The 72,089-nt window shown below is 30.3% G+C and overlaps 4 protein-coding genes and 1 long non-coding RNA gene across 6 annotated transcripts; 3 read left to right on the forward strand and 2 right to left on the reverse strand.

The window, feature by feature from the left end:
- Window positions 1-15,507: 15,507 nt before the first annotated feature.
- On the forward strand, window positions 15,508-20,237 carry LOC117925498 (polyamine oxidase 1-like). Of its 2 annotated transcripts, none has more exons than XM_034844527.1 (10): window positions 15,508-15,748; window positions 15,878-16,127; window positions 16,216-16,362; window positions 18,407-18,653; window positions 18,744-18,887; window positions 18,974-19,123; window positions 19,224-19,478; window positions 19,606-19,687; window positions 19,766-19,882; window positions 20,033-20,237. In XM_034844527.1, the coding sequence occupies exons 1-9, from the start codon at window positions 15,616-15,618 to the stop codon at window positions 19,843-19,845; spliced, it is 1,488 nt and encodes a 495-aa protein (XP_034700418.1). In that variant the 5' UTR covers window positions 15,508-15,615; the 3' UTR covers window positions 19,846-19,882; window positions 20,033-20,237. The 2 variants fall into 2 exon arrangements, with proteins under 2 accessions (XP_034700418.1, XP_034700410.1); XM_034844519.1 differs by having other exon boundaries at window positions 15,509-15,748; window positions 19,974-20,237.
- Window positions 20,238-21,415: 1,178 nt separating this feature from the next.
- LOC117925393 (AP-1 complex subunit sigma-2-like) lies at window positions 21,416-27,487 on the reverse strand. Its single transcript, XM_034844395.1, has 7 exons — window positions 27,283-27,487; window positions 26,539-26,625; window positions 24,593-24,684; window positions 24,313-24,421; window positions 24,178-24,213; window positions 21,760-21,846; window positions 21,416-21,680 (listed from the first exon to the last, which is right to left on the reverse strand). The coding sequence occupies exons 1-7, from the start codon at window positions 27,283-27,285 to the stop codon at window positions 21,609-21,611; spliced, it is 486 nt and encodes a 161-aa protein (XP_034700286.1). The 5' UTR covers window positions 27,286-27,487; the 3' UTR covers window positions 21,416-21,608.
- Window positions 27,488-31,702: 4,215 nt separating this feature from the next.
- Window positions 31,703-40,752, reverse strand: LOC117923808. Its single transcript, XR_004652686.1, has 7 exons — window positions 40,564-40,752; window positions 40,407-40,450; window positions 33,445-33,592; window positions 33,050-33,298; window positions 32,755-32,958; window positions 32,311-32,595; window positions 31,703-32,208 (listed from the first exon to the last, which is right to left on the reverse strand). It is a non-coding gene; the product is annotated as an uncharacterized LOC117923808 (long non-coding RNA).
- A 15,059-nt stretch (window positions 40,753-55,811) lies between these two features.
- Window positions 55,812-61,392, forward strand: LOC117924681 (uncharacterized protein At4g28440-like). The gene is made up of 3 exons (XM_034843386.1): window positions 55,812-55,913; window positions 56,439-56,673; window positions 60,807-61,392. Exons 2-3 carry the CDS (start codon window positions 56,451-56,453, stop codon window positions 60,995-60,997), a joined length of 414 nt encoding a protein of 137 aa, XP_034699277.1. The 5' UTR covers window positions 55,812-55,913; window positions 56,439-56,450; the 3' UTR covers window positions 60,998-61,392.
- Window positions 61,393-69,644: 8,252 nt separating this feature from the next.
- On the forward strand, window positions 69,645-71,846 carry LOC117921183 (polygalacturonase 1 beta-like protein 3). Its single transcript, XM_034839038.1, has 2 exons — window positions 69,645-69,775; window positions 69,868-71,846. The coding sequence occupies exons 1-2, from the start codon at window positions 69,728-69,730 to the stop codon at window positions 71,692-71,694; spliced, it is 1,875 nt and encodes a 624-aa protein (XP_034694929.1). The 5' UTR covers window positions 69,645-69,727; the 3' UTR covers window positions 71,695-71,846.
- The last annotated feature ends 243 nt before the right edge of the window (window positions 71,847-72,089 follow it).

Genomic DNA, 72,089 nt, shown 5'->3' on the forward strand with positions numbered 1-72,089 from the left:
AAAATAATTTATATATATTAAGAGTTCGTTTGGTAATGATTTTAGAAAACACTTTTAATTTTTTTAAAAAAATTAAAAGTACATTTGATAATGATTGTAGAAAATATTTTCAGACTTTCTAATACTTTGTTTTTTTAAGTATCGGAAATATTAGAAATATTTTTTATAATCATTATCAAACACACTCTAAGTGTTTAGAAGTAATTTTATGAAACGTTTCTAATTTTTTTAATACTTGAAAGATACAAATTTTTAAAAGTATGTTTGAGAGTGATTTTAAAAAATATTTTTAATATTTTTAACACTTAAATAATAAAAAAATTCAACTATTAAAAATATTAAAAGCACTTTCTAGAATCATTACAAAACGGATTGTAAGTGTTAAAAAAACTAGAAACACTTTTTATAATTATTATCAAACGCACTCTAATTATTTGAGAAAATTTAGAAAAATATTTTTAAAATTTTGAAAAATCAATTATAGTGTTGAAAAATCACTTGTAGTATTTTATAAAAAGATATTTGATAAATGATTTTCTTAAATGCATTTTTTGATAAAACACTTTTACTAAAAATATTTTGAAAAGAAGCACTTTCAAACACACCATAAATATTATATCAAATAATGTATATGCTAAAATTATCTTAAGGCATATTTTTATATATTTTTGAATTAAAAATTTAATTTAATAAAAAAAATATATTTTATAAAATAAATAATATAATTTGTGTAATACATGTAGATGATATTTCGATTTTGAATCATCATATTTCATATAAAAAGATAACTCATCACTTATCTAATTCATTTTTTATTGATAGAATAATAACCTCATCTTTTGTTTGGTTGTCAATAATTTTATTGTTTGGTTGTAAATAATTTTATCGTGTTTGATTGATAATGAAATACAATAATTTTATCTAATCTACTTAATCCCACGATACATCTAATTGAATTAAATAATGAATTGAAGTCTTTAACCTTATAATATAAAATCAAACCTAAATTTGCCAAATAGGGCAACACTATCTTGTTTTGTAATCATGTTGATATGATTGCCCCTCTTATATAAAGAATGGAAAGGAAGGAAATAGACATGATTAGTCGACAAGTGGATATATTATTAGTATTTATATTCATGCTCCTCATTTATATGAATTTGATGTGGTACAACCTGTGATGGTGATATTTATAATTATTCTCACATTTCATTCATTTATTTTTTAAGTCATGGTAATTGGGTCCATAATAATTATATTATCTTTTTTTAATTTCTCTTTAATACTTAGGAAGTGGAAAGAGAAATTAATCAGACAAGCATTAGGAGCACTGCTTGAGCACTTGACAGAGTTTCAAAAACAATTTTAAAATACTTTTTACTATTCGATTCAAGTTACAACTTGTTCGCTTCATGCTGTAATTTCTCTCAATTAGCCTTTCCTCAACTTCTCTTTATTTAATTAACTATGTCATTTAGGTCTATCATGTAGTAACTTGAGTTAATCTAAAAAAGTTAATAAATGGAACTAAGAAAGCCAAGATAAATGGAATAAGATTGTCAACTTAAATCAAACACAAACAAAAACAAACCCTAAAAAGTCTTTTATGTCAAATCTTATGCACAATCTATTTAGTGAGGATTTTAGTTAAAATGCTTTTATTTTGTAATATTTTTATTAATAAGGTTTTCATTATAAACACTTCTAAGAATAATTAATCAGTATCTAAACAATAAAAAAAGTGTTTTTTTTATAATATATTATATAATAAAAAAGTAATTTCTAAGAATATTTATTAAATAATTGTTTACAAATTATTTTAAATAATTTATATATTTTTAAAAGTGATTTTCAAAAATTTCTTACTTATTTAATTTTTGTAATAAAATGTTTAACCCTTTTTAAAAAAAATAGGAAAAACTGTATTTCAACACATTCATTGGAAAAAAAAATTATAAAATATTAATCATTTAAGAATAACTCAAGTTTCATACACTCATTAATCAAAGGTAACTAAGGATCATCAAAGATAATATCTATATCATTAAAAATTAGTACCCAAATGATCAACACAAACTTTTAATTATTTTTAGATATATTTATAATGTTTGGATTTTATAAATTTGAATTCATATTTTATATTTATAGGGAAAATTATAAAAAAGGGTTACTTATTTTATGAATTCTTTTCAAATTTATCATAGGACAATTTTAACATCGTGTTTTATATCATTCATCAATAATTTTGTTACTATCATCCATCAACAATTTTGTTACAATGATAATGATCATCAATCACTCGTGCATATACCATTTCCCAAAAGATTATTTTTACCTTTTAAATAATGGAACCTACTATCTAATAAAGTGTTTTTTTTAATGAAATTAGTTTCTAAGAGAAAAGTAAAAAATAAAGATGATTTTTTATCTTTTATTTTACCATGAAAATAATTTAATAAATTGTGTATTATTAATCTAGTATATTTTTTTAATTAACATCATGAATAGAAACCAAACCCTATGTTCCTATGTTGTTTTATACATGTAACATATAACCTTTAACAATTACTCATGATCAAGTAAAAACTTTATTACCCTAATAGAATAAACATTTATTTTTTACAAGCACTCATGAATTGAATAATATACAAATATTCAATTGAATAACAGATAACTATTCACTTGGTAGTATAAAATGAGAAAAAAAAAATTCAATTAAGTTATGTCGTAATGTATTGTAATATTAGTAAATTTGTATTATAAATATAATGCATTTTTTTCGTATCTATATACTATGCCAAAATTAATAATTTTAGAGATGTCTATTAGCATTGGTATTAATATATCATAATATATTAACATCATTAACTCAATGCATCGAAATTGCTTAATCATTTAATATATGTATATAAACTATGTTTTGTAAATTCAAATTAGTACTTCATTTGATTTCAAAAATGATTCGTAATATAAGTATATTAGGGAGTATAGTATGATCATACGAAACTATCAATTTCATAAAAAAGTCCAAAAATTTTTCAATTGGATTTTATTGTAATGCATTATGACATAACTATATTTATATTGTAATTATAATATATTTTTGTCATATCTATATTTTATAACAAAAGTAATGGTATTAGATTTTTTTTTTTTTATATCTCATTAACATCCAACACATTATACATATTAACATTGCTTACTTGATGTATTGAAAAAAACAGAATACACACGTACATACATACATACATACATACATATATAAAAGAAAAAAGCACCATGCAAAGGAAAAAAAAATATAAAAATGGTATAATTTTTTAAAATTATTTTATTATAAAAAACTAAAATGATTAAACATTTTCTATCATTTTTTAATTCTTTTAAACAACCTAAATGAAAAATTAAATATTCTATCTTCCTCATACCCAAAACAAAAACTAGATTTATCAATTTAAAATAAAATAAATTATGAAAAAAAATCATCATTCTTATTACATAATTATGAAACCTGTTTTTTTTTTTTTTTTTTTTTTTTTTTTTTAATAAAAGTAAAAATTATAATAAAAATAGAAATGTGTAAAAAAAAAAAAAACTTTAAATGTTGTTTTAAAAATATTTCTTAGAAGTATTTTGATTTTCAATAGCGAATTATATTGTCATCTTTATAACAATTTGTAACGGTTAAAACCTAAAATTTTGGTTTAAAAATTGAGTGTTAATTATTACAACTAATATGAGGCAACCTTTAACCACAGGTCTAGCTTTATATCTCTCTATTCGCCTGCTAGAATCACATTTGGTCTTAAAGACCCACTTGCACCCAATTGGTTTACAACCATGTGGCAATTCGACCAAATCCCAAACACCATTCATATACATAAAATTCATTTCATCATCCATGACTTTTTTTCAAGAAGTGAATTGAGGACAATGAATTGCTTCTTGATAAGTGACTGGATCAGAAACATCATAACCATCATACTCATGCTCCTTCAAATAAATCATGTAGTCATCTGAAATAGTCGGCGTACGAACCCTCTGTGATCTTTTCAAAGGAATCTCATCAACAACAATATCACCAACAGGAATGCTAGATTCCACTTGATCACCATGCTCTCCTTAATTAATGGTTGGCTGTTGGACAATAGGAACATCCACATTTGGAACATGAGATGTAGGAAAAGGAATTACAACATGTTTTTCTCCAAAAGGTATCTTATGAGGCACAAAATTGGGATCAACGTTAACTTCATCTTCAAAGTATACAACCCTGTCTGACTCAATGATCCTGGTGGTATGAGATGGACAATAAAATCTAGAACCCTTTGATCCAATGCAATAACCAACGAAGAAACCACTGATGGTTTTAGGATCAAGTTTTTTTTATTATGGGTTATATGGTCTAACCTCAGCCTTACATCCCCAAACATGGAAATGATGAAGACTCAGTTTCTTCCCTGACCATAGCTCATAAGGTGTCTTAGGCACAGACTTACTGGGCACTTGGTTCAAAATATATGTCACAGTCCTTAAGGCTTCACCCTACATAAATTCTGGTAAGGAGAAATTAGACAACATGCACCTCACCATATCTAACAATGTGTGATTCCTCCTTTCTGCAACCCCATTCTGTTGAGGAGTGCCTGACATTGTATATCTAACATCAATGTTGCATTCTAACAGAAACTTAGCGAATGGTCCAGGATTCCGTCCAGACTCATCATATCTCCCATAATACTCACCACCTCTATCAGACTTCACAGCTTTAATGGGCTTTCTCAATTGCAATTCCACCTTAGCCTTAAAGGCCTTAAACACATTTAGGGTGTCAGATTTCTCATGGATTAGTTCAACATAACCATATCTAGAGAAATCATCAATAAAAGTGATGAAATATTTATAATCTCCTAAAGCAGTTGGTGTCAAAGGACCACATATATCTGTGTAGATCAAGTCTAAAGTACTTCCACACCTATCAATCTTCTCCTTTCTGGTCTTAGCTGTCATATTTCCCTTTAAGCAAACAACACAAGTCTCGAAGTCTGAGAAATCAAGATTAGAAAGCACACCATCTCTAATCAATCTCTCTAATCTTTGCCTAGAAATATGACCTAGGCATTTGTGCCACAACATAGAAGAACTCAAATTCATTTCAGCACGCTTGCAACCAACAACAAAATTAACAGAAGATGAATCACACAAAGGACCATGATGCAAACTGAGACTATAAAGATTTCCAAACAAAACACCATTGCCAATTAAAACTGAGTTGCTAAAAATATTCACTTTTCCACCTCCAAAGTGGAAAGAATAACCTTGTCTATCCAAAACAGATACAGAAATCAAATTCCTCCTAAGTGAGGGTATGTAAGCAACATCGTGTAACAATAAAAAGCTTCCAGTGGCCAATCTTAGCTTTATCATGCCAAAAAAATCTACTTTCACTTTGCTTCCATCACCCATACACACAAATTCTTCATGCTTTGACGACCTCTTTTTCTTTGTCATCTCCTGCAAAGAATTAGTAACATGAATAGTGGCACCAATATCTAACCACCAAGAATTGGCATGAACATCAACAATATTAGTCTCAATCATGTTTGCATTCAAATAAACCACAACCACAATTTTACATTTCTTCTTATTCTCTAGCCAATTTATGAACTTGAAGCAATCAACTTGCTTGTGCCCAATCTTGTGGCAAAAGTTGCATTTCTCCTTGAATTTCTCATTCTTTGTAGCATTAGATGAAGCAAATGCACTAGAGGCTCCTTGACTCGAATTCCCTTTCCTCTTGAATTGCTTAGAGCCTCCAGAAATCTTGTGTGGAGGTTTTTTTCTTCATATTGCTCCCTTGGTCAGTAACAAGAGCAAGGGAGTGAGTCTCATTTTTCTTTAGTGAGACTTCATGTTGCACCACAATGGACATCAACTCCTCCAAAGTTCATTATTCCTTCAAGGCATTATAAGTCAACTTCACTACATCAAAAGAAACAGGAAGAGACTCAAGTATAAACCATTTCAGGAATTTCTTACTCAACTCCACTTTCATCTCATTTGTCTTGTTGAAGTAGTGCTTTAGCTTGATGATGTGATCTCAACCCCACTTACTCCATCATACACAGTGGTTGTGAGAAGCTTCAAGTAAGTTGTCATTTATGTCTTATCAATCTTGGTATAATTGGCCTTCACATATTCCAAAAAATCTTTGGCCTTTTCCGTCTTTGGCACACATTCTTTAATGGACTTATCCATAGTGTATTTTATCCAATGTTTTAAAAATCGGACCGGATCGGCCGGTCCAACCGGTCCAACCGTCGACCGGTGACCTTTCCGATTCAATCCAGCCCAATGAACCGTTTTATGGTCAAACCGGTATTGAACCGGTCAAACCGTCCAGTTTTTTACGAACTGGCCACGCTTTTTTTTTCCTTATTCTACAAATATTTGTTACTATTAAAATGCCCATTAACTATTGAACCCATTCCAAGCCCAATACTTTTAAAACTTAACTAATTATAAACCCATATTTGGTTCAAGCCACCAGGCCCAATCCAATAAAAATAACTTATAAAACTTTCCCTTGGGCCCTGCTTTCAAGCCCAATTTGCTGACTTGCTTAGCTTACAAAGTATGTTGCAAGGTATCTATTTATAGACCACTTGAAGCACATGGACTTCATGTGCTTCCGATGTGGGACTGGGAATAGTACCAACATGGCCTCTTTGAGGGCTGGACGCATGCGGGCTGGACTTTTGAACCATTAAGCATTGCAATGTTGTTAAAATATATATATATATATATAATAAGACTTAAGATTAATGTTTTTATTTCAAATTTTTATCTTATAAAATCTGTAAAGAAATGTAAATATTTAAATTCCTGTTTATTTTTGTAATAATAATTATAAAAAATAATATAAACTAATTAATAGAATAATTTTAAAATAATAAAATACAAAAAAAAAATAAATATTATAAATTTTTTCATCTTAAATATATCTTCATTCTTAAATATTACATATTTCTATTTAATAAAATTTAAAATATTAAACTTTATCATTTAATTTAATATACCAAATATAAAAACCAAACATTATTAAAATTTATAATTTTATATATTTTTAATTTTTATAATTATTTTTAATTTTATATAATATATAAATTATATATTTATTACATCACCGGTTCAACCAGTTCGACCGCCGGTCCGACCAGTAAACGGTTAACCGGTAATTTTTCCGGTTCGATGACTGGTCCGATTATGAAAACATTGATTTTATCACCATCAACACAACTCCTATTGGAGTGCTCCCATTTCTCATAAAATGATCTTTCATTTGTAGAGCTCATATAAGTGGGCTTACTTGGCTCATCAAGTCTTAAAGCCAAGTCTAGATTGTGCAGAGTCATATGCACGTTGAAAGACTCAAACCATTCCTCAAAATTATTTCCTATATGAGGCTTGATGGCAGACAATTGTAGAGTAATACCAGGATTGCTAGTAGCTGGAAAACAACAAAATTAAACAATATGCATGTTACTACAAAATCATGCTATTTGCTAGTTTCCAGAATTACTCAATTTACCAATAGCTTGAAATTTTGAAAATTCCACAGCGGTAAGGACAACTAATTAAATATCACAACTAAGATACACTAATTTTATTACCAAAATGGCAAAGAAAATTAGTACGGTTCATAATATATAATTAATTTCCTTCACCAATCTAAGCATCCTACCAAGTATTATAATCATCGATAGGACAATTACAATACCCATATGGACCTTAGTAATCACAATAATAAAACAAGCAAAAGTGGGAGATTAAATATCTTAATAAAGACAATTTGACACATATAGGATCACAATAGACAATCACATATATGTTCATTATTGTCATGATAAATTCAAAATATCTCAATTTGCACAACTTGACACACTTGGAATTGCGATAGGCAATCATTCAAGTGTTCTTCAATGTCACAATAAATTGAAATATTTAACAAAATAGCCTAGGACAACATTATTGGTATAAAACAAAAATTATACCCAAAAGAACAATAATAATAATAATAATTGTCCTAATAAAGTCAAACGTAATAAATGCATAATAATTTCAACATATGTATTATCATTCCAAGAATGCCAAGACAAACAAGAACAACGAAAAAAAAAGGTGACGTCATGATGATGTCATTGCCTTTTCCACGGGCTGAACAGATCTGGAGAAGAAAAAAAAAAAAAAAATCAGCCAAAAAATTATGCAATTTCTGATGCAAACAATTGGTTTTCCATCCTCAAACATTAATCCATCAATCTTGACCAAAAATTGCATAAAAACGGGTAATAAAAAGGAGATCCAAAACAAACCCTAGTTTTCGAAATCCCATCAAATGATCTCCAAAAAATCAAAAAAGAAATGACGGGTTTTGCTCCAAACAAGGTTTTCTACAAGTCTCCAACATCAATCGGGCTTCAAATTTGAGAATTAACACCAAACGAAAAAAAAAACCCCAAAAAATGGCTTCCAAATCAAAAACAGGAAAACCTAAATTAATCAAAAAAAAAAAAAATTGCAGCTTAAATGTCATCCATGGTGGCTCTGATACCAATTGTTGAAAAATTAAACCATAAACAGGATCTCATGTGGACATTAAAGCATACAATAAACATTGAGAATTAAGAAAAACTGACCTTGATTGATCCCATGGAAAGCCATTCCTGTGCTCTTCTAGTGTTCAAGGATACGATCAATTCGTGATGGAGAGAAACTTCGGGTTCAATTGGCTCTTCCCTTTCTACACCCAAAACAGTCTGTGTGTGCTCTGAAGAGTTCGTGCAGTACGTGCTCTTCTCAGCCCTAAGAGAAAAACAAAACATGATAGAACAACAACCTGCCTCTTTTCCCTTATATTTATAAATAAATAAAATAATTCATATATATATATTACTTATCACACATACACGGTTTGGACCACTTGACTTAATAGGTCAGTCAAGTGAATTAGGGTGAGCCCATAGAAATCAAGTAATAACATGTCCAACCCCATTATGGACCACAATACAAAAATTAAATTAATATTGATTTATGACATTATCAAATTGATTATGTAAGTCCTCACATAAAAATTCCAACATTTTAACCATTTAGGGGGACAATATCTAGGCAATTGATAAGGCCATGGACCCCATTAATTTTGGAGTCGCTCTAAAAGAGGTTAGAGATTAGAGCTATTACACTTTATCTTCATCATGAGTCATCAATTTTGGCATTTACTTTTCACACTCTTTTATTAGGAAATATGTAATTTTGTAAATTTGATTTCTCGATTTTTTTTTTTAAAAATCAATGTCCTTAGAAATAAAATTGTATTTGATAGTGATTTCATGAAGCATTCTTAACTTCTCTAATAATTGAAAGATAGAAATTTTCAAGTGTTAGAATTATTAAAAGCTCTTCCTAAAATCACTACCAAAAATACTCTTAATTTTTATATTCAACATCATGTTTTTGTTTCTCCTTGGTACACCTTAAAAAACTTGAACATTGTATACCCATAATTAAGTTATAAGCATAATTTTTAGATTTTTATTTTAACAATTAATGGCCATTTACAGCTAGTTTTGAGTGAATTTCTCCATAAATCATCAAGCTTCTATGGTCTCAACTCTATGGTCTTCTTTACCATTTTTATAGGTTATTTTCTTCATATTATTTTTATATGTGACAAGATCATGAATTGACTCCTATATAACATATAAGAGAATTCAAAAAATATTATTTTCAAGTAAATCTCAAATTGGAACCTATTGCCATCAAGAGGATATTAAAGGGGAATATGAAGCCCTATTTGTCAAATGTTTTCCATAGCAAATTTATATTTTTTAGAATAAAAATCATTAACATAATAAAAAAAACTATTTTTTATTTTTTGTTCTTAAAAATCGAAAATATGATATCTTAAGAAAACATTTTTTTTAATTGTTTTTTGAAAGATGTTTTAAAAAAGTAATATATAAATATATAAAATAATTAAAAATAAAACACTAAATGTAAAAATTATTTTTAAAACATATTTAAAAACATAAAAAAAATATGTTAAAAACATTTCAAGTTCTCAAACAAATTTTAATTATATAAAACAATTTTAAAAAACTATTTTTAAAAATTAATTTTCAAAATTGTTTTTGAAAACAAATATAAACAAAGTTTTACATTTTTCTACATTTTTTAAAATATGACCAAAAAGTCTCACTTTTTACATTTTCTTAACATTTCCTCTTTTTTTTTAAATGTCTTTACCATTCCCACTTTTCACATTTTCTTATCATTCTTAATATTTTTAAAAATGATACATTTACCGTGGAGATGATATTAACAGGAAAAATATATTTTTGTGCCATTTTTAAAAATATTGACCAAAAGAACTCACTTTTCACATTTTTTTCTTTATGTTTCTCTCTCTCTCTCTCTCTCTCTCTCTAATAATTCCTGTCTTTATTACTCAAACTATTCTTCTCTGTTTTATAAACAATCGATTTTGTCATATTCACACATTTTCACTTTTTCTTTCCTTTTACTTTTATTATTATTTTTTGTTTTCATAAAAATGTCTCAAATGATCAAATTCTAAAGTAAATATTAAAATTATGTTATTTAGTAAAGATAAATAACAAAAACTTCAATAATAAATTACAATATTTTAAAATTTCACATAAATGTTGATTTGATTAAAAATGAATATTGAATTATAATAAATAAACAAAAAGCAAATGAATAATATATTGATAATTTTCATAAATATGAACATTGATTTGCATTTTTTTTAAAAGGAATAATAATATTTAGTAGAAATTATAAAATTTGGATATTGCTATTTTAATAAATCTATAAATTATATATTGTTCAAAATATAATTTACTTAATTTCAAACTTTAAATTATTTTTAAAAATTATCAAGATTATTATAAAAAAAAAAATTAAAGGATTATGATTTCACTTGATTTGAAATTTATTTTGGTTAGTAAAAAAATTTATAAAAATATAAATTCTTGCATGGAAAAAAATTGGCCTAATAATTATGAACTAACTTTAATTTGAATTTTTTTAATATCAATTAGTTCAATTTTTTAGTTCTAAATTATTTTTGAAAAATTTTAATATTAATTAGTTTAAATTTTTAGCTCTATGTTATTTTTTAAAAAATTATTAACTCCTTTAACGAGTTCAAAACATTAAATTTCATTTGATTTGGAATCCGTTTGCTTAATAAGAAAATTAAAAAAAAAAATTATAATCATATGAAGGAGAAAGATTTATATTATCATTTTGAACCAATTTTGGTCCAAGAAAGTTTCACTGGATAATGAATCCAATACATGAATTACAAAAAACTGAGGAAATTAGAAAATTTTAGAGGAGTTACAAGCCTTTACTTGAAAATCAAAATAGTACATCCTTAAACAAGAGATCATACACACATAACTAAAGACTAATATATTTTTATGTGCATCTACTCGTATTCAAATTCTAATGAATGTTTCTTAATTTTTTATTTTATTTTTATTTAGAAAACATAAGCACGTCTGATACTTTTAAAAAATGTAGTTTGAAACTTAAAATACTAACAAATTAATTTTAGCATTTTCATAAAATAAAAAATCAAATCATTTATATTTTATAAAGTAGATGGTTAACAAAGTAAGTAAGAATTAGAGATGATAATGCGGCAAGCTTGGGATGGGTCATCCCCATCTCAACCCAATCCCAAACTCATCTCATTTATTTACATTCATTCTCATGCTCTCTAATAATAATAATAATAATAAACTAAATGGGGTGGGGTTACATTCATTCTCATGCTCTCTAATAATAATAATAATAATAAACTAAATGGGGTGGGGTAGGGCGGAAATTCCCAAACTTGCTCCATTTAAAATTTTTCAACAATTTTCTTTTTCTTTTTTTTTAATTTTAATATATTAAAAATAAATATAATATATAAATAAAAATATTATAAATATTTATAATTTATTTTTATAAAAATTTTTATGTTTAAAAAGTTGAAAATGGGAAAAAAAATTATTTAAAATGATATATAATGGGGGTTAGAGAGACATAGGATCTAAGATGAAAATATCAGTAATTATGGATATATTAGTACTTGGATTTTATGTATAAATCGAAAATATATCGACGAATATTTTGACATAAAATATTGGTAGATAAAAAATAATCAAAACTTATGAAAATGTAAGAAAAAACTCTTAAAAATGAAATTAGAAGTATAATAAACATTTTAAAGTTAGTTTGTTGAATAAATTAATATATATATATATATAGAGAGAGGATATGATTTGTGATATTAAATTTATCAATAAGAAATATGAATTTTGTAAGTGTATACTCATTATGAAGCTAAATTATTACAAATATACTAATTATATGATTCAAATATATTACAATGCTAAGTTAATTTACTTATATTTATTGAAAAAATATTAATTAATTGTAAAAATGTACTAATTTAAATTCAATATTATACAAATTTAAAAATATACGAAGTTAATTTATTCTCAATATACTATTATACTTGAATATCAAAATAAAATAAAATTATTAATTTAAAACTAAATTATTGCAAATGTACTAATTATGTGATTTAAATGTATTTATGATTTTCATGTAAAAATATTGGTACATTTTGATACAAAATATTTTTATTTAAAAAATATTGATAATTTTATATATGATTTTATATTTGTTTTAAATTTAATTAGTATACTTATAAGATAATTAAAATTAACTTATTTATAATAATTTAATTTTTTATCAATATATCTTTGAAATTTTATCGATTTTTTCCCATTTAGGGTCGATATTTTGTTTATATCGCTGATATATTCGTGACTACTGATATATCGCCGATATTTTTGTCAGACGATATATCTTATCTATATATTATATCCATCTTCTCTGAAATACGATATTTTCATCGTTGTATAGAAAATAAAGAAATGCTCAAAGTTGTCCAAAATTCGCTTGGATTTTTAAAACTTTCCAAACCTATTCTAAAATTCATTTATTTTTATCTCAAACCCTTCCCATTAGAGGTAAGGAGGGGTGGGTTTTCGAAAAACTCGTTCTATTATCATCCCAAAAAAGATACTTTTAAAAATAAATGTGAGTCATTTAAGGGTTAATGAATAGAATTACTTTTAAAAGCAAGGGGCAGGAATAAAGCGAGTGAGAAAGCCTTTATTCAATACTTCTAAAGGTCGGGTTGGAAACATAATTAGGGGGGTGTGGAGATGACTTTAAATTTTAAATTAAAAAAAGTCAAGGTTGATATGATAACGTGATTTGAATTATGCACGAGTGTTTATCACTGATCTCTCCTCTGCAGCAAAAGGCCAACGTTTTGAAAACAAATTAATAAAAAAATGCAATAGTTTCAAATCTCCTGTCACCCTGTCAAATAATTTCCACAGAGCAGTAAAGTTTTGAAAACAAATTCTAATCTTATCGACTTTTATCGACTTGTCGAGCCAACACAATCATTTTGGGATATTGCTGTTCTTCACCGTGTCATTTACCCAAAGGACAAAGCCCATTTTTAATAAAATATTTGATTAAAAACGATGAAATGATTCTCAAATCGAAAATCTAATCTATCAATATTTTTTTTTTTTTTATAAAAAAATAACTAATTTTTTATATAAATACTATTTTCTATTTCAAGTATTAATATATAAATTTTAAAAAAAATTATTTTTATAAAAATATAATAAGGATAATTTTGTTCAAATAATGTCAAAAAATAATAAGAAGTTAAATTTCAAAAATTAAGTTTTAAGAAACTTATTTAATCAAACAACAATTTTCTAATTTTATATTGAGAAATAATAGTAAATCACCAAACACATGCTCCATTGTTTTTATTTTATTATTATTATTTTGTATCTTAAAAATGTTCCCGTGACTTTCACGTTGATGTCTCTCTCTCTCTCTCTTTATATAATTTTTTCCTTTTTTCATTTATTTAATTCAATTATTATTTTTTAAAAATAGTTAATTTAGTAATAAAAAAAAATCAAAGATTTAAATATATTTTTATGATAATATATAAAGCACATGCTCCTTATAATCAGTAACGCAAAACTAAAATTTAAGCACAAATGTCTTTGCTATGGTTGTAATTGATAGTGAAAAATCAAAATTTAAACTGCTTTGATTTCCTTTTACATGGGAACTAACTTCAATCAAGAATTTGGTTTTTTTTTTTCTTTTTATTTAATTTTGATTTTTCTTTGGGTATGTTTAATTCCTCCTACCAGTAAAAAAAGAAAAAAAATGTAAAGAAAAATATTTTTTTCATAAATAATTTTATCATGAAAAATAACAAAAACTTAATTATAGTTTTTAAATTGAATATTAAATATGTTTTTTTTTTCTTTAATAAATATTTGGTGAGTGGCTTTATATTTTTAATCAATTAATTCAATTATGGAAGATGATACCATAAGTGAGGAGGGATGAAAAAAATGAAATTTACTTATATATATATATATATATATATATATATATATATAATTTGTGACAAAATATTTATCAATTTTAAGCATATTGATTTTCATTTTTCCATTACATATTGGCTATCATTTACTTATTTTCAGTCATCTTTGAAGATTATGGAGTGAAAACGATTCAATTGATAGCCCATTTCTCTTAGTTTGGTGGTATTAAATTAAATTTTTTCTTAAACTTAACTTTATAACACCTAACAACATGACATGCTCTCTTTTTCATGTGTAATCCTTAACCTTTGCTAAGTAAATCTTAAATCTAATTTTAATTTTTATATATATCCAAGTTATGATTAATTAAAATTCACAAATATGTTCATTTATTTAAAACAATTATGTTATGACAAAATATATATTATGTTCGGTGGACCAAATTCAGATATATGTTGATTCATTTAAAACAATTATGTTAGGACAAATTAGATATCATGTTAGGTGAACCAAATTTAGAAATATGTTGATTTATTTAAAACAATTGTATTAGGATAAATTAGACGTCATGTTCGGTGAACCAAAGAATTTAAATAAATAAGAACAAGTATCTTAAAAAGTTAGTAATTTTTGTTGATTTTTTTCACTTTTTGATAAAATAATTTAATTTTTGCAATTAACAATAAAAAAATAAAATAAAAGTAGAATTAATCCCTATTATTATTATTATTATACACTCGAATTTTATATATGGGGACTTTACCTTTAAAATGTATTTATTAAAAATAAGGACGTGTTTTGAAATGTTTAAAAATTTTGACCAAGTAAAAATGTACTTTCTGCTTTATATTCATATACAGCCATACAGGGTTGGGGAATGCAAGATAGTATTTTAAAATTATAGCTGAAGCGTTACGTTAATTCAATAGTGTCAGCGGCAAGAGAGAGCATGGATGTATGTATGATGATGGGATATGCCCAGGTCATGGTCATGAACCCTTCTCTTGATAACCATTATTCGGTCCATAAATAAGAATGCAGGCGGAGTTGAAGGATCCCCAAAGTAGAGGTAGAAGAAGGGGAGAGAAGACAAGAGATGGTGAACAATAAGGAGAGAAGTATGGTGGCTTCTCTACTTGCCGTTATGGCAGTTGTTCTCAGTTTTTTCAGTATTGCCCAAGCTGCTGCAAAAGTCCCTACTGTTATTGTTGTTGGAGCCGGCATGTCAGGTGATATTGATATAACCTTTGAATCTTGTATTTCATCTTTAATGGTTGAATGACTGAATCGATGAAAATCTAGATCGATTAATTCTTTCATGCATCTTCTTGAATGTAATGTCGAATGAGCGAATGCAGGGATATCGGCGGCAAAAACGTTATCAGATGCAGGAATAAAGAATATATTGATACTGGAAGCCACCGATAGAATCGGAGGACGCATCCACAAAACAAACTTTGCGGGGTTGTCAGTGGAAATGGGAGCAAACTGGGTGGAAGGGGTTGGGGGTTCTGAAATGAATCCCATTTGGGAAATGGTGAACAAGATCAAACTCAAAACATTTTTTTCCGACTATGATAACGTATCCTCTAACACCTACAAACAAGTGTAAGTCTAGCTTTCAACTGGCTGTTCCCTTCCCTTGTCTGCTTCTTCCCTCTTTTCTCGTCTAACTTGCGCTAGCTGCATCCTACAGGGGTGGACTTTATGCGGAGTCTGTAGCCCAGCATCTGTTTGACTCGCTGGATGATGTGGTCGAGTTCAGCGAAAATATTTCTACCCTTCTGACAGCAAAGAAACAAGAGGATATCTCCGTCTTAACAGCGCAACGCCTTAAGAATCGGTTAAGAAACTATCGCTTTGCTCCTCTTCTTCGCTATATCAAAAAACAAAATGTGGGAATAGTTTTTCTAAGCGTTTTTTGACAACTTATTCTACAATAAGATGATATGCTTTTGAGGTGTGATTTAAATTTTAGTATATTCGTGAAAAATAGAAGTAGAAAACTATTTTTGATGATTGAGTTTTTAAATAAAATTTTATTAACAAAAATGACATAAAATTATATTTAAGAACCGACTTTAAAACCTTCTTTTTTTGCAACGCCTAAAACAAAAATAGCAATGATAAGATTTGGGCATCTTTGAAACTTATCATTAAAATAGCCTTTATGATGTCAAAACAGAGTTTTGTTATTTTTTATTTTATTTTCATGAAATTGAATAGATCGTATTTGATTAGAATGTGTGGTTATTGAATTTAAGCCAAAACCAATAGCTTTTAAATGTAGGTTTTGTGGAAATGTGTTTTAAAATTGTTCTTAAAAAAGAATAGATTTTAAAAATAATTCCTTGATATTTTTTAAAATAAAAATTTATTTAAAAAATTGAAATATTTGTAATTTGTTTTTTACATTAACTTTGGAAAGAAAAAAAAGTTTATATGTAGTGTTTATATTAATTATTTTTTATATTTGTCCCCTATTTTTTAAAATGTCACTTGGAAACAAGTGAAATAACAAAAATAGAAATCACTTTCTAGTTTTTAGTTATTAAATATGTTTTCATGTTTTAAATGATGTTTAGATTTGAATGAACATTATAACTTTTAAATGTAGTTTTTCAATTTGAACATAAGCCATAACCTTTAAATATGAATTTTGAATTTGAATTATAATATTAGGTTTTGTTTGGAAAGTGTTTTCCTCCATAATTTTGAAAAATAATTTTTGAGAATAATATTTTAAATTTACTTTATAATGTTTTGTGAAACAAAAATATGTTTAGAAGTTAAAATGTTTTTAATTAATTTTTTTATTTATAAATAATTTTTATATATAATATTTGATTTGATTTTTTTAATTATTCTTCATCTTTATATAATTATTTTTGAAAATTATTTTAAGAAAACAACCACAAAAAATTATTTGAAAAAATTATATTTTATATTTTTAAAAATAAAAAACTAATTTTATTTTTTCGTATTTTTCTATTTTTTGAAAAAATAGAATATTGTTGTAAAAAAAGTTATTAAACATGGCCTTAACCTCTGAACATGGCTTATGAGGGATTTTTGACTTTGAATTGAAACTTTGTAACATGTAAATGTAATTAATTTCTGAATTTGAATTGAAATCATAACTTGTAATCGTGCTTTACTCATTATCCAAAAATCCTACTTTTAAAATGCCTACTTCAACATGTTTGAATATAAATAAAATATCATGACATTAGAAAGAGTAGTTTGTAAAAAAGTTTCAAAGAGATGTTTACAAACCACACTTATTTCATCTTATTTTATTAGAGAGACCAGGGGATGATGCTTGTGAGTTGTGATGACAACTACTTGGTAACTAAGGCTACGTTTTAAAAATTGTTTATATAAAATTTTGTTTTTGAAAATAGATTGTTTTGATTTCAAACCACACTTTTCTTATTTTATTAGAGAGATTAGGGGATGATGCTTGTGAGTTGTGATGACAAGTACTTGGTAGCTAAGGCTACGTTTTAAAAATTGTTTATATAAAATTTTGTTTTTGAAAATAGATTGTTTTGATTTCGAACCACACTTATCTCATCTTATTTTATTAGAGGGATCACGGGATATTGTTTGTACAAGTTCTTGGAAACAAAGGCGTTCTTCAAAATAGTTGAGAACCATTTAAGAAGGGATTTTTAAAATCCATTTTTTATAACCGTTCTTTGAATATATTTCCAAATGCTATGGGTATAGAAGGTGAGAGGGTGAGATGAGAATCACACTATCAATCCAATGTGAAGTGTGATGTATATAGTAACTCTCAAATTTCATTTCAAGAATGTGAGGATCCACTGACCAATGAAAGCAACTGATTTGGTTTGAATTGGAATTGTATGGGCATTGAGCAGTGTTCCTTCCACACCCCTTGAGATGGCCATTGACTACTACAACTACGATTACGAGTTTGCAGAGCCACCACGAGTAACTAGCTTGCAGAACACGGCCCCGTTGCCCACATTTGCCAACTTCGGAGAGGATCTCTACTTTGTTGGAGATTCTAGGGGTTACGAGAGTGTTGTTCATTACGTGGCCAAACAATTCCTCACCACCAATAAAGATGGACAAATCACTGATCCTCGCCTCCTACTCAACAAGGTCGACATTTTTTCCTACCATTTCCAATATGTTTCGCTTTGGTTTTCCGTCTTTTAGACCTCGCCTTCACAAGCTGATTGTGTTGTGCAGGCAGTGGTTCAGATAACTTACTCACCGAGTGGTGTAATCATTAAGACGGAGGATGGGTCGGTTTACAGAGCTGAATATGTAATGCTCTCACCCAGCATTGGTGTACTTCAGTCTACTCTCATCGACTTCAAGCCTGATTTGCCGGTCTGCTTGCTCACCCCATTCATATTCTTTCATTTTTCTTAGCTAGGAAACCTATTAAAACTGACCCTGCACTTATCATCACACAGCCATGGAAGATCCTTGCTATCTACCAGTTTGATATGGCTGTCTATACCAAGATATTCCTCAAGTTTCCTTACAAATTCTGGCCCGCTGGCAATGGCACTGAGTTCTTTTTGTATGCCCATGAAAAGCGTGGTTACTACACAATCTGGCAGGTAATATTCTGTGTGATTAAATGCTTCTTTTATATATTTATAGTCACTGTTAGTTGTTATTGAAAGTTTCATGATGCAATTGTTTATGGTTAATTTGTAGCAATTGGAGAGGGAGTACCCCGGTGCAAATGTTCTTCTAGTGACAGTTACTGATGATGAATCAAAGAGGATAGAGCAGCAACCTGATTCTGATACCAAGGCCGAGGTCATGGGTGTCCTAAGAGCCATGTTCGGAAAGAACATTCCGGAAGCTACGGATATATTAGTGCCTAGATGGTGGTCTAACAGGTTCTACAAAGGCACTTTCTCCAATTGGCCAATTGGGGTTAGCCGATTTGAGTTTGATCAGATTAGGGTAATCTCATTTCCCTGCAATTGCTTATCAAAACACTAATTTAATTCATTGACAAAAGTCAATGTTTCCTCAAGTTTCTCCTCTGTCTTATGTCTTGTCATTTTTTTGTTGTTTAAATAAAATGTAGGCACCTGTTGGAAGGGTTTACTTCACGGGCGAACACACCAGCCAACACTACAATGGTTATGTTCACGGTGCCTACCTTGCAGGTTTGTCTTCTTGTTACATAACTAATAGCCTCTCCAACACATACAATGGAAATTCTAAGACCCGGAAAATATTCACAGGAATTGACTCAGCAAATATATTGATTCCCTGCATCAAAAAGGGAGCTTGCACTTACCACGTCCAACCAAAAGGAACTTAATATTAGGAATCCTGTCCTTTGCGCGTTCCTGTTAGTGGTATGTAATCCATTTCTACGCATATTCGCATGCACAATTAATTTACAATACCATGGGCCTTATCGAAGTTTATGGCTTCTGTGTGTCGTAGGATGAGGTCTCGTTTTCAGTCTGGGCCTTTTCCAAGTTTATGCCTTCTCTGTGATGTAGGATGAGGTCTCCTTCTCAATCCGGCAGCTTCAGTGGTGCTAGTGCAGTGGAGTTTGTTTGTTGGCTTCTCCTCTTGTTTTATCTTCTGCAAAAACAAAAATGTTGATTATTTTTGGGTATCATCACTTCATGCTTTTATTGCAATATGTTTTGACATTTTTAGATGGAAGATATTTTGTCTTTTTAAATGGAAGATTTCTTTTTAGATCGTGACCCGAACCTGAAAAACATGGAAGATGACTTTTCAACTCGTACCCCTTCGGTTTATGCCTATTGGCCTTAAACATTGTCACGTATTGTAGATGAGTCTAAGAATAAGTGGGAATTATAATATAACATTATAACTTAATTCTTCACCATGGGAGTTCATATTGTGGGGCTAATATTATTAGTTTTCTATATTATACAAATTCATTAAATAAAAATTATTTTCTTAAATAAATTAAGGTTTCATTTTTTGAATAGTTAAAAAGCTAAATTGAAGCCAAAATTATGGTTTTTAGATAAATATTCTAAAAATTTTATCAAATATGAAAAATTTTATTGAAACAATTTTTATTCCTTGAAGAAACTTAGCCACAAGCATAAAAGCTCTTATTGAGTTTTTAAAGAAAAAATATTAAATTGTCAAAAATTGATCCAAATAGATACTAAATTAAGCATGTCTTTATGGAAATAAATCTTACATTTCTGTTTTAATTGATTGTCTTAAAAACAGAAATATAACTACTAATTTTTTAAATATTTTTTTTTAAAAAAATGGAAGATTAATATGGAAGGATTTAGGAATAATTAATAAAAGGTTGAAAATAATTTAAATAATTTCATTTTTCGACTTTAGTTGAAAGCTAAAATTGAAGCCAAATTTATGATTTTTAAAGAGATATTCTAAATTTTTATTAAATATGGAAAAGTTTATTGTAAAAATCCAAATAAAACTTTGAAACAAAATTAGCCACAAACATAAAAACTCTTGTTGAGTTGTTAAAAAAAAGAAAAAAGAAAAGAAACTTTTAAATTCTCAAAAATTGATCCTGATAGAACCTAAATTAAACCTATGTTTTTATGGAAATAAATCTTACATTTTTGTTTTAAGATTTTCTTAAAATTTTAAAAATTTCTAACATAAATATAACTGATGATTAGAAAATGGAAGATTAATTTCAAAAGATGTAGGAATAATTAATAAAAGATTGAAAATGTGACATTATAGTAAAAACTAAAAAAGGACCCATGTCAAACGCAATTGTGGAGCTAAAATATGCAAGGCAAACATTAAAGATGAAAATTCTTCATTCGCCAATGGTCATCTCCCTAGTCTGTGGCAAACAGAAACCCCTCCTTCAGTCATGGTCACTAGCTAAAAATGTATAAGAACACTGCTGGAGTTCAATCGCCTTTGCTTATTAAGAAATACAGAAAGGAGTATATTAAAATATAATACCAATTCCCTGCTAGAAAATATTGCACTCATCAGTTATCAAATACAGATTTAAAGAAACAAAATAAGAGATTGTATCATATTGAACATTGCCAACCAAGGGAGTGTATAAACCAACTCATTTAAATATAGATCTTATTTGGTGGCTTGAGCAATTATATTGCTTATTGAACTGGTCTCCTCTTTAGCAGTCTCCACCAACGAATCCTGCAACAAAAACTCAAGCCCATTCAGCACCAAATTTTTTGTTGTTATGTAAGTACATCGCAAATGGGAAGAACCATACCTGTGCAGCTATCAGCCGTGCAACTGTCTTCTTGCTCGACTCTTGAAGTTCACCAGCAATCAAAAGCTCATCCAATACATAATAAGCCTGCCAAGTCTTCTGTTAGAAAAATTTTATGCCTGATAATAATAATAATAATAACAATAAGGATGGTGTTAATAAACAATAATAATGTTAATAACGGTAATAATGGTATAACGTACTGATAGTCATGTTCTATTATTGGAAATGACAATACCCTCCCCAAAGATTGAAATTTGCTCCCTCCAACAAATGATTCCGATTTCCATGGTATGAGCAAATCATAACTGAACAGTCATTTAAAATTCTGTAAAGATATGAGCCATTATCCTCTTTGGACTATAATGCAATTATACTTCTGAATTCTGAGACTTCTCTATCATCTTTAATACTTCTTTTAGTTATTTCTGGAGCAGAGCAGAGATGGTGGAGCTAGAAGTCACATTCCGATCCACTTGTATGCATAGGAAGATTTTGTTCCAAAAGTATCTCTAATCGCTTTGTTTTCTCTTTCAGCTTCTTTTTTTTTTCTTCTTTTTCTGAGTGGGGTTTGCTTGTTATATGACTGCTTCTCTATCTTTGAGTTAATAGGGATGCAAATGTTGATATTTCTTATCAAGAGACTGGCAGGAGCTATTGTTCCTCAATTTTTTAAGAACAGCAGAGGTCTTATTTGACAGATCAATAGTATTGCACCTTCTTGTTCACTTCATGCTGGTGCTTGGAGTCCTAGAAGTGTTCTATTTGTTGTGAAGAACGCTTTCTAAAGAGCTCAAGAGAGCAAAACAATAACAATGATAATAATAATAATAAAAAATGCAGTGCATTGACCTTAAAGGGATAAATGACCTAAATAAATAAATAAAATAAAGAAGGAAAGAAAGAAAGAAAGAAAGGTAAAACACAGTAAAAACAGAAAGTCCATCACTGTGTTATGATGCCAGACACATGGAAATGCTAAAAGCCCATATCTGCATTTTGGTGTTGGAGACAACCAAATGGAGAGAACCCAACTCTGTTTTCACCTTGGAGACCAACAAAGGACTAATTTCTCATTTAACAAGGACAAGATCCAACCCAATTGGAGACCAAGGTAAAAAAGCCTGCATTCTGGGTGAAGAAAACTTAGAAAGCCCAACACACTGTCTTAACTTAGGTTAGAACAAATGCGAGGAATTATAAATGCAGTGTTTTGATGCGAGGGAACTGAAAAAAACAACAAAATTGTCTTGTTTGCCTTGTAGGGAGGGAAAAATAAATAAAAAAAGAACAGAGCACTTCTTACTCCAAACTTAATCAAAAAGCAAGGAAAAAAACCCAACCTGCTTTTGACACAAAAAAAAGGAGGAGATCAAAACAAACCCAGAAATATCCAACCTTGAAGAAGCCTATAAATTAAAGAGCAAATACGGAACCCTTTTTTGATAAGAAAAAAAATGACACCAGAGACATTCAGGAAACAGCAAATAGACTTTGGTTGATAGGGATGGAGAATATCCAAAGCATGATCTGATAAAATATATATATATATATATATAGATATATAGATATATATCCAAAGCACATTGGCAAAAAGGAAACAGAAAAAGGAACCCACCCCTGCAGTTAGCAAAAAGGAGAAACAACACTGCAATTTGATTTTGGAGAACAAGAAACAGAAAACTCCAAAGCTAAATCTTCTCCATCAGGGAAATGGAAATGGAAGAACAGAGCGTAAAATACTAAAGCTAGAGAACAACGAATTTACAGCTGCTTTTTGGTCACCTGAGAAAAGAAATTCGGGAAAACCCAACTGTACACTACGGATAACCACAAATGCTATCCCAAAGCCACATTTTCAAGCAGGACACCAAAAAAACCTAGAGCTGATTCCTACACCATGTTGCCTCTCCAGAATCAGAACCCCAAAATTTAATTCCATGTTGTCCCTCCAGGACCAAAACTCCAAAAGAATATCTCCTTTTAAAATGCCCCATTTCTGCATCCCTCATCTCAAGACAAAGTAACAGAACACAATTTTCAGCTTCAAGGATTTGAGAATTCAGGAAAATATTTTGAATTTTTTTACAAGCTTTAACATTTTTGGTAATGATGAAAGAATCAAAGAAATGCACTATCTAAATTCATAATTTATTTATTAGATAAAGATTAATGTGCACTTGTAAAGAAACAAACATGAAAATGCACAACTCCACAAAATATTACTAAACCTATATAGATCGACATGTGGCTATGATCTATAAATCCATTTCCTCCATTCAACTTCATTTAGGGATATTTGGTCCATTTCTTTAATGAATGTAGGTAACATCATAAACTTTCTGCTATTAAACATGAAGCTCCACATCAGTATTGAATCAGAAAATTATAAAGATAAAGTGGATTCAAGAGACATACCTTGTGGAAATTAAAAATCAAATCCAGCTCACAGACCTAATAGGAAAGTTGAGAAGAGTACCATAAAAAATCGGTTTAAGATGTTATGCAAATCTGATGTATAATCTTAACTAACTAAAGGACTAGCAGGCTCACACTGCCAAAATAGCGGTCCAGTATCTCAACAAAATGGTGGATTATTTCAAGGACCTCCAATTCATTGTCATCCTGGTCAATGCACATGCAGAAATACAGGCTCGCATATCTGCATCCACATGAAGTAAACCAGCTATGCATTTTCAAGGATGTATGTTCTTTTCCCAAAGATGATCACTTTGTTTACAGTGGAAATGTGATCATAGTGAAAAAAGAAAAAAGAGAGAAAAAGGAAAGCAGTCAAGAAGTTTGAAATGTGCAATGAAATATCTTTCCACACCTTTTGTAGACAACTTTATATCCCCTCCACTCCACAAAGTTGCAAAGCTTAGGACCTCGGGTCAGAATTACGCCACTGAGCTCTCGAATTACCTTTACAAGGTGTTAACAGTATCATTTCAAGATTTTGGAAATGCACATCACTCTTAGTAAATCTTCATGCTAGATTAGTTATCAAACAATACTATCAGTGGCAGAGCCAGGATTTTTTCTTAAGGGAGGCAAGCATTATAATAACCATGGATGAACTTTAGAAATAGTTAGTGATAACCTTGTTATTGTTCACCAAATTGTGAAAGTTTAGGCTTTAATCATGAATGAACACAATATATCAAATTAAAAAACCCAAATACAAAGAAAAAGAAAAAGAAAAAGATTTAATATTAAAAAAATATTAAAAACATTCAAAGAATTTTTCAGAAGAGTTAATAAAAAACGGTAACAAAAACTGTTTTTTGACATCCAACTTACTCATTGAGGTTGCAATTTCCTTCTCAAAACCATCCACAGCAATCCCAAAAACTTGCTAAAGGAGACAAATTTCCTGAAAGACAGATCCAAGAGGCCTGCAGCTCCCACTGAATCCTGATAGGGACAACCATTTCCTGAAGCCACCTCCCCACTACACAATTCTAGGGTTGAACACTTTGCATTTCTGGATGATTATCCAGGAAATCTATAGCCAAACCCTCACTAGAGATCATATGCAATGGCCCATAGCCATCGCCCTTGCATTCTTCTAAAGACCCCTTAACATGCCTCCTCCATGGAACTAAGCCATTGGCCATCACCAGTATGAGGCCTTGTCATTGGGAGACTTTGCCCCAAATCCAACAGATAACCCCTGTCCGTTTCAAGGGACTCTCCATTCAAAACTAGGCTCCTTCTAGAGTGTGGAGACCCCACAACATCCTCGCTGACTTCCTGTCCTGTGCAATTCCTCTTAGGATCGACCAAAATCACCCATGATAGATTTTTCCAACACAGATGAATGGAAAAGCTCAAAAGCCCCGCCTCCATGTGAATGGTAGCCAAAACCTTTCTCCCATTAGATTTAACCAGGATTCTAGCCCACTGCAGAGTACCATGAAGGGTTGTGTCTTTTTCCATAGCTAGAGATCCCCCACAAGGGTCCCCCAACCTTTTCAAAAGAATCCTTTCCCCATAAGTGGAGAGCCACCCCAACAGCTCTCACCCACGCTTCTTGGGCACAAGCCCCATTCCTAAAATATGAGAGCAGGCATCTTTAGCCACCTGCTTAAACCTTTGAAAAGGAGAAACCCAGAAACTTCTTAACTTGAAGGCTAACACCTTCCACCCCTTGGAATACCAACCCCCCCTCCCCCAACACCCCTACCACTCACACGCACACGATAAGCCTATCTTAGATCCGCTAATAAATAATATTGCCTTCATCTATTTATATACATTTGAACATGTTCATGTACAAGACCTTAGTCCTTGGAATTATCAGCTAACTGCATTTTAAGCAAATTTCAAAAAACAATAAGCATCATGTTCCAACTGCACAATAACAACTCACTATACCCTAGACAGCAAAGGAAAACGTAGAATGGAAAGGAGAAGAAAGTCATTGATAATTGTGTGATTAAATAGTAAAGCATATATAAACTGCCCTGGTTGTGCCAAAAAAACAATTATAACACTCTGAAGGAAAATTCTTGTTTTGTATTGTACTTGTGCTAAATAGTAAATACATATTCACTACCCTGAATGTATAAAAAAATATTTTACAACACTTGAAACTTACAAACATCCACAATAATTATATGGAAAAACTAGCAGACCAAAGTGAAAAGGCTACAAAAAGTAATAATTGCTTCATATTCTCATTCTCACAAGTTGAACAAGTCATATAAATAAGTTGCCCAACTAAGGTGAAATCATCTATTAGATTTTGCAGAAAATAAAAATAGAAAAACAAACCTTAGTTCTTTCCTTCTGAGAATAAGGTGAATACCATTTTGTCAACCTCACTTTTCCTTGTCGACTAATGAGAAGCACAAAGTGAATCTGAAACAAGCGTAGAGGCATAAGACATTACATTTATCCCTACAGTGATGTATTTCTTACGAAAACACAGGTATTAAGGTTAACAGAGTAAGATCAAATCCTCAAAAGATATTGGCAGGAATCCTCATCAAGCATCATAGGTGGTTCATTCATAAATTAAAAAGTATGAACTGAGGCAGCAACGACAAATAAAACACAAAGAATAAAAATGCATGAAATTCTAATTAATTTGGCTATGCTGTCAACATATCCTATTCTCAGACTTCAACACTATAACCAGAAACCCTATAAATTTAGCTATGTTGTCAACACTCACCAATCTTATTAGTTTCATTGAACTGGGTGCGCGAATAACTCTGGTTTTCATTAAGGATTAGATAATTTATATATGCAATTTGGTTAGGAAGAGGATGTTTGATATCCCAAATTTTAGATAGATTTCTAAATGAAACGTGTTTAAGTGAAATGTTGAGATGGATCTATAAAATGAATATATATACATTTAGGAATGCATGGAAACGGGCTAATTTGGGTTATGGAGAAACACACAAAAATAGAAGTATTCTAGTCTGGTCTGTGGGGGAATTTGAAGAAGCTAACGGCTGTGATTATGAAACAAGAAATGAGAGAAAGACCTAGCAGGAGTATGTTTCTTACCATGACTTTAAGTACAATTCCAAATTTTGGATTGATAGCTGAGAGAACCAACCCGGTTCACGATTATGGCGATGATCTGAGATTGCTGAAACGGAGAGAGACAGTCAGAGGGATCTGAGTATCTGACTCATGAGTTGTGAGAGAAGAGAATGGTTAGGAGTCAGGACCAGCTCTTGATCGCATTCAGGTTGCGAATGTCTCGTGGATCAAGGCCCAAAGCCCACAACTCGTGAGAAAATAGAAGGCCGGGGTTCTTCTTGTTGAAAACTCGGCAGGAAAATAATCCGTAGGCTGAACGTCATTTAGCTAAAAAAAATGGGTTGGAGCCTTCTGGAGGTTTGATTAAGAAATAATTCTTTGTCTTTAAAATAAGAAAATTATTTTTTAAAAATTATATTATTTTATATTTTTAATTTTTAAAAACAAAATGAAATAAAAGATAGTTTTTGAAGAAGAAATAAAAATTGTTTTCACTAATTTTTAAACACAAAATAAAAATATAGAGAGATTAAAGAAAAATATTTTTAAAATAATTTTAAAAAATATGTAAAAAAATAGTAAATTGATAAAAAAAAAAAAATTAAAATGTTTAGATCACAACTTTGATAAAAAAAATAAAAATTAATAAAAAAAAAATAATTTTAAAACAATGGAATTTGGATCACAACTTTGTGGGAATCTAGCGAAAAGTCTGATTCCCACCCAAAAATGGCTCTATCCTTTCCTATCAAATAACACTTGCAGTAATCGTATCAACAGTTATAGAGCTTGAAAAAAAGGGGAAACCTATAGTATTCAAATTAGTAGTAGAGTTTGAAAGCACAATAGAATGCATACCCCATGGAGAATCCAAAGGAGGTTGCTTTCATGATCGATATGTGAGCCTCTTTTTCACTAAGCTAATCGTAGATCACTATATGTTTATTCCCATAAATCTTGTGGTTTCAATGAGTAGTTTCCCTCAGGAATCTAAACTGGTCATCATCCATATCCATAAAACAAACACACGTCTAAATGTTCACCACCTATTGTTGGGCTAAGTTTGCCTAACCCATGAGCCCATGTATTAGACTATTTTATTCTGGGTATTCCCTAAGCCCAAATATATATATATATATATATATGAGGTGACAAAGGGTAATTGAGAAAAGAAAAGAAAATCAGGGTTGTTTTCTAGACATTGTTTTAGGGTTCAAGGATGAAGTTACAAGTTTCTTTATCAACATTTTTTTGGGAATTTATGTGGAATGTTTTCTCCTTGATTTCTTTTTGTTCATTGTTTTTTGAGCAATGGATTTCCACCTCAAGCATTAAGATATTTATATTAGTTTTCAAGGTGAAGAAACATGTGAGGACTTAATTATTGTACCCCATTTTGTTGAAGTGGAAGAATTTTTTTCCATGATTTTTTACTTCAATTTGGAGGGTTTTTTCAAGTTATATTTGGTGGTCCTTTTTTGGTTGAATGTTTTTGAATTATTATTGTTCGTTCTCGTTAGGTTGTTGTTATAATTGAGTGGTGATTATTATAAGAAATAGGATTTTTGGTGATGGTCTCCAACCGTCACCAAATCTTATATATCCATGACCAAAACTTATTGTCGTGGTCTTATGAAACCGTGATCGAACATCATAGTATGAGGCGTAGCTAAAGGTATTGGTCACAATTTCCTAAGTGATCGTGACCATATGATTTCTTTTTTATGTGATGACCATACAAAAACTGTGACCAAAAAGTTCAGAATACTTTGCTATTTATTAAGTTGATTTAGTCACGATTGGGTAATAAATCGTGACTATATGTTTAACCTATAGTCATGGTCAAATAATGAACGTTATTAAATGTACACTTATAGTCACGAGTAAAGTTATCGACCATGACTATATGTAAGCTTATGGTCATGGTCAAGTAAGTTACCGTGACTAAATGTAAACTTATGGTCACGATCAATGCCCTAACCGTGACTAAACTAATCGTATGGTCACGGTCAATTCATTAATTGTGACTAAATATAGGTATATGGTCACGGTAATTAAGTGACAGTGACTAATCATTATGTCTATTATGACAAAATGTCCACTTATGGTCACGACTATTAATGACGGTGACTGAAATTAATCATATGATCGCTGCCTATCCCCAAATTTTGGTGATAGTTCATTTTGATCGTGACTAAAAGTACACTTATGGTCACAATTTTTTACTGGCCGTGACTAAAATTTATTATATTTTGACATTATTTTTTATAAATTCAAATTTCCCAAACCTGTTATAAACCCAAACAAACTCATTTTAGACCTGTATATGCAATTAAACAATTAAAACAATTTCAATATATTACAATCAATTATTCTAAGCTAGTTAAAAACTTATATATCAATATAAGTCATTAAATAAAAAAAACATAATATAAGAAAAAAAAAAAAAACCAAACAAACAAAAAACAAAGAGATTCAAATTTAGTTTCACATTCTAACATAATATAACAAATCAACCAACCAAATATCACATAATAGTCATAGAAAGCAAAAAAAGTTAGGAGAATTGACCGAAAATTTTCTATTGTACCAAAATACTTAGCCTTTTTACGTAGTAACTCTGGTAAAGAAAAACTAGAGAAAGAGTCACTACGGCTTTTGTAGTATTCCGGGTATCGTTCTCAAGGACTGACTTATGAAAATTGTCAATACTTAAATAAATGAATTGTTTTTGTTTAAATCCTTAAGTGAAAAACAATATGTGAATAATGTGAAACTAAGTAAAAGAAATTAAATTAATAAGAGAAAATGAATATTGATTTTAAATTCAATTGATTCAAGTTTGGGGTTTTCCACAATCCAACCTAGGGTATAGAAATTAGAGAAAACAAGGGTATTTTAAGTAATACGATCTTAGGGTTTTTGGGATCCTTGGCTACTCGCGATCAAGTTGAGTTCTATAACTCAAAATTGCATCCGAAACCTAATTTTTGTTTTTTAAAACAGATTCCTAAAACCATCAAATGAATGAGATTGATTATCAATTTAAGATTTGACTTTTTAACTCTTCATACTCCTTATAGCTTTGTTTAGGGGCAAATAACGGTAGGTAAGACAAGGATAACTAATGATCAAGAATTCCAAGAATCACTAGTATCAATTAATAACCTATCGTATCATTCCCTAAACGAACTCATAAGGATAGGATAAAAAAAAATGATAAATTGTCACCCAACCAATAATTAATCTCATTATTATAATAATTTACCCATTGTCCCTATAGGTTTCCTAGCCCTTAGGTTTTCATGCTTCAAGCCCCAAGTTGGCTCTTAGCCTTTCATGGGGGTGATGTCACATTCACAATCCATAATAGGGTAAAAATCCATAATTTGAATCAAAAAAAACTAAAAACAATATATTCAATAACGAAGAAAAAGAAAACAAACCAAAGTTCTTATCTTCTTCCACCTTTAATGTCAAACTCTCTAGAAAAAAATCTAAGATCCCTAAAACTTAGAATTGAGAGAGTTTATATAATATCCTCAATTACCTAACATGTGGCACACTCTCATTGGCCACTTATTACAAAATAATTTCCTAAAAATGATTAAAAAATAATAAAATGGTGATTTCTAGTCGTGTAGGGTCCACCTAGGGCGGATGGAGTGCTTTAGATGCAATTCCCGAGGTAGAAGAGGCGGAACATCAAAGTGGCAGTGGGTGAATTCGAAATTGGTGTCATTTCGAAGTGGATTTCGAATTCATAAGTTGAATTTTGAAATCATAAGTTGAATTTCGAAATCATTTCGAAATGACCCTCCAACTTGGTGTAGTTGTCTTCAAATGGCCATAACTTCTTCATTTCAGCTTCGATTTGCAAACCGTTTAAAGCGTTGGACTTTTGACTTCCTGAGCTTCGAAACGATATATAATATGTATATAATGGACTCCATAAAATGCTCCAAATTTTTCCTCAAAGTCAGAGTATATAATGCCATCAGATTTTTGAGTTCTAAATTTCCATGCAGCTGAATCTTTCTTCATGCCTCATTTCCCATGCTTTCTTGCCTTCTTTCTTACTCCATAATGGTCATTTATCATCCTCAAACCTCATGATATCCTTTTTTTACCTTTCCTTACGTTCAATGAGTCTTGACTCACTTATTTCCTCATTTAGCCATTTCTTGATCTTTCAAAATCTAAAGTAATTCAATTTGCACAATTTTCTTCCCTTGAACCTGAGATAAATCTCCAAAGTATAGATTAAACTCATGGCTAGGGCCTTAGCATTGATTTAGGTCAAGTTGAGTGATTTGAATGTCCTTTGGTGCACAAATCATATCAAACATGTGCCATTAGAGCACATATTTTGGCTCCAATCAAGAATCTATCATATAAATTAGTAGCATAATATTCAAAAAAGTTAAGAGAATATATCATATAAAGATGTAGCAAAATCTTCAAATTTCTATTGCTTTTGCTGAAATTGTTGCATCATTTGCATAATTTATTCTTGAATTTGTGCTTGCATTTTTCTTTGCATTTCCATCATTTTTTCTTCAAACTCTTCTTTCACTTCTTCTCGTGTCTTCCTTTGAACTTCTATCAACCTCTCTTCAAATGTTTCTTTCACATGTGAGAGTTCTTCAGTTGCAGTTGTAAACTTTTGTTCTGCAGTTATTAGCATCTCTTGGGCGTTTTCAAGTTGTATTGAAAGAATAGCTCTTGATCGCCTTCTACTAGTAGAACCAAAGACTGAGGTAGGAGTAGGACCAAATCCATACCCTCGAGCACGATCATTCCTCTCTGGACCCATGACTTGAGTATATATCTCATCTACATATGTAGATACTACAAATGTAGATGATACAGATGAGATGCTCCAGATGATGCAGAAGTAGAAGAAGATGTCCTTTCAGGTTGTGATAGTAATTGTTGAAATTAATCCTGAAATTATAAAAAAAAAAAAAAAATTGTTAGACTTTTAAAATAATTTAGTATGAGGCTATGATTGAAATACAAGTATATAAAATTTATTTACTTCATTACCATAATCTCCTTAGAATGATCATCAACAAACGTCCCATATTTTCTTGTGTGTGTCAGGGCAAACATGTCAATTCTATTGGGCTCACTTCGATCCTCCTTCTTTTGTGCCTATTCTTACAAGTAAAAAAATTGAGTTATTTATGATGAATTATTCATGTACAAACAAATCATATTAATAATAAATTTCCAACTTGTTCATATCGAATTTGAGCATAACTTTTTGATCCCGATGTATGCTTTATCACTTGCTTTGCCCTATTTGCCTTGTTTTTTTTCTGAGATATCCTACATCAATTAAAAAATAGCAAGTCACCTATATAGGTAATAGAAACATAATAAAAGTTATATACATGAAGTATTAGGTTAGATATAACTAATAAATATCATTGTATGTGAATATGAGTATCATAAGATACATTATCAAGAAAAGAACATTATCTTTACCTTGGTCTCAGGTGTACCCCAAAAGTGGATGAGCCACCTCCAATCATCATCGGATAAGTGTGGAGGTCGATGGCACAATCTCTCCTCATCTGTATTATAAGGGTTATAATACTTGGCCTTCATTTTATTTCTATAGCTTCTAAACAAATTTCCACAACATTGAAGAATGTAGCTCTTACATGTTTCTTCTAGTTCATATTTTTCCTGTATTGCATTAAAATGTCATGTATTAATAAGAGGTATCATTTTTAAACAATAACATTACGATTTAGATTGAATAGTAACTAGCATATACCAATACTAAGGCCCAAATCTTTTCCTTCACATCTTCACTAACATGATTCCAATCTTGAACTTGGATGGGTACATTGTGTTGAGATCGCACCAATGTTCCCATATAGCTTGACAATCTTTTCCCTTTTCCATCATAAACAACTTGCCCTCTGGTATTGAATCGTGTAGTTTTTTTTTTCCCCGGGTTTCATACTAAGTAAATCTAAGTTACGTGTTGGGCCACGTGTCCTCTTTTTGCTAGAGGATGAACCTATTAAGAGTAATAATGAAATTGAAAGAAACATAATTTACTCATCTTGTATAAAATTAAACATTAAAAACCTATCATTCAAGAAATTAAACATATGTAAACACATTCATCATATGTAAAGTTAAACATAATCTTCTTAATCATACCAACAATAGAAGGATCTGAAGAATCAGAAGGATAAGAACTACTAGGAGTAGTAGTTGCAACATGTTGTATGTCTAAAAGTTGTTGTAGATTGTCCAACTCATCTTCTGGAGACACTATTTGTACTCTTCCTCTTCGATGCGACATTTCCTACATAATAAAGTAAATTAGAAAAAGTAATACAAAATAAGTTACATAAATAATATGAAATAAATTACAATTTGTATATCTGGTAAATATATATTTATGTACTTACCAATATTATTAACTACACATCATCTATGTCATCATCATGAATGAATTCATTATTTTTTTCAACAATGTTTTCTTATCGTGATAGTAGAACATCAGTTTGGATAGTTTCTCCTGCAATATCATTTCTATCCCAATTGATTAAATCATTCTCGATCAACTCATGCACATTACGTTGACTATGAAGTGTTATAAGCTGTTGATATGGCTCTGGATCATTAGTAGATACTTTCTGATTCATATCATAAACCCCTCGAGTTTGTATCTCTACAACGGTGTGCCAATTTTCCTCATTTGAATTTTGAACATAGAAGACTTGTTTTACTTGAGATGCAAGCTCAAATGGTTCATCTGTGCATACGGTACGTTCAAAATTCAAACACGTGAACCCATATTCATCCTTCTTTATTCCCCTGCCATTATTGATTACATCCCACCAGTCACACTTGAATAAAATAACTCTATTTCCACCAAGGTAATGTAACTCAATTACATCAGTTAGCACACCATAGTAAGAAACATGACTAGGAATTGGGTTCTTATCTCTTGCACTTGCAAAACTTGATACCTCTGCGGTTACAACAACTCTACTATTTGGAGTTTTTCTTTTCCCATTTTCTCGTTCTCTTGTGTGAAATTTGAACCCATTAATAATGTATCTTCTATAACATGTAATTGATGTACTTGGTCTACGAGACAATGATAGTATGTGTTCAGAAATTGGACCTTCATGTTGCATTTGTATAATCTATAGATTCAAATATAAGATGTTAATACATACATGTGTATTAGATAATAAAACAATTTATGTACTGAATGAACTTACACGTTCTTCAAACCAACTAATGAATTCTCTTGTATGAATCAAATCTACATCTCGTGCACGAATACGAGACTTAACTCTTATAGATTGCTTATGCTCTCTGATAAAAAAGAAAAAATTAATTATAATGCTCACAAATACCAAAATTAAATTTTTGTATAAAAATTAATATAAAGTTTTATTCAAATAAGTGTCTTACTCAATATATGACGTCACTTTCTCACAATTAGTCAACACATATAAATGTGCTTGGGACCATTCTTCTGTGCTAAGAATACGAGATGTTGACTTTCCTATTGTACGTCTCATGCATTTAAAAATGGTTAACTCTCCACCATTTGTTATGTTATTTTCAATGACATAATTTCTTTCTTCACGGTCATGCTTCGTTTCAACATCATGCAAATATCTTGAACAAAAGGTTGTACATTCTTCTGCTATGTAACCCTCTATAATAGAACCTTTTGGAAGACTCTTATTACAGACATAAGACTTTAATGTACGTAAATACCTATCATTCCACAACATGATAGATTTGTTTCATGAACTATACGAAACCTAATATACATAAGATTAATTGAATGAGAACATACCACTCGATATGATACATCCATCGGTATTGCATTGGTCCAGCGACCTTTGCCTCACTTGCAAAATGAATAGGTAAATGCACTATAATATCAAAGAATGATGGAGGAAATATTCTTTCTAATTTGCAAAGTGTGACTATTATGTCATTCTCAAGGTGCTCTAATTGATCAGTCTTTAACACTTTAGAACACAACCGTTTGAAGAACTACATAGTTCAACTATAACAGCACAAACATTCTTATGTAGAACTCCTTGAATTGCAAGTGGAATGAGTTGTTGCATGAGAACATGACAATCATGAGACTTCAACCCAAATATCTTTCTTTCATTCACTTGTACACACTGAGAGATGTTAGAAGCATAACCATCTGGAACCTTTACTTCTTTAAAAAATTTACAGAATTCTTTTTTTTTTTTTTCATTTGAAGTTAGTGAATAACATGTAGCAAGCAATATAATCCTATTCCCTCTTTGTATGGGGTGAAATTGATCTCTGATACCCATTGCTTGCAAGTCAAGACGACTATTGAAGTTATCCTTCAATTTACCATCGATACTTAACAAGATGTCAACTATACTGTCACATATATTCTTTTCAATATACATTACATCCAAATTGTGACGCAAAATGAGGGTTTTCCAATATGGCAATTGGAAAAAATGCTTTTTTTTTTTTTTCCAATTGTGCTCAAATTCAACAAGTTTCCTTTTTCTTTTTGCTAACATCTTATTTTTTGATGTCTTCCCTAAAGTAATATGTTCCATTCCATCTAATTGATGTAGAACATTTTCCCTAGACAATTGTTTAGGTGCTGCTCTATGCTCTTCATTTCCATCAAAGTACTTTTTATCACGTCGAAATCTATGATCAATCGGCAAAAATCGACGATGACCCATGTAACACCATTTCCGTCCGTTTTGTAATCGATATGAAGAACAATCCTTGTTACAAATAGGACAAACAAATTTCCCTTTAGTAATCCAACCCGAAAGATTTGCATATGCAGGAAAATAATTGATGGTCCATAATATAGTTGCATGCATACAAAAATTTTGCTTTGTTGAAGCATCATATGTTTCAACTCCAACCTCTCATAAGTCATTCAACTCATCCATCAATGGTTGTAAGTATATGTCAATGTCATTCTCAGGTGCAGTTGGACCATAAATAAGTAGTGACAACATGAAGAATGTTTGTTTCATACACATCCAATGTGGTAAGTTATATGGAATAAGAACCACATGCCACATACGGTATGAAATTGACATATGCCCAAAATGATTGAACCCATCACTTGCTAAACCGAGCCTAACATTTCGAGGTTCTAGTGTAAATGAAGGGTGCAGGTTATCGAAGTTTTTCCAAGCTAAAGAGTCCATTGGATGTCTCATCATCTCACCTTCCATGTGACCATCAACATGCTATTTTATGTGAGAAGTTGTCTTAGATGACATATATAACCTTTGAAGCCTTAGTTTTAAGGGAAAATAACGCAAAACCTTAGTAGGAATTTTCTTTTTCTTTACTAATTTAGTGAACTCATTTGTAGAATGATCATCACTTGATTTCCATTTGGAGACACCACAAACAACACACTCATTTGCATTTGCATGCTCTTTTTAATACAACATGCAATCTAAGGGGCATGCATCAATTTTGATATAATGAAGGCTAAGGTCACAAAGTATTTTTTTTGCTTCATAATAGTTGCTTGGTAATGTCTCACCCTCAGGAAGTGCCTCATTCAACAATTCAAACAACATTGTAAAAGGCTTATTGTTCAATCCATTAAAACACTTCATATGAAATAATATTATGATAAAAGACAACTTTGTGAATTTTTTACACCTTGGATATAGTTCGTGATCTGCCTCTCTTAACAAATTATAAAATTTATTTGCATCCTTATTTGGTTTTTCAAACTCCTCATGCACATGTGGACTACGTTCAGATTCCTCATTTGGCATTGACATTCCAAATGCATCATTTAACATTTCTTTCATCTCATCATGCATATCAGACTCATTAGTGCTAGTATTCGTAGGTTCACAAAACTCATATTCCCCATACATCAACCATCATACATAATTTCTAGCTATCCCATTGTCTAACAAATGGTCATACATGATTTCTCACTTCTGCATAACACAATTATTGCAACGAATGCAAGGACATGGGAACATTTATTTTCCAGGTGCATTGCTAAAGGCAAAATCTAAGAACTCCAAAACTCCTTTATGATATTCACTACTTACTCTTGACTTCTCCATCCAACTCTTATCTATTGGCATTTTTCTCGTACTTCCGCAAATTAAACCCTTCAATCGCATAACAATGAATCTTCATATCAACTTATAATGAATGTGATATGTTTTTTATCATCTCAAACTCCTATATTTGGTAGTGGTTCCTATCTCATTTAGAAATACATAATCCCTATGAATCAATCACTAACATGCTTAGTTTCATTTTGATAAAATTTTGGTAGCATTTCCCCATAGTTCTCCAAGTACACAAATTGGCTAAGGTATAAACATACTATTAGTTAGCTTAACTAAGCTGCTAACAATATGTCACCTTGTCCAAATATACACCCAGAGAACAAAGGGAATCACTGTCAAATCTTATTAATATGCTAAAGTATAAGCGTGTGATTTCATAGATATTATCTATTTTCAAATTGTCCAAACGGACAATTCAAGCATCATTTGCAGACAATTCTACCAATCATATACAAAACATATAGGTTGAAAACTTGAATATGACCACAATAAATAATCATATCCACATGTCTACAACTTATATGTTTTTAATATATGATAAAAATGTTATTTGTCAAGCAAGGATACTTGATTGGGAATTTTAGGGTCTTCTAAAATGAAAATGAGTAAGTGATAAAATTAATGACAAATAATATTAGAAAAGAAATAGATAAAAACACACAATGAGACTAACACATTCGATAATTAATATAAATGAATTACTAATATTTCTATTGCATAAAATCAACGAGAGTTAGTACACATATAAGAATAATAAAATATAAAATCATAGATAAGACCTCACAATAGATGCAACATATACATATCTTAGATCATGAAGTAATGAAAGGGTAAGGTATGAATAAGATGAAACAAAACAAAAATTTTCTAAATATTCCTATTCTTTTTCTAGAATAGGTTTGATATTGTTTTTTTTTTTTTTAATAAAAAATGGTTTTTGTTGGGAAGTTATTTTGGAAGTAGGATATTATTTGAGAGTATATTTAATTAAAAATATTATATAAGTTTACTATCTTTAAACTTTAAAAACTAATTACTTTATTTTAAATAAATAAAAAAAGACACAACTTATAAATTAAATCATAAAAAGAAAGATATAAATTTGAGAATAGATTTTACTTGTATCACTTTTAAAATTTTTATTTTTTATTTTTTACTTTTGACAATAATTAAAAATGTAAATATTTCACTAAAGTCAAGCATGGTTTAATTAATAGTTCTTAAATTATATTTGAGAATTCAAAGATTAAAAAAAAAAATATTTTCTCCATCTATTTTTCATGAAGGTACATACAATATAATTAATAGTTCTTAAATTATAATTTTTTTTTTATCTACTTTCTATTTTTTTTTTTTATCTACTTAAAATATCATGAATTTTAGATTATAATATATATGCAGATTTAGGGCCTATATCCAACTCATCATTAGTGGGTGTAATGTGTAGCTTATGTGGATTGGGGGTTTGATTGTCAACTCAAGCTCTATCAAAAATAAAAAAATAAAAATTATATATATATATATGTATATATTAAAGGAATTTGGAATCAATGAAAATTAAATGTATTCGATCAAAATTTTAATAAATCACGTATAGGAAGTCTTATTTAATCTAATTTATTACCTAAATTCAATTCAAACTTTTTTTTTTTTTTTTTTTTTAAGAAAAGTGGGTTTTGACTCACTTATTTTTAAAAATATATAAAAAAAAAACCCAATTTTTTATAAATAATTCATTCAAAAATATTTTGAAATGCATTTTTTCATAAGTCATATAATTATTTCCTTAAAATATCATAAATTTTAGATTATAATATATATGCAGATTCAGGGCCTATATCCAACTCAGCATTAGTGGGTGTAACATGTAGCTCATGTGGATTAGGGGTCTGGTTGATTGCCAACTCAAACTTTATCAAAAATAAAATAAAATTATATATATGTATATATTAAAGGAATTTGGAATCAATGAAAATTAAATGTATTCGGTCAAAATTTTAATAAATCACGTATATGAAGTTTTATCTAATCTAATTTATTACCTAAATTCAATTCAAACTCTTTTTTTTTTCTAAAGAAAAGTGGGTTTTGACTCACTTATTTTTAAAAATATATACAAAATAAAAAATAAACCCAATTTTATAAATAATTCATTTAAAAATATTTTGAAATGCATTTTTTCATAAGTCATATAATTATTTCCTTAAATGATTCTTTTACTTGTTAGAGTGAGAATTGGTTTAAGATAAATAAAATAAGAAATTTTAAAAATTAAAAATATAATTTAAACTAAAAAAAATTTAAAGTTAAAAATATAAAAATAAACCTTCACTAAAGCACACTAGTAAAAATAGAGATATCAACAAAGAGTTGGAAATATAATGAAATATGCTATTTTATTTTTAAAATTTTTAAGTTTTTTATTTTAATTGTATTTAATTATTAAGTATTTTAGTTTTAATTATATTTTTAATATTTCTTATTTTATTGTTAATGTCAATTAATAATATAAGATATAAAATCATAAGGGAATTAGAAAGATTTTATTTATTAATTGAGGATGTTAGAGAACTTTTCCATAATTATTTGTATCTCTTATTATATAATTAATAGTTCTTAAATTATAATTTTTTTTGTCTACTTTCTATTTTTTTTATCTACTTAAAATATCATGAATTTTAGATAGTTGGTAATATGAGTTCCCAAAGCTACAAAAACTCAAAGCAAAATCAAATTCCATAAGAAATAAAGAAAAAACAACACATAGAAATAGACAAAAAGATGAATTAATGAAGCTAACTTTGTTGAAAACCAGTCAAATTTGGATTGGACACCTAACAATTGAAGAGAATGCAACACACACAAAAGAAAAATTCTTTCATTATGCAATAGTAACTTAAAGAGAAATTGTGGTTTTCTGTTATGAGAAATAAGAGAGAAATCTGGTGTGCACTTGCAATGGAAATCATAATTAAATCATAGAAAAAATAGAGAGAAACTAGAGAGAAATTGTACCTTGGGAAGTAATTAAGTGTGGTTTTTCCAAAAGCACCAAAACCCTATAACAATGGAAATAAACCCAATAACAATAGAATCTCAAACCTAATCACAAACATTTCCAAAATACTAACTAAAAAAACCCAAAAAAAAAAAAAAAATTCCCAAAACTCACCAAAACCTAGAGAGAAATGATTTTTACGGGAGTTTCTTGGAGGTGGCTTCAACTTTACCGACCATAGCTTCCATGGGGCTTCTTCGGCATGACTTCCATAAGCTTTTTCCGGCAATGGCTTTCTCCAAGCAATGGGGGTTGTGGGTAGGTTTTGTGGGTTTTATGGTCGTGGGTTTTGGAGAGGAAGAGAAAATGGGTAGGTTTTGTTGGCAGGAGAGAGAAAGACTTTATATTCAATGGTTAAAATGTTAGTTGTGTATTTTATATACCCACATGGTTAAAATGTTATATTGGAAGTTCATTATTTTTCAATTAGGAAAGTTATGTGAGGCTTTATATTCAATGGTTAAAATGTTGGTTGTGGGTTACTATCAAATCTCATGGCTTTTTTTCATAGTAGAGTTTTTATATACCCACATGGTTCATTATTTCATTATTTTTCATAGTGAAAGATTTGAACCGGATTAAGTCTAATGGTTTTTTTTCATAGTAGAGTTTTTTTTTTTTAATAAAAAATTTGATGTCTTGATTTTTTTTTTTTGCTTTGTCTTTTTATTTTATCCAATTTATCTATTGAATATTTTATAATTATCACATGTGTTTTTAATCACACAAAAAAGAAAAAAAAAATTAATTTTACTGTTATTGTTCTGTGTTCAGATCTATTAATGTTGAAAGTTTTTAAAGATTTAAAATTATCAAGTTTTTAAAATTTACAATTATTTTAAAATTTTAAAATTTAAAATTATTTTAAAATTTAAAATTAATTTTGAAAGTTCAATGTTTTACTCAAAGTGTTGTTTTAAAATTTTTATTAAGTTTTATCAAGTTTTTCAAGTTTTAAAATTATCAAGTTTAAAATTTAAAAATTTTTTATTAGAAATTTATCAAGTTTTCTATTTTAAATTTTTTTATCAAGTTTTAAAATTTAAAATTTTATAATTATCTATGAGAAAATCATCAAGTTTTATATTTTAAAATTGTTATTTTCAAAGTTTTACCAAGCTTATCAAGTTTTAAAATTTTAAAATTTTATATTAGAAATTTATCAAGTTCTATATTTTAAAATTTTAATAGTTAAACATGTTTAGTAAATTTAAGTTTACTAAAAAAAGAAATAATTGGTCTTAATGATGTTAATATTAATGATGATAAAATTTAATAAAATCTTCTTATAATAACTTATCTTATTATAAAACCTATTATTTATCATATTGTAGACCCCTGTGAAGGTGAGGGCCCAAGGAGAATTGAGGTTTCTTTTCGTTCATTTTTTCATTGCATTTTTTTAAGAGTGGGGGCCCCCCTCTCTAGGCGTGGATCCCGACTGCATGGGAAGTGCAGCAGCAAGGGGGTGATGGCCGACCATACTTGCTGATGGGATGAACAGGAAAGTAAGTAATAGCTTGCCAAGGAAGATAGAAACGGAAAAGAGAAAGAGAAAAAGGAGGGGAGACGCCAGACGGAGCTAGGGGTTTTTCTGGTGCTTTCGGGAGGGGACAAAGGTGGGAGTTTACAGCTCATTGAGAACCAAGCGATTTTGCTCCAAGGGAGGCATTCAGGTTTGATCATCTCCCACTTGAGGTTCTTCACTTTTACAGTCATATTTTACTCATTTCTGATGTTCGGGATGCCCATTTTTTATTGTCTAAGACGTTAAGCTGGTTCTTCATTTTTGTTTGTTTGATCTTTGTTTATTCTCGTGAAAGTTACATGATGCTTGCGTTATCTCTTTATATGTTGAAACCACTTTTCTGGTCCTCTATTTCCTCATTAGAAGCTCTAGAGTTGCATTCAACACCTACCTTTCCAATCACATGAGGAGTGCGTAGTCTGCATATATAGAATGAGATAGGTAAAGGCAAGGGTAACATGCACAGAAATGAGAGCTTCCACTCATCACTAGTGGCCTTAGGTATCGAAAAGAAGCCCTCTTTTTGTTTGGCCTTTATCTATAGATCTTTCACTACTTGTACTGTGATACCTTCTATCGGATAGTGCTATATATCTGAGTCGTCTCTCATCCATCTCTGAGCTTATTAAGTGGGTAACAAGAGAAAATTTCCAGCATCCACTCACCAAGTCCTCCACTAAGTCCTCATCATCAATGGTTGCATCTTCCCGTAAGGTTTGGTTTCGAACGGCTATGGCTCGAAGTTGATGGAAGTAGTGATCACCATTGATGAGCTCCGACGAGATGGCGTCAATATGATCGTCGTCCCTGTGAGGAAGCGACTTCAAGTTGACGCGTGCCAAGGCGTGGATATTGTTGCGGATGCCCCAATTTCTGACTGCGCTGGTGCTGATTTCGATCTCATTTTGCTGTCGGGAGGAATGCCAGGCGTTGCTACTCTTGGAGATGGTGACATTCTGGAAAGCATGGTGAAGAAGCATGTTGATGATGGGCAACTCTATGCTAGATTTCATGTAGCACCTACTGTGACACTTGGATCATGGGGTTTAATGCATGGTTTTGCTTTCTGGTTTGATGTCGAATTAAATGGGTCTGTAGGATTTTCATTTTCTATTTATTTCCTGCTAGTGGCTGATTCCATTACCTTGCCCATGTCATTATTTTTTAATACCCACTCATCAATCCTCATGCAAAAGCTGTTTGCTCAGGTGGTGAAAAAAATATGTAAAATGGGTTTATGGGCATTACATTGGAGACGTGCACTTAAAGATCACCACAATCCATATTTCTTTTATTATTTCTTCACGTTTTGGATATCAAAGTAATTCTCTAATATTCCAGTTTTCGAAATTTAATTTTTCGGCGTTCCATCCTTAAAATAATTTTTTGGGTTTCCATTTTTCGAAATTTAATTCTCCGGCGTTCCATTCTTAAAATATTTTTTCGGGTTTTCCACTTTTCGAAATTTAATTTTCCGGCGTTCCATCCTTAAAATAATTTTTCGAGTTTCCAGTTTTCGAAATTTAATTTTCCGACATTCCATCTCTAAATAATTCTTCAATTTTCCAATTCCCAAGTTCACTTCCCAATTTTCACAATTATTTACCTAATCATTATTACTATTATTCCATTCGTTTATCTATTCACTTATTCATTTATTTAAAATATCATTTCTAAATAACTTTTCAAATTTTCAATCTCCGAGTTCCACTATTCACGTTCATTCGTTTTAAACATTATTTTTGTTATTATTATTATTATTTATTTATTCATTTCTTTAAAAAAAAAACTCTAATTATTAAAGTTCAATTCTTCAAAAATCTGACTTTCGAATTTAATTTTCAATCTAAAAAATTCCACTATTCACATTCATTCGTTTAAACATTATTATTTTTATTATTATTATCATTCCATATTTATTTATTTATTTCTTTTAAAAATTCAAATCATTAAGGTTCAATTCTTAAAAAAATCTGACTTTCGAATTTAATTTTCAATATAAAAAATTCCACTATTTACGTTCATTCGTTTAAACATTATTTTTGTTAGTATTATTATTATTCCATGTTTATTTATTTATTTATTTTAAAATTTTCAATCATTAAAGTTTAATTATTCAAAAATCTTACTTCCGAATTTAATTTTCAATCTAAAAAATTCCACTATTCATGTACATTCACTTAACCATTATTTTTGTTATTATTATTATTATTCCATATTTATTTATTTATTTATTTTAAAATTTTCAATCATTAAAGTTTAATTATTCAAAAATCTTACTTCCGAATTTAATTTTCAATCTAAAAAATTCCACTATTCACGTTCATTCGCTTAACCATTATTTTTGTTATTATTGTTATTATTATTCCATATTTATTTATTTATTTATTTAAAAATTTTCAATCATTAAAGTTTAATTATTCAAAAATCTTACTTTCGAATTTAATTTTCAATCTAAAAAATTCCACTACTCACGTTCATTCGCTTAACCATTATTTTTGTTATTATTATTATTATTCCATATTTATTTATTTATTTATTTTAAAAATTCAAATCATTAAAGTTCAATTCTTGAAAAATCTGACTTCCAAATTTAATTTTCAATCTCAAAGATTCCACTATTCACGTTCATTCGTTTAAATATTATTATTATTATTATTATTATTATTATTCCATTAATTTATTTTACAAATTCCAATAATTAAAGTTCAACTTTTCAAAATTCCGTTTTCCAAATTTAATTTTAAATCTAAAAAATTCCACTATTCACATTCAGCTATTTAATGATTATTTTCATTATTATTATTATCTTGTTCATTTATTTATTCACTTATTCATATATTTAAAATCTCATCTCCAAATAATTTCTCAAAATTTCAATCTCTAAATTCAATCTCCAATCTCTAAAATTCTATTTTTCTTTGCAATTATTTACCTAATCTTTATTATTATTTCATCATTATTATTATTCCATTCATTTATTTATTCACTTATTTATTTATTTATTAAAATTCCGTCTTTAAATAATTCTTCAAAATTCCGATTCCCAAATTTAGTTATCTGAATTTCCAATTCCTTTCAAATTAAATTTCTAAAATTCTCATTCTTATATTTAATTTCTAAAAATCCAATTTTCAAATAATCTCTAAGACTCCGATTTTCAAAATGAATTTCAAAAATCCAGTTTTCTTTCGAACAATTTTAATTTCTATTTGGTGATGCATGTGATATGTTTCGTACTCTATATTGTGCACTGACTTTGTTTTTATAATAGCGCATCGCTCGTTCGTGGCCTAGGTATGCATCCGTTCCTATTATGGTCATTCTCTATGCATGTTCTGATTCCCATATGTATATAATCGACTCGAGTATCCATTGATTTTCCTATTGATTGTTATGTCAGCTTCATTTTATTAGTAGAGACCCGACTTTAGGGACTTAGAGGAGTGCTATGGTCTTTATCGTACTTTCTCGATAAGTAACCTGACTCCCGAGCCCGATCGGATTTTTTGTAGATCACCTTTTCCAAAATGAGGAGTCGCACTTAAGGTTTTCTTTCTTATTTTGTTTACCATTTAAAAATAATAATAAAACAAAAATAAGTGACAACTCTAAGTCATTTTTCAAACAATAAAATCATTTTCAAAGTAAAATCAAGCTCGCCATCTAGTGGAAAACGCATGAGCCGAAACACGAGGTCCACACATATATAAAATGTTCTTTTTCTAAAATAATTCAAAGGTATAGGTAGTGTTTGCTAACGAGCTTTTAATTATAACAGTTTTTTATTCTTAATAATAAATAAATAAATAACTAAGTAAGTAAACCATAGAGGGGAAACAATTTTTTGTTCTTAAAAACAAAAAATAAGATATTTTTTTTAAAAAATATTAATATTTTTAGTTATCTTAAATTGTTTTCACTTATTAGAGTAAAAGATATTTTCAAAAATAATTATATAAATACAAAGAATAATTAAAAATAAAATATAACATATAAAATTTATTTTTTAAAACATATTTAAAAACATAAAAAATATATTAAGAATATTTTAGGTTTCTAAATCGACTTTTATTTTAAAATACATCCGCAAACAAATTTTTAAAAATGTTTTAAAAAACCCTTTTTGTATAATTGTTTCTGAAAATGTCAAAATACTTCACAAATAAAATTATAATTTATTAGTATTTTTGTGGGTCTTAGGTGCTAGGAAATGTTACATGTGCATCATACTCCTTCTCTGTCTTCATTATTTTTAGCCACGTGTCCCTTTATATCTTATACCAATCTATTATTATTTTACCGTATGGTATCATTTTTTCATATTTGATGATATTAATTTCTACTTTATCCCATATGCTTGTAGCTTAATTTCATCATACATTTGGATAACAGAATTTCAAACTTCCATTTGGTACTAAATATAATAAACATAAACAAAGAATGGTGCGTTTAAGAATATTTTTTCATGAATTTTAACTTTATAAATTTGTTAATTTTACAAATTTAAGAATTATAAAAGTTTAGAACTTTTATTTTTAATCATAAACAAAGAATGTTATTTTGTAGTTATAAATTGTTTATGTATTGCAAAAATCATAAAGATTAAAAAATATTTTATGATTGAAAATTAAATAAAACTATAAACAATTTTACTAGTAATTGTTCATAGTAAAATTTAGTTATCACGACTATTGATACTTTAAATATAATAAGAGTTATTTATCATATATAAAATCAAACTAGTAATTGTTTTTTAATTTGCTAACTCACTTGCATTTAAACTTTATATCAAATAATATCAAATTGAACCATCATATTTTTAAACTAATATATTAAACTTTATTTTGCTTCTTATTAAAACATTAATCATAACAAGGAAATTAAATAATTTTAATTAAAGAAAAATAGGTAACACACTAATTTGTTTCTTAACTTAAAAAAATAGTAATATAACTTTAAACTTTTTATAATTAATAAGAACTATGATTATTACTATTAATGATAATTTCTATTTATGATATATATATATATATATATATATATATAAAATTTTCTAAAATATTATAATAGGTAACCCAAAAAATGGTTTAAAATAAATAATAGACTTTTGGTCACGATTGTGTGAACACTGTGACCATAGGTTCAAAATATTTAAAATAAAGCTCTATGCATTTGGTCACAGTCATGAGAAATTCGTGACTATAGGTTCTCTTACAGTCACGGTCAATCAATGGCGTGACTAAAAGTTAATATATATATATATAGTCACGGTTTCACAAAAAACCGTGACTAAAAACATCATTTTCGTTACACTTTTTGTCACGGATGATAAAATTACCGTGACTAAAATTATTGGCGCCAAAATTTCCCTCCATAAATTTACAAATAATCATGGTTTCAAATAAATTCGTGATTAAAATACCCTCTCATCAATCCTTTTGGTGACGGTTGATAAAATCACAATGACTAAACATGTTTTTTTTTCCACCCTAATTTGATTAACACATATAGTCACAACTTTATCCTGGCCATGACAAAATAATATATTTGGTCACTATATTTGTGATCGTGACTAAAGATTCGTCATTAAAAACCTATTTTTTTGTAGTATTATTATGGAGGAATTTTTAACCTTGTAGGTGAATACTCTAGATTTTTCTCTTTAACTTCCCAACAAGTGGTATCAGAACCTAGTTGTGAAAACTTTTATTCTTAAAATGGATGAAAATATAAACGAACTCAACCTCCATGGTAAAATTTAACAATTTAAATTGGGTTATGTGGAAGTCCATAATGGAAGATTTTCTCACTATCAAAGATTTGTCAAATACTCTTGAGGGTGAAGAAGCCAGACCCAAAGATAATTTTTATTTGGAATGAAATAAGATGAACAAAAAGGCAATTGCCTATATTAGGCAATTGATTGATATATCCTCATGTCATTATGTGGCAAATGAAACAAATGTCTATATAATCTCTTGAAGAAATTGGAGTCAGTGTTTGAACAAAAAATTGTTGGAAATAAAATTTTCTTATTAAGGAAGTTGGTGAACATGAAGTTAAAGAAATGAATAGTAATGACAGATCACTTGAATGTTTTTCAGAGTATTGTAAATTTGTTAGTTGCTATGAAAATGGCCTTGGATGATGAGATGCAAACATCCTTGTTGCTTTGTTCACTATCAGATAGTTGGGAAACTTTTGTTGTGACCATTAGTAAGTCTATTCCAAATAGTGCATTATCTATGAAGCTTATGAAAGGAATTTTGTTCAATAAATAGACAAAAAGGAAGACTTATGACATAAGAAATGCACAAACCATTATCATAAAAAGTAGAAGAAGAAACAAGAATAGAAGACAGAAAAGTCATGACAAGGTTAAGGGAAGGTCCTAGTCCAGAAATAAAATAAAATGTTTCCATTGTAGAAAAAAGGGACATGAAAAAGAATTGTCGAATTTGGAAAAATAGAATAGAGTAGAATCAAGAAAAAGAAGATGAAAAAAATATCACAACTTCTATATCTAATGGTGGTGAAGTTTTAATGCTCTCAAATGAGTGTTTGCATGTAGATGGGCAAAGAGTTGAGTGAATTGTAGACACTATAGCCTCCTACCATGTTATTTCTCACTTGGAGTTGTTTTTTGATTATACAGTTGAAGACTTTAGCACAATCAAGATAAGAAACTCTAGTCAATCCAAGATTATAGGGATGAGTGATGTTTGCTTTGAAACCAATATGAGGTGTAAGTTGACATTGAAAGATGTAAGACATGTTCTATATTTATGCCTTAATCTGATGTCAGGTTTTGTCTTGGATAAGTAAGGTTATGAAAGCCACTTTAGCAAAGGCAATGAAAGAATTGTAGACACTACAGCCTCCTACCATGTTATTTCTCACTTGGAGTTGTTTTTTTATCATACAGTTGAAGACTTTAGCACAATCAAGATGAGAAACTCTAGTCAATCCAAGATTATAGGGATGAGTGATGTTTGCTTTGAAACCAATATGAGGTGTAAGTTGACATTGAAATATGTAAGACATGTTCTATATTTATGCCTTAATCTGATGTCAGGTTTTGTCTTGGATAAGTAAGGTTATGAAAGCCACTTTAGCAAAGGCAAATGAAAGCTCACTAAGGACTCATTGGTTGTTACAAAATGATAAACATATTGCACTTTGTATAAGACTCAAGGGAAAGTTTGTAATGATAAGTTATATGCTATAAATGGTATTTTCTTGGAGTTGTGGCATAAAAGGTTGGGACATATGAGTGAGAAAAAGATTGCAAGTTTTGGCAAAGAAGTTCTTAATTCCTTTGGTAAAAATGAATCTTTGTTTTCTTGTTATCATTGTTTAGTTGGAAAACAACACAGAGTTTCATTTAGTAGCAAATCTAAGAAGAAGTTAGAAAAGTTGGTGTTGGTACACTTTGATGTTTGTGGCCCCATGAATGTGGAAACTCTTGGAAGAAATAGATACTTTGTTATTTTTATTGATGATGCTACCAAGAAAATATGAATTTATTTACTTAGATCAAAGGATAAAGTCTTTCAGTATTTTCAACAATTTCATGTCATGGTTGAAAGATAGAAAAAATTGAAGTGTCTCATGTTCGATAATGGAGGTGAGTACACCTCAAGGGAGTTTGAAACTTACTGCACTAAGATTGGTATAAGACATGAGAAAACAATCCATAATACTCCACAAGGACCACAACATAATGGTATGATTGAAAGGATGAATCACACCATTATTAAGAGGGTTAGGTGTATGCTAAAGACTACAAAGTTGTCTAAGGTGTTTTAGGGTGAAGCTGCTCAGATTGCCTGCTATTTTATAAACAGATCTTCTTAAGGTCTATTGCACTTTGAGGGTCTAAAGAAAGCTTGAATAGGAAAATATATTTCTTATTCCCATTTAAGAGTTTTTAGGTGTAAAACTTTCGTGCATGTTCCCAAAGAATAGAGATCCAAATGTGATGATAAGGTGGTTCCACATGTCTTTCTTAGGTATGGTGATGAAGAGTTTGGATTCAGATTGTGGGATCCAACCAAGAAGAAAAGGTGAGAAGCAAAGATGTGGTATTCCAAGAGGATCAAACCTTGAGAGATTTTGACAAAGCTAAGCAATCCAAAGGTACAAGTGATGACTTCATTGAGTTAGTACCAATTCCTTCATCATTAGAGCAACTCAAAAATGAAGAAGTGGAAATTGATGAGCTACCAAGAGATGATAGTGCAAGTGACATACCTGCACAGAAGTCAATTGAGCATAAGAGTTGGGGGAACAATCACTTCAACAAGAGGATTTGGTACCCCAGGCTACGAGGTTTACTAGAGAGCATTGTCCTTCTACTAGATATATTTTCTTTGAGTAGATGTTAGTAATTGATGAAGATGGGCTATAAATTTTTCAAGAAGCCAAGTCTTATGAGGATAATAGCAATTGGTTAAGAGCTATGCAAGATGTGATATATCTCTTGTAGAAAAATGAAACCTATGAGTTGGTACAACTTCCTAAAGAAAGAAAATCATTGGAAAAAAAAAAGGGTATTCAAGTGGTTAAAGGGTACCATTGAAGAAAATGCGGCTAAGTTGAAGAAGATTCACACAAACAAGAATGCCTCAATCATGTTGACAAAGGTTGTTCCCAAGCAAAAGTTTTAGTTATGCATTAGGACAATAAGTTTGAACTCCATGTGATGGAGTTATAAATTGGCATTCCTCCCTCATGTACTGGAAAGAGAGATTGTTAGGCTAAGTTTGCCTAACCCATGAGTCCATTTATTAGGCTATTTTATATTTGAGTATTCCTTAAGCCCGAATATATATATATATATATATATATACACTTTCATATGAGATGAGAAGGGGTGATTGAGAAAAGAAAAGAAAATCAGAGTTGTTTTCTAGGCATTGTTCTAGGGCTTGAGGGTGAAGTTACAAGTTCCTTTATTAACTTTTTTTTGGGAATTTTTGTGGAATGATTTCTCATTGACTTCTTTTTTGTTCATGTGATGTCCCACATCGGATATGAGAGAATGTTCCTGACGCTATATATGTAGAGACTCCTCTTAACCAAGTAGACGTGTTTTAAAGCCGTGAGGGCTCATTTGGGTCCAAAGCGGACAATATCTACACGGTTGGGAGCGGGTCGTTACAAATGGTATCAGAGCCGATCCTTGACCTCGGTGTGGGGGTTTGTTTGGCTCCGTAAGGGGTGTTTGTCTGTTTGGTCCCACAATCCCATGAGACACATCGAGGACGTTGTGTCTGCATTAGGGGTGTTTGTGATGTCCCACATCGGATATGGGAGAATGTTCCTGATGCTATATATGTAGAGACTCCTCTTAACCAAGTAGACGCGTTTTAAAGCCGCGAGGGCTCATTTGGGTCCAAAGCAGACAATATCTACACGGTTGGGAGTGGGTCATGACAGTTCATTTTTTTTTTTTTTAGTGATAGATTTTCACCTCAAGCATTGAGATATTTTTATATATTTTCAAGGTGAAGAAACCTGTGAAGACTAAGTTATTGTATCCCTATTTTATTGAAATGAAGGAAATTTTTTTCATGGTTTTTTTACCTCCATTTGAAGGGTTTTTCCACATTATATTTGATGTCCCTTTTTTGGTTGAATGTTCTTCGATTATTATTGTTCATTCTTGTTAGGTTATTATTATTATTGAGTGGTGGTTATTATTGTGAAAGAATCTTTAACCTTGGCAAGTAAATACTTTAGATCTCTCTCTTTAACTTCCCAATACCTATTTGATCTTTTGACTAAAAAAAACTACACCTTTGGCCACTAATCGCTACAGTTTCCCTTATCTTAGTTTCCATGAGTAATTGATATACTACGTATGACTCGTTTACATGAGTATTATTTTGCAACCATGGAATTTCTAGTCATTTGGTTAACTCAAGTTAAGGAAACTTTATTCCTACCAGATGGTCTATTTCGTTGTTACTGCCTAACCATCATTTTTGCTCCCTCAACAAAAATAACCAAGTATAGTAGACCACTCAATGTTGCTATGTAATGAATGCTTGAGGTATGTATTTTTGTGTGTCTTATGCTTGAGCCATGATAGTATATTCTAGAAGTCCATAGGTACAAGTCTTTTCGGACAATCATCTAATGTCTAGAATCTAAATTTTCTTTGCAATAGTTAAAGAGGAAATGATTTGAAATTCTAGTCCATAGTGATTTCATGTTGTTAAAGGGTCAAGTATACATGTAATATGGTTGCTACATGTTTTGCCACTTTTGGTAGGGGCACCAATTCAAAAATATATAGAAAATATAAATTTAAATTTTATAAATCAGGTATATTTTCATTATTTTAAAAATATTTTAAAATAAATGCATTTTTTTTTGTAAACCAGAAAATTATTTCCTAAAATAACCCTTTATTTGATAATATTAAATAAAATTATCAAAAAATTAATTTAATAACAATATCTTATAAATAAATATATTATAAATTTATATTATATAATATGAGGTATAAATCATCATGGAGAAATTCTACAAAATCCTTAGGTGAAAAATAAAATAATTTATAATGTTTTAGTTAATAATGATTTTATATTTTATATAATATAAATATCTTTTTCTTCTTATCTTTTTTTAGTAAAATTGAATAAAATTTTTGTTGATTGACATCAACAATAAAATAAAAAACTAAAAATATAAAAATAAAATATTGACTTTCATTTCACTAGTAAAGTATGCTAATTATATATATATATATATATCGTGAAAGAGAAATACAATAGGAGTCAATATTTTATTTTGTTTTTATTTTTATTTTTAATTTTTTTGTTTTAATTATTGAAAGGTGAATATCAATAATGGATTACACTACACCTAGTAGGAGGGTGAATAGGTGTTGTTAAACTATATAAAAGAAATTTCCCAACAAAGATTACTTAACTATAGAAATTCTCAATGTCTATAAACTTCTCTTCCAACAACTTTTTAACAAAGCATAAAATTCATAAACAAGTATGCATGCACCAACACTCTGCCAAAAATTTTATAAATTCAATTCACATACAAATGTTTCAACACTCAAAATTAATTCAAAAGAACAATTATCTCCTTAACTCATTTCAATTTACTACAAGATATCATTAAAATTATTGAATATATTCAATGGATAATCACGCTTATTTCAACTTATATTTCTTTCATTCAACATATATGCCCAAGTAACCAATGATATCAAAAATTGAAAATAAATCAAATAGTAGAGTGAGAGAAAGAGACAATTGACATCGAATTTTAATGTGGAAAACCTTTGAAGAGATAAAAAATTGGGCTTACAATCGATCAAAACATCTACTATGAAGAATAAAAATTGAATATAAGGTTTTACTTAACTTAAGCTTACCAATCATTCTTGGACCACTTGACTCATACTTTCCACTTTCAGCTTCTCACCTTCTTCTTCTGGAGCACACTTGGAGTCCACGTTAAACTTGATCTCAACTTTTTTTTGAATCCAAGAAGAAATTGGGTTTTGACCCTAACCCAAATAGACTAGAAATTGAGAGATGAATGAATGAAGAGTCAACCCATCATTTTTTCAAGAAAATCTTTTGAAAATGGTCTGGAAAATAATAGGAAAGTTGGATTTCTTGGCAACTAAACACCCCAAAATAGGAAAGAAGAAGATAACCAAAGGAGATGGCTACTACTATGTCTTTCTCTCTAGAATAGGAAGCAAGTTTTTGGTTTTTAAATGAAGGAAGCTTTTGATCCAACGGATGAGATTTCATAAAAAAAAAAGTGTAAGTTGGATTGATCTCCCTATGCACTTGGATTGATCCAAAAACAAGGGAACTTACTCAACTTCCCTAATATTTTAAAAAATAATTCAACAGGGTTTATTCGAATTCATTAAACACACATTCGACTACATACCTCAACATTTTAGCAAAGTCTTAATCTTCAAATGTCAAGTAATCCGAAAATGAATTGGAAATTCGAGTTAGGAGACACTTAGGAATTTTGTCTGAAATTACCAACCTAATTAAACACTCACAATTATATTTAATTTTTAAGTATTTTAGTTTCATTTGTATTTTTAATTTTTTTAATTTATTATTTTATTGTTATTCAATATTTCCAAGGACATGTATTTCTCCAAGAGAAAAATAAAAAATAAAATCTAAATCAAGCCTCATAGTTACAAAATAAAAATAAAAAATAAAAAATTCCAAAACAAAACTAAAAGGAATATCGATTCTTTACAATTAAACATTTACGTGTTATGGTTATGGTTACAATTAAGACATCATTTTTAACTTTAATATCTATTATTAGAACCAAGACTTCAATCATCTCATTTGAATTGGGGATTAAGATTTTATCCAGCTTATCTTAAATCATTTAAGCACTCGTAGCATCAAGTTAAATTTTTTTGTATTATGTTTAAGGTCATATATATTTATTGTTAGCTTTTGACTGGAATGATATGACACCAAGGCCTTAGGGGAGGCACCTTCCACCAATGCGTGCCTAATGATTGATCAAGGTGAAAATTGAGATTTACAATGGTTTATGTGCGGGCTTGATCGCGATCGAAGGTCATACTTAGATTTGTCACTCTCACGTCTTCCATTGCAAAGCTTGTTTAACTATGTAATTTTAAAGTAATTTTTTATTTTTAAAAATAAAAAACTATTTTTAAAAAATTATAAAATTATTTTATCATTGTTTTTTTGGGGAAAAGTTTTTAGAGAATAAATAAAAATTGTTTTTATTAATTTTTAATAAATATAAAATAATTAGAAAAATCATAAAATTTTTTTTAACATGATATCATTTTTTTTATTACGATTCATTAAAATACGGAAAATCTTCAAATATGTCCTTTAAATTACATGTGTTTTAATGAATTTTCTTTAACTTAATAATTCTTTTTCATTAAAATCCTTAATACATCTTTTAATTTTTAAGAATAATTTAGAATTAAAAAAATCTATTTAATTAATTGCATATTAAATAAAATATTTTAGAATATTATGTTGATAATTGTGCATTAAATGCATAAATGTAATAAAAAAATTTGATTTATTTACTGATAAGAATGTTAAACCTTATTTGTTATTTATTTTAAATAAAATATTAATAATAATATTTTTTTAAAATTATTATTATTATTATTATTTTTTTAAAAAAATAAATCAATTATACTTTTATGGAAATGTTAATATTGATATTTTTTAATATATAGCAAAATAATATATATATATATATATATATATATATATATATATATATATATATTTTTTTTATAAAAAAAAATATAATTTATGATTTTATTATAATATTACCATTCATGTTTTACTAAAAAGCTATTTTTTAAAATTTATTTGCAATTAAAAAACTAATTTCATTTTTTATAAGACTTGAATTAAATTTCATTAATACTATATAAATTAAATATATAATGTTCTTATAAAATAAAAACTAAAAAATTATTTTTCAAAACAACTTATCCAAATAATTTTTTTATTTTTTATTTTTAAAAACAACTTATTAAATATCCTCATTTCTATAAAATTTTAAAATATTTATTTTTGTTTGATAACTTAAAAATAAATTTTAAAACAAACATAAGAAAACGTGACCAAACGCCAATCAAAATTTTAGATAATCATCCCCGAATTGTTATGCTTGTCGCAAGGATTGTACATTTGTGATGAAAATGCCCTCGGGTGACAACCTCAGTGTACAACTCTCCTGAAACAACAATTCAGGAATTGTGACGTGTACAGTTGAGATCAGCCGTTACTCGACCGAAGATGGACGGTCACTATTCATACAAACCCCTCCCTAGTAGACTCGATTGTGACGGCCGCGAATCAGAGATAACACATTCATCCGATCTGCTTTGGTCCTTGCCTCTGCAACTCTGGTAATTCCACGATCTCTGTTATTTTCCCTCCATTTAGGACATTTATTTTCATGGATCGGGTCTTATACTCATTCTATTTGTTTATTTATTGTTTCATCAAGAGTTAGGGTTTTGAATGTAATATGATAGGCTTATCTAATGCATCAGTTGTCTCAGTGATCTGAGAATTGAAAGAATTCGGAGTTCTTTCCATGCTCTCTTCCAAGAACTGATTTGCCATTTCGAGTATATATTTGTTTATGCTCCGTTTGTTTTCCGAGGAAATGTCGGAAAATAAAAAATCTTAACTTGTTTTATTATTTTGGACATGAGAAATTGTGCGACCTTTTGTCTCACTTTATTTGAGCTTTTCGATTTTAGGAATTAAGGAAGCAGAGGGTACAAGGTTGAACCCATTTTTTCCCTTTTAGTTTCATCTGTTTTTCACTAAGCGATCGGGGTGATCGAATCCTTCATTTTTCATAGCACTTTCTCTCTCTAGTTCCCTTTGTTCAGTGAAGAGTTTCCTTCCTCTGCTACTTGAAGGTGTGTTGGAAAATGGCTGAATCAAAATCTGGATTGAGGAAACCTGTGTTCACCAAGATTGAACAGCTTCGCCCGGGTACTGGTGGGCATACTCTCACGGTAAAAGTTGTTAGTTCTAAGATGGTACTGCAAAAGGGTCGTCCAGATGGTCCTCAGGTGCGTCAAATGCGGATTGCAGAATGCTTGGTAGGAGATGAGACCGGAATGATTATTTTTACAGCGAGGAATGATCAAGGTAGATGACTTTTTAAATATGCACAACTCTATGTTGAGGGCTATATTAAATTTTTCTTGGCTTTTTCCTTGACATTTTACTAACACAGAAATTCTCTTCTAAGGATAGTATAAATGTTTTCAGTTTAGGGTTCATTTTTCATGCATTTAGTGTCTTGAATTTTCTAGTTTGTAATTTCATTTGGAGTCCACTGGCTTTACTTTTGGCATTTTAAGCTACCTGAACAGCATAATCCAGTTGCAAACAGGATTCTTGATTGTGTTATACTAGTCTAAAAAATCTTAGTAGCATATTTATGTGGCGATCTGTTTGTTTCCACAAACATGAATCTGAGTTATTATGAATTTTGATACAATTGAGGTGCACTTAATAACTATGACTATGAGAGGACGTTATGAAAAGCAGTATAGTTTTCATATTTGTGTTCCTTCTTTTTCTTTTTTCTTTTTTATTTTTAAATTTTTTTTAATTAATTTTTTTTATATTTTTATTTTTTAAAATTATTATTATTTTCTTTTACCTATTTTAAGAAAAACTGAGTCAAATAAATTCAATTTTTGGGGCCTGCCTTAGCATCCATCCAAAATCTAGGATGATATAATCTGTGAAGACAGGATCTATTTATCAATTTTTATTATTTAATATTTACTATTTTTTATTATTTAATAACATAATCTGTTGATTAGTATGACTTGTCATGAACTGCTGGTTATGAGGTAAAATGTTATTTTGTAGTGTTGGTTATGAGGAAGAGTGGCTTTTTTGCATTGGACTACTTAGTCTTACTCTTTTCTCTCTGTGTATATTTGTTAAATTCATGAAATATATGCTAAATTGATTCCTTGATTCAGTTGACTGAAGGTAAAACATGTCTTATTTTGTGTCTAATCCGTATGAAAATGGAAATTAGGTGATTATACGTTCAGGTCGCTTGTCTTTGACTAGCTTTACTAGCATCCTGAATCATAAGGTGGTGCCTAATGACTTTGGATGCTTGGATGAGCAAGAGAGAAAGAAACAAGTGATATATTTGCCCCTTTTTCCCGCCATTTTGTTCATGTTTAATAGTTTAGTTCTCTCAATTAGATATGTTTAACAAATCCTTTATTGAGACTGCCACAAGCTAATTATATTCTTTTCTATCATTAACAACCTTTTTGGCATGTATTTGGATTTAGGTTTTTTCCTCTTTAATAATATATTCTCTTTTGTTCAATTGCCATGAACATCCTCTTAATTTTAATGTTTGGCTTTTTCTTGTAAATAATAGAAGTATTTAAATAAGCAAAATGATGTATTGAGAAGTACAGATTAAAAAGATAAATTATGCATATTTGTAATAATTTAATGTCAACACCATGTGTATGCATTTCGATATTTCATGTAGGGTGGGAATGAAGTCCTCTCGTTCAATTTAATGAACTTTTTAATTAAGAAATTATTGCAGATTTGGGCTGGTCAGAAAACTGTTAGCAGAGAGTTTGGAATATAATTATCAGGCTATAAATTAGTTGGCAAATCTTTTGGGGTCTTTGTCAGGTATTGCAGGGAAATACACTAAAAAAAAACCTTGCTGTTGGGATGATGCCATTGGTTTGGTTCCTTGAATGAGACCAGATCAGTTGCTGATTTGTTACCAGTATCAAATGTACTGAGATGTCAATTTGGATTGAAGTTAAATTTGAAATGGTAGCCAATCTTGAAATTGGAGGAATTGTGGTGAAATCTAACCAGTTTGGTGATTGGGAAACAAAATGTCCAATGTGACAAAATATTAGGATTGCTGGGGAATTCACTAAAACCCTCGTGTTTGGAATGATGCTCCCTGTTTGGTTCCTGAAATGAGACCAGATTAGTTGCTCACTAGTTACTGGTATCAAATGTGCTGTGAATAGGGATAATAATGGAGCGGGGTTTTTTGGGTACCTATCCCGGTCTGCAATAGGACAGGTTAGGATTAAATATAAACGTTTTCAGGACAAGTTTGAGAGATTTTTTTAAACCCACAATGGGTTTGGGTATGGACTTTATCCTGCCTTGCCTTGTATTGATTATATGTAATATTAAATAAAAAATTATTTTAGTTGTTGTTGTTGTTGTTTTTTTTTCTCATTTTTCAATTTTTTTAACACAAAATATTACTTCTCATAAAAATTAATTATAAATAGTTATAATTTTTACTAATTTATAAATTTTATTTATTTTTAATACAATTTAAAAATTTTAAAGTAAAAAATAAAAAAAAATTTAAATGGGGTGAGGCAGGTCTGTGCCTGGCTCCTTCTTTTATTTATTTTTTTATGAGGATGAGAATTGATATAAATAAATGGGATAAGGGTGTATGAAAATTTCCTACACCTGCCCTTCTTTTATTTTATTTTTATGAGGATGGGAATTGATATAAATAAATGGGACAAGGGTGACCCATCCACAACCATCCCCATCCCTAAATGTGAAGCAAAATTGTATTGAAGTTAAATTAGACATGGCAGCTGATCTTGAAATTGAGGAGTTGTGGTGAAAGATAATGGGTTTGGTGATTGGGAAACAGCATGTCCAATGTGATAAAATATTGGTAGTCTCGATGGCATTTATGGTGGTAATGATAAAATAACTGAACATGGTGTTAAGGTTGTGGTAGTTCTGGTGGTAGCAAGTAGTTACTGAAGTAGCTAGGTCTTGGTAGCAGCTTTGATTATGCGGTCAGTGGTGATAGTTGAGCAGTAAAAGTGGTGTTAATTGCTTTTGTAGTTATTTGTTTGATGATGATAATAATAGAGTAGTTAAAGTGGATGTAATTGCTGTTAATTGGTGATTTTGGTCATGATAACAGCTAAAAGTACATATTGTGGCTTGATGGTGGTGCATGATGCTGAAATAGGTATTATTAGTAATGATGAAGGTTTAGGGTGGTGGTGGAGTGTGTCCTCATCATATTGTGGGATATGGGTCCAGAGGTTGTGATGGGGATGTTGAAGGCATTAAGTTTGTCTAATTGGTGGTTTGCTGGTGCTAGTTATACCAAGGTGGTGACAGTAGGATGGTAGCAGCAACCAATGTTGTGTCTGGAGGGATGGTAGTGGTGGTGACAGAAAATTTTCATTTTTCATTTTCTCTCTCTCTCTCTCTCTGTTGAATTTTCCATTTTTCTTTCTTTCTTTTTTGGTTTCTTTTGTATTAAGCAAGTAAGAATTTTTCATTAGGAAAGTGCTGTGGTGGTTTAAGGTAGTTAAAAAGGGTGGTGACAAGGATTTATTTTTATAAGAAAATAAAGATTTTGTTAGAGAAGTGCAGTGGTGGTGATAAAGAGTCAAAACAGTTGGAGAAAGGTAGTGATGGTTTTGATTCCTTGAGGTGGAGTTGGTGGTTACATACTGTTAGGTGATCGGTGGTAGAGATTACAAGATGCTGAAAGTGATAACAATGATAATGGTAGTGAAAGAGATTTAAGATGGTGGTAGAATGATGTTTGTCATTGGTAGTGTAGTGTTGTTGAATTGACAGTACTTGCAATAGTGGGGCAATGGTAGTGGAGCAATTGTTGGATTTGAGGTGATATTCCAGTTCGACTTGGTGGGTTGCATCAAAAGAGGGTGTTCACAAAATATTGAAACATCATTGAATAATGAAAGCAATAGTAATGCTCAGACCTTTTATGTGAGCCCATTTTGTTCCATAACTGGGCTATAAGCCTAAGAAAAAATATATTTTCTGATACAATTTTTTTTTAAAATGGCAGGGATTGTCTGGGTTTCGTAGTGATAAGAATACCAGAAAGAATGAAATGTTTGTCTTGTGTTGAAACCTTTGTTATTATTAACATGTGATGTTCAGATGCATGGATCTAAGGTTAATTTGTTGTTTGCTGTATATAGTGAAAATACTTTACTAGCATCCATTGAGCAAGTAGGAATCTTTACTGAATTTGTGTGGTGGCATCTCTATTATCTATTGACCAATGTGAACAGTCACTTATTCTTGGTTTTTTATTAAATTGATTTGAGTTTTAGAATGTCCATCAACCTAAGTTTACAAACATGATTTTTGAAATGTGATGGTTGCATCTGGACTTCACGGGAAAAATTGTAGTGGATACAACTGCTCATTACTGTATTTGTTTTTTTTTTGGTTAGTGGACTTGATGAAAGAGGGTAGCACTGTGGTCCTCCGCAATGCAAAAATCGACATGTTCAAGGGCTCAATGAGGCTTGCTGTGGACAAGTGGGGTCGTGTGGAAGTCACTGAACCTGCCAGTTTCTCTGTGAAGGAAGATAACAATCTTTCCCTAGTTGAATATGAACTTGTGAATGTTGTTGAGGAGTGACTGTTCTCGACAGTGGTTGTTTGCTTCTTTGCCCCCCCTCCTACCCAAAAAACAAAAACAAATCTGACAAATGCAATTATGTACTGGGAATCTTATCTCCAAAAAATCTCATGAAAGTTCACTTTTAGGAAGAAGAGATATGGCTACAGTAACAATCTTCCTTTCTACGTATCAGGCAGTTGGTGGACCATTTTGGTTGTACGTCAACACATGGTGATTGCCGTAGAGATAGAGCAGCCAGGTGTCGAGACTCGCTTTGGTTCATTTACTTTTCTATTTATTTCTGGATGCTTATGACTGTTCTTTGGCTATCAGATCACACATGTAAGATCGATATTATGAAATGCATTTCAATCATACTGCATATTTGTATTTGATGGTTTTTCCATGTTTAATTCTTCTTTGCAATCTCATGCCCCTCTGCAGTTAGTTTCGTTATCCACATATGCCTCTCTGGAAATACACTACTTGCTTTAATTAGTGTTAGTAGAGAGGCATCCACTGTTTTGCCAATTTCTTCTTGTTGGCAATTGGCATCATAAGCAAAAGCAGACCATGCTTGTATTCTTAGCATTTGTTTTGTTTTTGTTTTCCTATTCTATTGGCTATCTTTCTCCGCATGTTGAATAGGATTAGAAAGGTTTAAGTAGACATGCAATTCAAACTTAAGGTCTAGTTGATTTTGATGATACAGATTAGCTGTTCAAAAGATTCAACTGGCAACAGCATCTGTTCAATTTAATGCCAGTGGTCATGGTATGGTAGGCTTGTTTCAATGTCCTCAGCAACATTTCCTTGGGACTGTTGTAGTGTCTCTTGTATAACTGTGATGAAGATTATGGTGACTGTTCAGTTGGGTGAAAGTGTCAAAACAAACGTGAGTCTGAAGTCTTTTGAAAGACTGAAAATGGTCAATAATACTGTTCTGATAAAGAAGAATGTGTCAGACCATGGAGGCTTTAGTCTATGGGCGGTGTACCTAAAAACTCCATCAGGGATTTTCCTATTACGGATAGTCGCGTGGTCAATCACATTATTACTCGAGTATTTGATCTGTCAATTGTCTTCAGTCCTGAAGTGTAGGACAGATTAATGGGTGCGGAATCAGCAGCTGTAGATCAACTAGGGCTGCATAGGTCGGTCCGGCCTTTGTCCAGGTGTAAATGAGAGAGGGGACTCGAGACATTGTCGTATGCCTAAAAGGACCACATGCATTCCTGATAGTTACAAACCATAATAATAGCAGATGGAGCTTTATAGAAGGAAGAAACAAAAGGAAGCAAGAAACGGTCCATTCGCGTCACGCTCACTAGTTTTTTCAATAGGATACCAATATGAGCAAACCATTTCTCCCCCCAGCTCTTCCAGACCCATTGTGCTTGAAGCATGAGAGATGGTCCTTCATATATACCACTGTCAACCTTTATGTTGTCTTTGCCTCTGGAGGATGGTGCATGCAAGGGATGTTTTATAGCGGTTCCGATATAATCCTCGTCCCGATATTGCCTTCGTGTCTGTTGATACGAAGAATGAAACCCTCATCCGGAGGTAGTGCGCCCTCGTTGCTTGAATTATTGTGTTGGTGTGAGTACAAGATAGCCAGGCCCGTGCGGCCATGCCTGCTTGGCTGGCGTGCATGATTGTTTGGATGTGCACATGCCTATCATTTTCTCGCATTCCAATCATTCCTTTGGGTGGGCCTTTTCATTTTTATTTTTTGGTGCCATCTAGGTTCAACGTTTCTTCCGAATGTGTGCTGAGTCTGCTGGCTACAGGGTGCTTATGGCTTGAGTGGAGACTCAACCCTCGCAATTAATCAAATACTTTATTTCTCACGCTCTCCGTACAGCCACGATCATATTTGGTTGGAAAGCCAACAAAATAAAGATGATAATATTACCTATGAAAAGTTTAAAAAATCCGGATATATCTTCAATCCTTAATTTTTTATTTTATTTTATTTTTTATTATTATCGGTGGATCCCCAATCCTCGATTTTTCGGGTATATGGATGAATCTTGACACTATATCCACAACAGATATTTTGGATTTATCAGGATTTTCTGATTTTTTTCCCAATATTTTGATAGATCAAAGCATGTGTAGAAGCCACAAATCAAAGCAAAGGTCAATGCTAGAAAAGTGGTCAAATGAGCAAAATGTTGCCCTAGTGGTTCGAATGGTCTTCCAGGGTAAAAGGCTAACCCTTGCACCGCTAGGCCAAAATGCCTTTACTTAATAATAAGACCAACATTTTATATATTTTATTTCAAACCTAAATTTTATATGTATTTTCAAAAATAAAATATTAAAACAAAGTTTTAATAAATACATTAATTTTAATTATTTATTTTCAAATTTCATTTAACTTATTATTGAAAACACAAAAATTATGAATTAAATACAAATATAATAATTATACATATATTATGAAGTAGATAAATTATTATTTTAGTATTAAATATATTTTCAAATATCACCTATTATTATTATTATTATTATAAAATGTAATAAATTATATTATTTATATATTAATTTTTTTCACATCTCAATTATAATATATGTATTATTATTTCTTATATTTCTTTTTATAAGTTTTCTAATATTTTCATGAATTTTGATTAATTTTTATTATATAGATATTTTATGTCAAAATATTTAATGATATTTTTTGATATATTCTGATATATCTATAAAATCAAGTTATTGATATATTCGTTAAAATTGACATTTTCATCATTGATTCCAACCCATGTGCAATATAAACATATGAAGTATGACCGTATAATCAATTGTTGGGCAAGTTGTAATGAAAAGTGATAGTTAGGTGGTGTTTGTTTTTTTCATCATTTGTTTTTAATTTTTTTTTTACTTATTTTTTATTTTCAAGAGTTTTTTAATTGAATAAGAAAATTTAGTTTATTACTAAATGTTAAAAATAACTTTTTAAAACAATTAAAACACAACCTCAACATGACCCCAACTTATTAATATTTAATATTCAACCGAAATAGAATAATAAAAAAACAAACAACTTAATGTTTAATTCTATTAAATTATATTTAGAGTTAAGTTAAATTAAGTTTTATTTTTATTTAAGTATACAAAATCAAATATCACCTAAGTAAATTCTATTAAATTGTATCTTCCAATAACGCCCTAGGGAGAACCCTTTGTAGATGGCATACCTTGGGAGTATCAATCCATATCACACACTTAGATTGCGCACCTTTAAGTGATGGTCTAGATTACATACTTAGGGAGCCTAACTTACATTGAGTGCTTCACATTATGTTCTAAAGGGACTTCGCTCAGATTGCACACCTCCTTTAGGCAATCCAACAATGGCACACCCTTCAAGTGAGTTGAGAAGGAAACGTGCCCCAATATGCCATCTTACACAACTCTCACAAATTGCATCTCAACAACCATAATTGTGTTATCATTTATCAATAAGCCAATGCATTCCAACAGTCCTATGTGTGCAATTTTTCATACAATAACACAGCGCATGTTCCCGGTCAATAAAGTGCGCATTTCTCATTTTCATCAGTTAAGTGCACCCTAGACAGCTTTTACTTTAGCACATTGCTTTGATTGCTTCACTATGAACCCATGTCCAAATTCTACTAAAGAAATTACCGCGGTCACATATTTCAAGATCGCATGTCTTTTGGATCATTAATAGGAATACACTATCTCAATCACATGAGATATCATCGTACTTCTATTAAGAATACTTGTTGCCACTAACCTTTATCAATAGTGACTCAATCCATAGAGATGTATGATCATATTAGGGTTTCACCCATAGGTTAAAGTCTTTTGTTAATTTTAGCATAAGTTTAATATTCTCTCAAAGTTGAGAGTTCATGTAATATAATAACTCGGTGAATCATGATTATTTGATAATATTATATTATGATTCATCGTAAATCCTATCTAATGTGTAACCATACACATTAATGCACTCATTATGAGAAAATAATATTTGTTACCTATTATACTTCATACTCTAATATTGAGGGAAAAACTGTATTAACACAATCCTTAAGATCATTAGAAGATTGATATTGCAATGTGTCCTTATGTCCAATGCCACCAAAATGCAATGATAACTACAAAATTTTATGAAAGTTTAATTATATATCTATTGATATTTGGTAAGTTTACATACATAACTTATTTATGTTCAATAACTTGCCCTAGGTTATATGGAATAAAAATAAAGTAATCATGATTTGCATTCATTAGTAGATTAGCAATAACCCTTGACCTATTGCTTGCTTCCCCCGTTCCAACTTTGGAAACAAAGCCAAAATTACAAAAACAAATCGTTCCACTATCTTAGCATCAACCATTTTTATGGAAGTGCCTAATTTAATTTCACATATAGTTAAAAGAAGTTAATATTTTAATGCAATTAATATTGCAACTCTCCTAATGTGATTATAGTGAGAAATTAAACCATAGTGAGACAAAAAAAAAAAAAAAAAAAAAAAAGAAACTTTGTGATGTCCACAACATGTACCTTTCTTTCCTAGAGTAGTAGTCTAACTAGTGTAGCAAAGTTCTTGATATCTAATGAGGTTCTCAACCATAGATCTTAATTTTTTTTTTTATTCCTTTGTTTCTTAAATTCTTTACATCCTATAAAACAAAGCATTTGGTTGCATATATAATTAGTGTCCTAGATAAAATAAATTATGCTTATTACCAAGGAACTATGAAAATTGAAAAGAAAACAAAATAAAAAAATACCTAGATGGGATGAGTAGTAAGAATGGCCATAAGGGTCATCAACTTGGTGTTTAGGTTGATTAACCACTTCAAGTAGGAGGACAATTTGTTTTTGCTTAATGTTAGAGTTGCTAACATCAAGTTGAGGTGTAGTAGGCATCATCTGAGAAGGGTTAAAATATTTGCCTCAAACTAAGATTGCCACTCTTTAGATTCTTTCAGATATTCCCACATATCATGATCCACCATATAATTGAAATATTGTTGTGGTGCATGATGCTTTACTTTACCCTGTACTTGACCACTATATTCGGGAGTGCCCAATGTTTTTGCAAGTAAATCATTATTGCCACTAAGACTCTGACCACACTCCTATGACTCTTCCAACATCTTGTCCTAAAACACAAATGATGTTATTAACTTCAATTGCATATTGATTAATATAAATAAGGTATTAACATAAATGAATAAATGTTACAAAATGTACACTTACAATTTTTTTCACCACGGGTATGACAACTTCATTATAAGTGTCATTTTTTTTCCATTGCTTTCTTGCATAATAAGCTTTTATCAATAATTTTTGTATAGCTAGTTGCCACCATCTATTAAAAGTTTAGAATGTATTGCAACGAGTCCTTCATCAATTTATGCATAAAAAAAGGAAAACAAGAAACTACCATTAATTTACTATCTCATCCTTAAGACCAACATATCCCTTCCTACTAAGATGATAATTGCAAATATGCTTCTTCTTTCTTTCATTTTGAACTTCCCTAAAATCCTACAAATTTCATTTTATATTTTAGTAAATGTGAATAAAAGTAGGAGACATGAAGATGAGTTTAAGTTTATTTGAAATCTTTTAGACAATCTTTTCTTGACAGATATAGTCTAGTCTTCATCTTCAATACGATTGTATTCAATCAATGGTTTCTTAAGGACCTCTATCTAGCCTTTCAAAGGAATGACATACTTGACAATCAATATGTTCTTGAATGATTGAAAGCATTTGCCCATCATTAGCGTACAATTCCTCTTGTTTTTACCATCTAATGTAAAAACAGTCTATAAAGCATTAACATAGTTATTAGTAGATGAAAATGTTTCATAAACAAAATTAAAAAAAAAAAAGTTATATATTGAAACAACTAGTTTACCTAATTGGAGTCCCAAAGCTTATTCTTCAATTGTATGGGTACATCTCCCTAAATGTTATTTCTAATTGGCACCATAGTGCGTGCCAATATGCCTAAATAACTTGTGAGATGCACAAGAGTTTGTACAATAGAAATACCATAAGGATTGTACTTTATCATAAGCCTTAGCCCTCTTACCCCGGTTCTTAACAATTATAGACTTTTTGGTCATCCCTATACACCTCTTTTTTGTAGGCAATTTTTCTACTTACTCTAGATCCATACATGTAATAAAAATAATCATTAAGTTTAAATATAAATTTATGAAATTTCCATAAATCCATACAAATTTTGATTGAAATATCCAACAAAAATTTAAAGTATTAAATCTTGAATTGCATAAGGCATTAACTACCTAGTTGATCTATACAAAACACAATATTGAAAGATAGATTTTGTCAATGTTTAAGCCAATCCAACATTAACTAAAATTGAAACCATAAAAATTATCCAATTGTAGAGACATCGGAACCAATAAGCATAAGGTTTAGTTGTCCTGAACCATAGTGAGAGAGCCCATGCTGAACCAAAGTAGAAGGAATTGAATCAGTTATCCTGAAGTATCATTTCCAATTTGACATACATATTCTAGGATTTCACGTATGATAATATCCTCGATATTATAAAATATATTATACTTCAAAGTTTGATATTTGTCTTTTTATTATTAAAAAGTGCGAAATTTGTTTTCATATTTATTATTATTTGAAATTATTTCACAATTTCTCATGTGGTAAGTTTTTTTTTTGTTAATAATATTCATTATTAGAAGACTTAAAATTTATAAAAAAAAAATTATATTATATATTTAATATATATTAATAATATTATATATATATTTCAACAATAATTTTTGTTTTTTTAATAATTTTTTATTATTTTACATAAAAGTAACATGAAAAAAAAAAGATGCAAAGAATAAATTTATGATATATGATATCTTAACTTAGAATTATCGTACCCTTGTACATGGGATATGAAAAGAAATTGATAATATATCTTATTATTTAAGGTACGTATAGCAATTATAGAAAATGTTTTTATCCTTTATTATACTTGAAAGACAAATTTTTTTAAATGTTAGAAATACTATAAATATTTCCAAAAATCATTATCAAATACATTTTTATTCGATTTTATGTTTGGTTATGAGATAAAGAATATGATATATTCTATTTCTTATCTTATTTAATGTTATATTTATAAATCAAATATAAATTTTAAAAATAATAATAAAAGAAGAAAAAAAAACAAAAAAATACTAAGATAATGAATCAATACTCATCAAACTCTCATCTTGATCATTGAATATATGTGATAAAATTTATATCCATAAATAAGAGGACAAAGAAATGAGATAAAATGAAAGCAAGATACAAAATTACAAACAATGACCATCATATATAAAATTAGAAAATCCGAAGATGTAAACAGTACAAAGTGAAACCACCATGGTTGGTTTCTCTTCATACCTACTTGCCGTGCTTTAGTTAGTCGTAGTGTAATTGAGGATTCGAGGAGCCTCAAGAATGGTGGGGGCTGGATCATGATAAAAAGATCCAAATGGCGGCCAAACATTCGAATGTCTGTTTAAATAACGTGCCCCCACTCAGGATATGCGTGCGGCTGCTTAAAGGTGCCCTTTATTTACTTTTCCGCTTTGAGCTGCAGGAATTTTCTTTTACTTTTCCACTTTGAATTCCATTTCCTTGCAGTGGAGTTACTATTTTCCTGCCTCATGCATATTTATTTATGACGTCAGGAATATTTTATTGTTATTTAGAATAACTATAAATAACTCCATTACTATTATCCAAAAGTTTAATATATTTTTAAGTGGATAATTATAAGTTACTATAAACTGTCTCTCTTATTAATTCGTACTTAATGGATGTATAATTTTTTTAAGAAGAAAGGATAGCAGCACTCACATTACAATTAGTCAGGTTTCTTAATTTTTCAACAAAGATGAATTTCATTTACATGAATTTATTAGAGTTTGGTGATCTAAATACTATTTGGTTCAATTTGAAAAACTTGCACTATGAAATCAAGTTCGATTAACCTACTTTATTTATTACTCTCATATATATATATATATATATGAGGTTATGATAATTATGAGCTCATCTCTATCAAATTTTGATGTAGTGATTTTTTTTTCTTTATGATTTTTTCATGGTAACAAGATTGTATATGTGACGATCCGCTCCTAACCATGGACAAATTTTTGATATAGTGAATTTTTATTTTTATTTTTCGTGATTTTTTCATGGTAATAGGATTGTATATATGACGATCTACTCCCAACCGTATAAATATTGTTCGTTGGCTTTAAAACGTAAAACGTTGTGTCTGCATGAGATTATAGGGTCAAACAGACAAATACCTCTTACGAGGACAAATACCTCTTACGAGGCCAAACAAATCTCCACACTGAGGTCGAAGATTGACTCTGATACCATTTATAACGACTCACTATAGATATTGTCCACTTTGAGCTCAAAGACCCTCACGGTTTTAAAACACGTTTATAGGGTTAAAAGAAGTCATACTTATATAACGTCAGGAACTTTCACCTATCATATGACATCACATATGCTTATAAGGAAAATTAAGCTTTTCTAGAAGACTTTTTTCTTTCAAATATTGAATTATTAACTCAGCCCTTTCATCATCATAAACCGAGCTTTATAAATTTCTGATTCAAACCCAACGAAAAAAATGCCCACCAACGTCTGCAGCTCTCTCAAATTGAAAGAGAAAAAAAAGGCTTGAACGACTTAAACTTATGAGTCATCTGTTTCTGATTTTTTTGCACTCAGCTTTAGCTTTCAATGTAGGATTGATTTTGTTGCCACCTCTCTGTCGTATTTTCTCAACATTCTCTTCTCTTTTTCTTGAATTCTCATCTTTTAATTTACAATGCAGGTTGCTTTGGGAGGAGGCAGTGAGGTTGCAGGCGAATCGCGGGATAGAGCAAACCCATTCACACCCAAAGCGGCTTTGGTTCGATATTGGAATAAGCAGATCGGCAGTGACTTGCAAAAGTCCACCTTCCTTCTCTCCAGGGCATCCCCATTGAGTGCAGTTGAGTCTGCAACTTTTACTAAACTTGCCGCTCAGAATGCCCTTTCCAACTACCTGCCGGCGTTCTGTAAGTCGGCGAATTTATTCTGCTTTCCTGATTTGGGGCAGAGTTTGGAGAAGCATGGACCCAATTCCAACTTCGCCGTCTACTCCAACAAGAACTTCACCAATTACGGAATTGGTGGACACGGAGGAACCGACTCTTTCAAGAACTACACCGACGACTTTCCGGTCGACTCATTCAGGAGGTACAGCCGTGATTCTGCCGGCCACAACGACAATTTCGATAATTATGGTCCCGAGGGCAATACAATGGATCTGAGTTTCAACGGTTATGGATCCGGAGCGACCCGCGGTGTCGGAGAGTTCAAGAAGTACAGCGAAGAATCCAATGTTCCCAACGTCCGATTCAACTCCTACAGTTCCGATGGCAATACCCGTAAACAATCGTTCAGGAGTTACTCGACAGAGAGCAATGCTGGGGATCAGTACTTCACCAGCTACGGCAAAAACAGCCAGGGATCTCCGAACGAGTTCACGAGTTATGGAGAGAACACCAACGTAATCGGATCCACATTCACCGGCTATGGTCGAACTGCCAACGCGGCCAACGATAAGTTCACCTCTTACGGCTTCGACGGTAACGTACCAGTGAACAACTTCAAGAGCTACGGTGATGGCGGTAATTCAGGGATCGACACCTTTAAAAGTTACAGAAATCAATCCAACGTAGGAGACGACTCTTTCCGATCCTACGCCAAGAATTCCCACTCCGCGGAGGTGAATTTCGCTAATTATGGACAATCATTCAACGAAGGCACGGACACTTTCACTGGGTATGGCAAAGGGGCGACGGGCCACAAAATTGGGTTCAAGTTCTACGGCGTCAACAACACATTCACAGACTACGCTAAAAAGGGCATCTCCTTTTCAAGATACACTAACAAAAGCTCTGAAACCATGATTTCCACGGCTGTTAATGGCAGTTCCGTAAATAGGTGGATCGAGCCGGGTAAATTCTTCCGCGAGTCGATGCTGAAGAAGGGGACTGTGATGCCAATGCCTGACATTAGGGATAAAATGCCCAAAAGGTCGTTTTTGCCCCGCAGTATTTCCTCCAAATTACCGTTTTCAACCTCCAAACTTGAGGAGATGAAGAAAATATTCCGTGCCGCGGATAACTCAAGCATGGAGCACATGTTCACAGAGGCATTGGATGATTGCGAGAGAGCACCCAGCAAAGGCGAGACCAAGCGCTGCGTCCCCTCCATCGAGGACATGATCGACTTCGCCACCACCGTCCTCGGCCGCAACGTTGTGGTTCGCACCACCCAATCCGTCGAAGGGTCAAAACAAAACGTAATGATCGGGTCGGTCAAAGGGATCAACGGTGGACAAGTCACCAAATCGGTGTCCTGCCACCAGAGCCTGTTTCCTTATCTACTCTATTACTGCCACTCCGTTCCCAAGGTTCGGGTCTATGAAGCGGACCTCCTGGACCCGAAAACCAAAGCCAACATTAACCAAGGTGTTGCCATCTGTCACTTGGACACCTCCGATTGGAGCGCAGGTCATGGTGCATTCGTAGCATTGGGTTCGGGCCCTGGCCGGATTGAAGTTTGTCACTGGATCTTCGAGAATGATATGACCTGGACCATTGTAGACTGATTCATGACCCACCTTGTAAGCTCAGTTCGAACCACTTGGTCAACCAAGCTGGCGCGACCCCGACATCTGCTTGTTCGTTTCCTTCATAACGAGTCATGGTGAAATATTTCAAGGCATTTGCTTCATCTATCTAAGGATGGTAATTTATCTCAGTTGTGCGAGAGCTAAGGAAGGATTAAAATGTTGAAAATTATAAAAATATGGATAGTTAAAATTTAGATAAATATAGAAAAATGTTGGACAGAAAATTGGTTAAAAAATACCGGTTTAAAAGAAATTGATGGTAAAATAAGTAATAATTTATGAAAACTCAAAAAACTAAATAATAAATAATAATACATATGTTGAAATTGTTTTATTAGAGAAAACTATATATGTATGATAAAATTTATAAC

This window comes from Vitis riparia, chromosome 1 (assembly GCF_004353265.1).
Source record: "Vitis riparia cultivar Riparia Gloire de Montpellier isolate 1030 chromosome 1, EGFV_Vit.rip_1.0, whole genome shotgun sequence".
Taxonomy (NCBI): Eukaryota; Viridiplantae; Streptophyta; class Magnoliopsida; order Vitales; family Vitaceae; genus Vitis; species Vitis riparia.

What these genes read in the sequence shown, in the direction of transcription:
- LOC117925498 (XM_034844527.1), top strand. Translation starts at nt 15,616, where the DNA reads ATGGTGAACAATAAGGAGAGAAGTATGGTGGCTTCTCTACTTGCCGTT. An exon ending in TCTAACACCTACAAACAAGT is followed by an intron (nt 16,128 to 16,215) that starts GTAAGTCTAGCT and finishes TGCATCCTACAG; the next exon opens with GGGTGGACTTTATGCGGAGT. An exon ending in GCGCAACGCCTTAAGAATCG is followed by an intron (nt 16,363 to 18,406) that starts GTTAAGAAACTA and finishes GGCATTGAGCAG; the next exon opens with TGTTCCTTCCACACCCCTTG.
- LOC117925393 (XM_034844395.1), bottom strand. An exon ending in TATAAAGTTGTCTACAAAAG is followed by an intron (nt 24,422 to 24,592) that starts GTGTGGAAAGAT and finishes ATGTGGATGCAG; the next exon opens with ATATGCGAGCCTGTATTTCT. An exon ending in CACGGCTGATAGCTGCACAG is followed by an intron (nt 21,681 to 21,759) that starts GTATGGTTCTTC and finishes TTTTTGTTGCAG; the next exon opens with GATTCGTTGGTGGAGACTGC.
- LOC117924681 (XM_034843386.1), top strand. Translation starts at nt 56,451, where the DNA reads ATGGCTGAATCAAAATCTGGATTGAGGAAACCTGTGTTCACCAAGATT. An exon ending in TACAGCGAGGAATGATCAAG is followed by an intron (nt 56,674 to 60,806) that starts GTAGATGACTTT and finishes TTTTTTGGTTAG; the next exon opens with TGGACTTGATGAAAGAGGGT.
- LOC117921183 (XM_034839038.1), top strand. Translation starts at nt 69,728, where the DNA reads ATGAGTCATCTGTTTCTGATTTTTTTGCACTCAGCTTTAGCTTTCAAT. An exon ending in ACTCAGCTTTAGCTTTCAAT is followed by an intron (nt 69,776 to 69,867) that starts GTAGGATTGATT and finishes TTTACAATGCAG; the next exon opens with GTTGCTTTGGGAGGAGGCAG.